Here is a 63,849-nt window from a genome sequence, read left to right as displayed (position 1 = left end):
AGTACAAGATGGCAGCATCTAGAGACGGTCCCTACCCAACAGTGGGCTCACAGTCTAAAAGGGGGAGACGGAGAACAAAACCAAATATACTAACAAAATAAAATAAATAGAATAGATATGTACAAGTAAAATAAATAAATAAATAAATAGAGTAATTAAGACTGTGAGCCCCACATGGGACAACCTGATGACCTTGTCGACCCCAGCGTTTAGAATAGTGCTTGGCACATAGTAACTGCTTCATTCATTCATTCATTCAATCGTATTTATTGAGCACTTACTGTGTGCAGAGCACTGTACTAAGCGCTTGGGAAGTACAAATTGGCAACATATAGAGACAGTCCCCACCCAACAGTGGGCTCACAGTCTAGAAGGGGGAGACGGAGACAGAGAACAAAACATATTAACAAAACATACTAACAAAATAAAATAAATAGAATAGATATGTACAAGTAAAATAAATAGAGTAATAAATCCGTACAAACATATATACATATATACAGGTGCTGTGGGGAAGGGAAGGAGGTAAGGCGGGGGGAATGGAGAGGGGTACGAGGGAGAGAGGAAGGAGGGGGCTCAGTCTGGGAAGGCCTTCTGGAGGAGGTGAGCTTAATAAATACCATTATTATTATTGCTATAATAATAATAATAATAATAATAATAAATTTGGGACTGGGACCCAGGTTTCCGGATTTCTAGAGCAGTGCTCTTTCCACTGGACCGCCAGCAGGGTTCTTTAAATAATACACAGGCAACACAATTTAGGGGTAAATCTAGGCTAGAGCAGCAAATAATAATAATAATAATGGCATTTATTAAGTGCTTACTATGTGCAAAGCACTGTTCTAATAGATTCTATTTCCTTCCAAGACCTCTCCTAGCATAATCTGGGGTAAATCTTTTTACCTCATCAACTGATTCCAAAAAGACACACACAAAAAGAAACAACCAAAAAAGAAAAAAAAAACACTACAAAGTTGAAAGCAACACTAGGGAATCCAAACAGTAAATGCAAATACACAGTAAAGAACCATCATACATACGCAAAGTACAGAAGAGATCCTGGAGAGCGCATTGTTCATTCATTCATTCATTCAATCGTATTTATTGAGCGCTTACTGTGTGCAGAGCACTGGACTAAGCGCTTGGGAAGTCCAAGTTGGCAACATAAAGAGACGGTCCCTACCCAACAGCGGGCTCACAGTCTAGAAGGGGGAGACAGACAACAAAACGTATTAACAAAATAAAATTAATAGAATGGTAAATATGTACAAGTAAAATAAAGAGTAATAAATATGTACAAACATATACAGGTGCTGTGGGGAGGGGAAGGGGGGAGAGGAAAGAGGGGGCTCAGTCCTTTCAGTTGCACCCTCACATATGGGTGAAATTTGTCATTCGTATAATCTTCAAACCCCAAGCACAGATACATGTCATGTATATAAATGCACATCAATCAATCAATCGTATTTATTGAGCGCTTACTGTGTGCAGAGCACTGTACTAAGCGCTTGGGAAGTACAAGCTGGCAACATCTAGAGACGGTCCCTACCCAACAGTGGGCTCACAGTCTAGAAAGGGGAGACAGAGAACAAAACCAAACATACTAACAAAATAAAATAAATAGAATAGATAGGTACAAGTAAAATAAATAAATAAATAAATCAACACACAGGATATAATAATAATGATAATAATTGGCTTTTGTTAAGTGCTTACTATGTGCAAAGCACTGTTCTAAGCGCTGGGGAGGATACAGGGTGATCAGGTTGCCCCACGTGGGGCTCACAGTCTTAATCCCCATTTTACAGATGAGGGAACTGAGGCCCAGAGAAGTGAAGTGATTTGCCCAAGATCACACAGCAGACATGTGGCGGAGCCGGGATTCAAACCCATGACCTGTGACTCCAAAGCCCGTGCTCTTTCCACTGAGCCACGCCGCTTCTCTAATATAATCTCCCCTGGAGAGATACAGGGGCACCCTCTAGGAAGTGTGCTATACAATTAATTTGCATTTTCATCATCATCATCATCATCAATCGTATTTATTGAGCGCTTACTATGTGCAGAGCACTGTACTAAGCGCTTGGGAAGTACAAATTGGCAACATATAGAGACAGTCCCTACCCAACAGTGGGCTCACAGTTTTCACTTTCCAAATGTTTGGGTTGACTGGAAGTGCAATCCCAACATAACTGACATATTTTTGGAGTGAAGAAGAGGATCTGCAGCATCTCTTGGGAATTTCATCTACAGGCACTGAAGATCAACACGATAGTTAGAAGTCATTCAGGTACATTGCAATTAACTAACGTGCGCCCAATTAGGTGACTGGGCGGACTAAACCCTCGACCGCATGTAAACAGATGTGACCAGCTCCGTGAATTACTTCATCGGGTGGCAAAGCTCTAGGGCGTGGGCAAGGGTGGCCGAGCCACACAACTCAGACTTGTATCAATCAATCAATCGTATTTATTGAGTGCTTACTGTGTGCAGAGCACTGGACTAAGCGCTTGGGAAGTACAAGTTGGCAACATATAGAGACGGTCCCTGCCCAACAGTGGGCTCACAGTCTAAAAGGGGGAGACAGAGAACAAAACCAAACATACTAACAAAATAAAATAGAATAGATATGTAAATAAATAAATAGAGTAATAAATATGTACAAACATATATACAGGTGCTGTGGGGAAGGGAAGGAGGTAAGATGAGGGGGAGAGGAAGGAAGGGGCTCAGTGTGAGAAGGCCTCCTGGAGGAGGTGAGCTCTCAGTAGGGCCTTGAAGGGAGGAAGAGAGGGAGGGCATTCCAGGCCCGGGGGAGGACATGGGCTGGGGGTCTTCATCATCATCATCAATCGTATTTATTGAGCGCTTACTGTGTGCAGAGCACTGTACTAAGCACTTGGGAAGTACAAGTTGGCAACATATAGAGACAGTCCCTACCCAACAGTGGGCTCACAGTCTAAAAGGGGGAGACGGAGAACAAAACCAAACATACTAACAAAATAAAATAAATAGAATAGATATGTACAAGTAAAATAAATAAATAGAGTAATAAATACATACAAACGTATATACATATATACAGGTGCTGTGGGGAAGGGAAGGAGGTAAGATGGGGGGGATGGAGAGGGGGACGAGGGGGAGAGGAAGGAAGGGGCTCAGTCTGGGAAGGCCTCCTGGAGGAGGTGAGCTCTCAGCAGGGCCTTGAAGGGAGGAAGAGAGCTAGCTTGGCGGAGGGGCAGAGGGAGGGCATTCCAGGCCCGGGGGATGACGTGGGCCGGGGGTCGATGGCGGGACAGGCGAGAACGAGGTACGGTGAGGAGATTAGCGGCGGAGGAGCGGAGGGTGCGGGCTGGGCTGGAGAAGGAGAGAAGGGAGGTGAGGTAGGAGGGGGCGAGGGGATGGACAGCCTGGAAGCCCAGGGTGAGGAGTTTCTGCCTGATGCGCAGATTGATTGGTAGCCACTGGAGATTTTTGAGGAGGGGAATAACATGCCCAGGGCGTTTCTGGACAAAGACAATCCAGGCAGCAGCATGAAGTATGGATTGAAGTGGGGAGAGACACGAGGATTTCTGAACGTTTAGTCTGGGAAGTGAGCAAGCTGGTCTCATGGTTGTTTTCCAGGAGCCAAAGAAGTTCTTCTATTGAGTCATCGCTAAGCCCTCGCCGGGCGCTAAAATATTTTGGTGAGCGGTGCCCGTGCCCACTGATGGGCCTTGTCCCTTAGCTGTGCTCACGGGGCCCTTTCCGAACAGTTCAAACCTCTTGTAAAATAAAAAGTGTCCACTCCAGCCCCCCACCCCTATTCTCCTTATGGTATCCGTTAAGCACTGACTAAGTGCCGGGCACCGTACTAAGCGCTGGGGTAATAATAATGTTGGAATTTGTTAAGCGCTTTCTATGCACCAAGCACTGTTCTAAGCGCTGTGAGCCCGTTGTTGGGTAGCGACCCATTTTACAGATGAGGTAACTGAGGCACAGAGAAGTTAAGTGACTTGCCCAGGATCACACAGCAGACATCTGGAGGAGCAGAATTCGAACCCATGACCTCCGACTCCAAAGCCCTATCTGTTGCCAAATTGTACTTTCCAAGCGCTTAGTACAGTGCCTTGCACCCAGTAAGCGCTCAATAAGTACAATTGAATGTATGAATGAATACAGGGTAATCAGGTTGCCCCACGTGAGGCTCACCGTCTTCATCCCCATTTTCCAGATGAGGGAACTGAGGCCCAGAGAAGTGAAGTGACTTGCCCAAGGTCTCAGAGCTGACCAAAGGCAGAGTCGGGATTAGAACCCAGGACCTCTGACCTCCAAGCCCGGGTTCTTTCCACTAAGCCACGTGCTTTGTACTTCCCAAGCGCTTAGTCCAGTGCTCTGCACACAGTAAGCGCTCAATAAATACGATTGAATGACAAAATGCTTCTCAAACAATGGGGAAGCAGCATGGCTTAGTGGCAATGGCTCAGTGGAAAGAGCAAGGACTTTGGAGTCAGGGGTGATGGGTTCAAATCATGGCTCTGCCAACTGTCAGCTGTGTGACTTTGGGCAAGTCACTTAACTTCTCTGTTCCCTCACTTACCTCATCTGTAAAATGGGGATTAAAACTGTAGCCCTCCATGGGACAACCTGATCACCTTGTAACCTCCCCAGCGCTTAGAACAGTGCTTTGCATATAGTAAGCGCTTAACAAATAACCATCATTATTATTATTAAGAGCCCGGGCTTAGGAGTCAGAGGTCGTGGGTTCTAATCCCGGCTCCGCCACTTGTCACCTGTGTGACTTTGGTCAAGTCACTTCACTTCTCTGGGCCTCAGTTCCCTCATCTGTCAAATGGGGATGAAGACTGGGAGCCCCACGTGGGACAACCTGCTCACCTTGTATCTATCCCAGCGCTTAGAACAGTGCTCTGCACATAGTAAGCGCTTAACAAACACCATCATTATTATTATTAGCTACAACCTGACCAGTCCCTGTCCCACATGGGGCTCCCTGGCTTAATTCCCATTTTACAGATGAGGTAAGGGTTGGGGGGCGGTGCAGAAAAAAGAAGTGACTTGCCCAAGGTCTCCCGGCCGACGAGCAGACTGTGAGCCCGTTGGTGGGTAGGGACCTGTCTCTATCTGTTGCCGCATTTGTGCGTCCCAAGCGCTTAGTCCAGTGCTCTGCACACAGTAGGCGCTCAATCAATACGATTGAATGAATGAATTCAAGAAGCAGCGTGGTTCAATAGAAAGAGCCCGGGCTTTGGAGTCAGAGGTCATGGGTTCGAATCCCAGCCCCGCCACATGTCTGCTGTGTGACCTTGGGCAAGTCGCTTCACTTCTCTGAGCCTCAGTTCCCTCATCTGTCAAACGGGGATGAAGGCTGTGAGCCCCACGGGGGGCAACTTGATCACCTTGTATCCCCCCCCACAGCGCTTAGAACAGTGCTCTGCACATAGTAAGCGCTTAACAAATGCCATTATTATTATTATTATTATGAATGAATGAATAAATAAAGGCAGGTCCTTCGGAGGTCCGGGCCCTAGCCATTAGGCCTCACGGCTACCCGGCTCCCTCCGGGCTCCTGTTAGGCTCTGGCCCAGAAACGGGGCGGGCCTGGGCATCAACGTGGTGCCCCCACGGGCCTGGCACCGGCTCCCTCCGCCTTAGGGGCACAAGAGAAGCAGCGTGGCTCAGTGGAAAGAGCCCGGGCTTTGGAGTCAGAGGTGGTGGGTTCAAATCCCCACTCTGCCACTTGTCAGCTGGGTGACTTTGGGCGAGTCACTTAACTTTCTCTGTGCCTCAGTGACCTCATCTGGAAAATGGGGACTCATTCATTCAATCGTATTTACTGAGCGCTTACTGTGTGCAGTGCACTGTACTAAGCGCTTGGGAAGTACAATTTGGCAACATATAGAGCCGGTCCCTACCCAACAACAGGCTCACAGTCTATAAGGGGGAGACACAACAAAACAAAACATATTAACAAAATAAAATAAATAGAAGAGATATGTACAAGTAAAATAGAGTAATAAATGCGTACAACAATATATACAGGGGCTGTGGGGAAGGGAAGGAGGTAAGGTGGGGGGGATGGAGAGGGGGAAGAGGGGAATTTGTTATTAAGCGCTTACTATGTGCAAAGCTTTCTGTTCTAAGCGCTGGAAAAAACACGAGAGCTGTTTCCCCTCGTCCACCCTCCCTCCCTGACGCCCTTGACGCCTCCCATCAATCATATTTATTGAGCGCTTACTGTGTGCAGAGCACTGTAATAAGCACTTGGGAAGTCCAAGTCGGCAACATATAGAGACGGTCCCTACCCAACAGTGGGCTCACAGTCTAGAAAGGGGGGAAAGACAACAAAACCAAACATATTCACAAAATAAAATACACAGAATAGTGAGCCCCCCGTGGGACAACCTGATCACCCTGTCACCTCCCCAGCGCTTAGAACAGTGCTTTGCGCATAGTAAGCTATTAATAAATGCCATTATTATTATTATTATTATTATTGTTAATTACGTGGGCACCAATACCACAGCCCCAAAGGCCCCCACACAACCTTCGGGGCAGGCCAAGGGGACCATGACAGTGCGCAGGCGCGGCAGGGAGGCAGGCCCGCGTGGGGGGGGGGGGCAGCGCCAGTGCGCAGGCGCCCCAGGGAGGCAGGCCTGCGGTGCGGGGGGGGGCAGCGCCAGTGCGCAGGCGCCCCCGGGAGACAGGCCCGCTGCAGTGCGCAGGCGCCCCCGGGAGACAGGCCCGCGGTGGGAGGGGGGGCAGCGCCAGTGCGCAGGCGCCGCCGGGAGGCAGGCCCGCGGTGTGGGGGGGCAGCGCCAGTGCGCAGGCGCCGCCTGGAGGCAGGCCCTTGGTGTGGGGGGGCAGCGCCAGTGCGCAGGCGCCGCCGGGAGGCAGGCCCGCGGTGGAGGGGGGGCAGCGCCAGTGCGCAGGCGCCGCCGGGAGGCAAGCCCGCTTTGGAGGGGGGGGGACAGCGCCAGTGCGCAGGCGCCGCCGTGAGGCAGGCCCGCGTTGGGAGGGGGTCAGCGCCAGTGCGCAGGCGCCGCCGGGAGGCAGGGCCGCGGTGTGGGGGGGGCAGCGCCAGTGCGCAGGCGCCGCCGGGAGGCAGGCCCGCGGTGGGAGGGGGCAGCTCCAGTGCGCAGGCGCCGCAGGGAGGCAGGCCCGCGTTGGGGGGGGGGTCTGCGCCAGTGCGCAGGCGCCGCCGGGGGGCAGGCCCGCGGAGACCGCAGCAGTGCGCAGGCGCCTCCCCGAGACCCGCCCCTTTCCTCAGGCCCCGCCCCCTGCCGGGCGTGTCGGGGACGGCGCCGGAAGCGGGTTGCTAGGGCCCGGCCGCCGGAAGTCCCGCCCATCGTGCCGCCGCCGTTGTTGTTGCTGTTGCTGTTGCTGTTGTTGTTGTTGTGGTTGTGGTGGGACCGACCTGCGGGTCCCCGAGCCGGCTCCCTCCCCCTCCCCGCCGCCATGAAGTGGATGTTCAAGGAGGACCACTCGCTGGGTAAGCCAGCCCGCCGGGCCCCGGCATTCATTCATTTATTCAATCAATCAATCAATCGATCGTATTGATTGAGCGCTTACTGTGTGCGGAGCACTGGACTAAGCGCTTGGGAAGGACAAGTTGCCAACGTATAGAGCCGGTCCCTGCCCAGCAGTGGGCTCACAGTCTAAAAAGGGGGAGACAGAGAACAAAACCAAACATACTAACCAAATAAAATTCAATCAATCAGTCAATCGTATTGATTGAGCGCTTACTGTGTGCAGAGCACTGGACTAAGCGCTTGGGAAGGACAAGTTGCCAACGTATAGAGCCGGTCCCTGCCCAGCAAGTTGGCAACATCTAGAGACAGTCCCTACACAGCAGTGGGCTCACAGTCTAAAAAGGGGGAGACAGAGAACAAAACCAAACATACTAACCAAATAAAATTCAATCAATCAGTCAATCGTATTGATTGAGCGCTTACTGTGTGCGGAGCACTGGACTAAGCGCTTGGGAAGGACAAGTTGGCGACATCTAGGGACGGTCCCTACCCAACAGCGGGCTCACAGTCTAAAAAGGGGGAGACAGAGAACAAAACCAGACATACTAACAAAATAAAATTCATTCATTCAATCAGCCGTATTGATGGAGCGCTCACTGTGTGCAGAGCACTGGACTAAGCGCTTGGGAAGGACAAGTTCATTCATTCATTCCTTCAGTCGGTCGTATTGATCCCTCTCCATCCCATCTTACCTTCTTCCCTTCCCCACAGCACCTGTATATGTGTATATATGTTTGTACATATTTTTTACTCTATTTATTTATTTATTTATTTTATTTGTACATATCTATTCTATTTATTTTATTTTGTTAGTATGTTTGGTTTTGTTCTCTGTCTCCCCCTTTTAGACTGTGAGTCCACTGTTGGGTAGGGACTGTCTCTATATGTTGCCAATTTGTACTTCCCAAGCGCTTAGTACAGTACTCTGCACATAGTAAGCGCTCAATAAATACGATTGATGATGATGATGATATTACTCTATTTTACTTGTACATATCTATTCTATTTAGTTTATTTTGTTAGCATGTTTGGTTTTGTTGTCTGTCTCCCCCTTTTAGACTGTGAGCCCACTGTTGGGTAGGGACTGTCTCTAGATGTTGCCAACTTGTACTTCCCAAGCGCTTAGTACAGTGCTCTGCACACAGTAAGCGCTCGATAAATATGATTGATTGATTGAGCGCTCACCGTGTGCAGAGCACTGGACTAAGCGATTAGGAAGTACAGGTTCACTCATTCATTCAATCAGTCGTATTGATTGAGCGCGCACTGTGTGCCGAGCACTGGACTAAGCGCTTGGGAAGTACAAGTTCATTCATTCGTTCAATCAGTCGTATTGATTGAATGCTCACTGTGTGCAGAGCACTGGACTAAGCCCTTGGGAAGTACAAGTTCATTCATTCAGTCAGTCATTCGTATTGATTGAGCGCTTACCGTGTGCAGAGCACTGGACTAAGCGCTTGGGAAGTACAAGTTCATTCATTCAATCAGTCGTATTGATTGAGCGCTGTGTGCAGAGCCCTGGACTAAGCACTTGGGAAGTACAAGTTCATTCATTCATTCAATCAGTCGTATTGAGTGCTCAGTGTGCCGAGCACTGGACTAAGTGCTTGGGAAATACAAGTTCATTCATTCATTCAATCAGTCATATTGATTGAGCGCTCACTGTGTGCAGAGCACTGGACTAAGCGCTTGGGAAGGACAAGTCGGCAACATCTAGAGACGGTCCCTACCCAACAGCGGGCTCACAGGCTAGAAGGGGGAGACAGACCACAAAACAAAATATATTAGCAAAATAAATAGAATAGTAAATATGCACAAGTAAAATAGAGTAATAAATATGTACAAACATATATACAGGGGAGGGGAAGGAGGTAAGGTGGGGGGGATGGGGAGGTGGGGGAGAGGCTGTTTCCCCCTTCTTTCAATCAATCAATCATATCGTATTTATTGAGCGCTTACTGTGTGCAGAGCACTGGACTAAGCGCTTGGGAAGTACAAGTTAGCCTTCTAGCCTGTGAGCCCGTTGTTGGGTAGGGGCCGTCCCTAGATGTTGCCCACTTGTGCTTCCCAAGTACAATGCTCTGCATGCAGTAAGCGCTTAATAAATATGATTGATGGATTGATTGAAAACAAAACATGGAGACAGGTGTCAAAATCGTCAGAAGAAATAGAATAGAAATAGACCCGACCCTGCCCTCTTCCTCCTCCTTCTCCTCCGCTCCCTGGACCCCTCCGGCCTCCACCAGGCCGGGACCAAACTCCCCACTCCCCATCTTCGCCATCCCCTCTTGTCTGCCGGGAGCGGGCACCGAGGGGGCACCGAGAGGGCCCAGACCTCAGCCCTGCCCGGGGGCTGGGGGGCGAATCGGGAAGGACACGTCCGGGTGGGGAGAGAGGAGGATGCTCTGGGGAGGAGTGAGTGAGGCCCGTGCTTTGACCGAGCGAAGAGAAACGAGGTTAAAGAAACGAAGCCCAAATCACGAGCCGTAAAAAAAAAGCCAGCCTGGACCGGGCCGGGCTCCCCAGCGGATGTTCAGCGGCGGCGCTTGGATTTTCTTGTATTCACAGAACACAGATGCGTAGAATCTGCCAAAATTCGAACCAAATATCCAGACCGGGTTCCGGTGAGTACCCCCCTTCCCTCCCCCGATGGTGACCTGTCCGGTGGCTTCGACGCTCATCGTTCCGAGATGACTAGTGCCTGCCGTGTGACCGTGGTCAAGGCCCCACTTCTCTGTGCCTCAGTTCCCTCTCCTGTAAAATGGGGATTCTCCTACTCAGATCGTGAGCCGTATGTGGGACAGGGACCGCGCCTGCCCCCATTAACTTGTATCATCCCCGGTGTTCAGAATGTTGCTTGACACCTAGTAAGTGCTTAACATACCACAGTTATTATTATTGTTACCTCGGGATTGAGGGCCCCTCGACAGTTGTCAACCTAGGCCTCACCCTGGCATCAGAATAGCATCAGTGCCCCCGAGTGCAGAGGAAAGCAGTAGCGAGTCGGGGCTCCTGGGCTTTGGAGGACGGGGTTTTGCGATACAGCATCTGTCGATCTAGGCCAGGGCCCTTTCTGGTGCCTCCTGTGATTAAATAAGGTAACAGTGTTTTAGGGCAGGACAACAGGTCGGTCTTGTAAGGTTGGAAATGGGGTTCCACTGCTTGTTTAGAATGACAGTTGATTTGCAGCCCCAGAGGCTTCAGGGTGGACTCCACAGTGTGGTGACCACCCTATTACCCTATGTAAGCGTGTCCTCTAGACTGTAAACTCGTTGTGAGCAGGGAATGTGTCAGCTGTATTGTCATATTGTTCTCCCCCAAGCATTTAGTACAGTACTGTGCACACAGTAAACGCTCAATAAATAGTTGAGTATGACCTCTCATCCGAATTCCAGTTTCCTCTCTGACTTTCTCCCCCATTTTTTCTGAACACAGAGTCTCCGGTAATCCCTTCTTCCCCCCCCATCAGTTTCTTGCCTTATTTCCTTTTATGTGAATTAGCCCTGTTTGTTTTCCCCATAACAGTTCTGGAGATTCCGTAGTGTACTCATTTTGGGCAGGGAACGTGTCTACCGACTCTGTTAGAATAATAATAATAACAATAGCATTTATTAAGCGCTTACTACGTGCAAAGCACTGTTGTAAGCGCTGAGGAGGCTACAAGGTGATCAGGTGTCCCACGGGGGGCTCACAGTCAACCCCCGTTTTACAGATGAGGGAACTGAGGCTCAGAGACTTGCCCAAAGTCCCACAGCGGACAGTTGGCGGAGCCGGGATTTGAACCTGTGACTTCTGACTCCAAAGCCCGGGCTCTTTCCACTGAGCCACGCTGGTTCTCCTTAAGTGCTTAGTACAGTGCTCCGCACACAGTAAGCACTCAAATACCATTGACTGATTGTTGTTCTCAGCCTATCTTCTCTGACCAACCGCTTTGTCGGCTAAAGACCGGCAGACCTCAGTAACAGGTCTTTCCACCGAATGATTCTCCTTTCCCCCGGTGTAAGGGGAGCCGCAGTTCTTTAGATCCAGTTTTTCTGGACTCTAGAAAGAGATCAAGAGGACAGCTGGGTTCAGACCGGAGCTACTGCCACCCCCCACCAGGTTTTCCAGTTGCAGCTTCGCAGATTCTGGGCCTTAGAGTTAGCTTGGTGACTCAGTGGTCCCGTTGGATGACAGTGCCAAGTTCAGTGCTCTGCACACAGTAAGCACCCAAATACCATTGATTGGTGGGGCTACCCTAGTAGGGGGCTGGGGGCGGGGGGGAAGTGACACTCTGATCACCATCAGGTGTCCTGACAGAGAAGTAGGACGGTATTATATCAATCAATCAATCAATCAATCGTATTTATTGAGCGCTTACTATGTGCAGAGCACTGTACTAAGCGCTTGGGAAGTACAAATTGGCAACACATAGAGACAGTCCCTACCCAACAGTGGGCTCACAGTCTAAAAGGGGGAGCCAGAGAACAGAACCAAACATACCAACAAAATAAAATAAATAGGAAAGAAATGTACAAGTAAAATAAATAAATAGAGTAATAAATACGTACAACCATATATACATATATACAGGTGCTGTGGGGAAGGGAAGGAGGTAAGATGGGGGGATGGAGAGGGGGACGAGGGGGAGAGGAAGGAAGGGGCTCAGTCTGGGAAGGCCTCCTGGAGGAGGTGAGCTCTCAGCAGGGCCTTGAAGGGAGGAAGAGAGCTAGCTTGGCGGAGGGGCAGAGGGAGGGCATTCCGGGCCCGGGGGATGATGTGGGCCGGGGGTCGACGGCGGGACAGGCGAGAACGAGGTACGGTGAGGAGATTAGCGGTGGAGGAGCGGAGGGTGCGGGCTGGGCAGTAGAAGGAGAGAAGGGAGGTGAGGCAGGAGGGGGCGAGGTGATGGACAGCCTTGAAGCCCAGGGTGAGGAGTTTCTGCCTGATGCGCAGATTGATTGGTAGCCACTGGAGATTTTTGAGGAGGGGAGTAATATGCCCAGAGCGTTTCTGGACAAAGATATTATATGAAGAAGAGTGGCGTCTCCCCAGCTTGGGGCTCTAGGTAAAGTTTGGACAAGAAGTGACTGGGAAACGCACGCCCTGCAAACCATCCCCACTTTCCCGGGGAGAGACTTTCTGTCCCAGAGGCGTTCTTACGCCGGGAGAGCTCTGTTATCCAGCTCCTTCCACTTCTTACCACCCTCCACAGGCCTCCTCAGCCGCCCAAGCGGCACACGGGCAGCCTTACCTCTCGCAAGCCCACCTTTTGACTTTGTGCCTTGGTCTCCGTGCCCTTAGGTGATCGTGGAAAAAGTCTCAGGCTCCCAGATTGTGGACATTGACAAGCGGAAGTACCTGGTTCCGTCCGACATCACCGTGGCCCAGTTCATGTGGATCATCAGGAAAAGGATCCAGCTGCCCTCTGAGAAGGCCATCTTCCTGTTTGTGGATAAGACCGTCCCACAGTCCAGGTGAGGATGGGGGTCTCCACAGAGGAGATGCCCAAGCGGAAAGGGAAGAGGTGTGGGCCGTACTCCGGGGGTTTAGTTGGTTGAAGGTGTGTTCTTGTTCCATCAAATCATCATCATCATCATCATCAATCGTATTTATTGAGCGCTTACTATGTGCAGAGCACTGTACTAAGGGCTTGGGAAGGACAAATTGGCAACACATCATCATCATCATCAATCGTATTTATTGAGTGCTTACTATGTGCAGAGCACTGTACTAAGCGCTTGGGAAGTACAAATTGGCAACACATAGAGACAGTCCCTACCCAACAGTGGGCTCACAGTCTAAAAGGGGGAGACAGAGAACAAAACCAAACATACCAATAAAATAAATAGAATAGATATGTACAAGTAAAATAAATAAATAGAGTAATAAATATGCACAGACATATATACACATAAGCAGGTGCTGTGGGGAAGGGAAGGAGGTAAGAAGTGGGGGATGGAGATGGAGAGGGGGATTTTTCCGGGGCCTGAGAATTCAGTAAGCAGGATGGTGAAGAAAGTATTTCTCTTGTTAATTTTTTCCTCAAAGAACCATCCCTTCTGAAGAAGAGATACCCCTGTGGTGGAGTTGTAGGCCTTATCTAGAAAGACCAGATCAGACAAAGGTAGCTCCCCAAATAGCTCGTGAGCCTTGGTTAACCTCTCAGACCCCCCGCCTGGATACCGCCATCGGCTCGTCTTGTCCCAACAAGTCCTTAGCTAGCAGGTCCAGAAGCTCTGTCCCCAGGCTGATTTCCAGCGGAGGAATTGAAGCTTAGGGTGGGAGGATTGTCTTCTCCCAAGCACTTAGTACGGTGTTCTGCACAGAGTAAGCGCCCTTTCACTTCAGAAATCTCAAGGCTCCAGCTGTTTTTGAAGACTTATTCTCTGCAACTAAATCTTGCATCCAGCAATTGGGGGCCGGGTAAGCGGTTAGTACAGTGCTCTGCACACAGTAAGCGCTCAATAAATATGATTGATGGGTCGTCCCATTCCCGCAGCCTGGTAGGCCATAGTAGCTCCGTCTCCATCAGGAGAGGGAACGTTTGATGTAATAACCTAATCAATTTTTCCCTTTTCTGGCCGATTGGGATCTCTGAGGCCTTTAGCCGAACTCTAGTCGTCTCCCCTACTCCAGCCACCAAGTAACTGGAGAGAGGTTCCCTGCCCCATTACACCCTAGAAGCCAGTAATGATGGCATTTATTAAGCGCTTACTACGTGCAAAGCACTGCTCTAAGCCAAGAAAGGTTGAGACTGGCTACAGCTTGATCCATTTTCCAAAAAGGGAAACTTCTCAGACAAAGACTCGGGCCCTGGGAACCAGCTCAGAGGAGCCAAAATGTGACCGATTTGGAAACCATTGAGAGCTAAACAGGAGGTCAGAGCCAAACTTAGATACCGGTTCTTCTAAAAGTAGGAGCTCTGACTATTAGCCGTAGTTTCCTCTCCATCCCCATCATCATCATCAATCGTATTTATTGAGAGCTTACTATGTGCAGAGCACTGTACTAAGCGCTTGGGAAGTACAAATTGGCAACATATAGAGACAGTCCCTACCCAACAGTGGGCTCACAGTCTAAAAGGGGGAGACGGAGAACAAAACCAAACATACCAATAAAATAAAATAAATAGAATAGATATGTACAAGTAAAATAAATAAATAAATAAATAGAGTAATAAATATGCACAGACATATATACACATAAACCGTGTGCAGAGCACTGTACTAAGCGCTTGGGAAGTACAAATTGGCAACATCTAGAGACGGTCCCTACCCAACAGTGGGCTCACAGTCTAAAAGGGGGAGACGGAGAACAAAACCAAAAATACTAACAAAATAAAATAAATAGAATAGATACGTACAAATAAAATAGAGTAAAAAAAATATGTACAAACATATATAGATATACACAGGTGCTGTGGGGAAGGGAAGGAGGTAAGATGTGGGGGATGGAGAGGGGGACGAGGGGGAGAAGAAGGAAGGGGCTCAGTGTGGGAAGGCCTCCTGGAGGAGGTGAGCTCTCAGCAGGGCCTTGAAGGGAGGAAGAGAGCTAGCTTGGCAGAGGGGCAGAGGGAGGGCATTCCAGGCCCGGGGATGACGTGGGCCGGGGCCCCATGTCTTGGCTTCCTAATGGAAGAACCGAAGCCGGGAGCAGGTAAGGAGGAACCACTTCGACTAATCCCGCACCCAGCCTGGGATGAGGGGCCAGGGATCCTGAGGCATTTGCAGAAAGGAGAAACCATTAGACCTTCTTGAAAGCTGTTTTGCTAGCAATGTGGGAACCATGTCAACTTGGTGTCATCGTCTTGTGGCTCTGCGAATGATTTGACTGTTGGAGGGGAGAGGGCAGTGCCTTATGTGCCTCTCCCTCCAGAGAAAGGAGCTGTCGGTCCTCTTTTCTCCCAAGGTGGCGGAGGGTTCTGGCAGATTTCTATTTCCCTTAAGATCCTGCTTCGTTTAGTCATTTATTCATTCAGTCCTATTTATTGAGCGCTTACTGTGTGCAGAGCACTGGACTAAGCGCTTGGGAAAGTACAATACGGCGTCAATCGGTCAGTGGTACCTATACTGTATGCAGAGCGCCGTACTTAGCCGTTGGGCTCTCTGAACTCTTCCTCATGCAGGAGTCAAGGTAATTCTCTGCTTTCTCTCCTTGAGGTGATTTAAGGCAGGATGAAAGGATATCAGTGGCAGTCGTTATTTATCGAGCGCTTACCGTGTGCAAAGCATTGCACTGAGCGCTTGGGAAAGTACAGCCTAACAGTTGGGAGACACGCTCCCTGCCCTCAGTGAGCTTACATTCCAGATAATAATAACTGTGGTATCTGTTAAGTGCTTACTATGTACCAAGCACTGTACGAGCACTGGGGTAGAGACAAGAAAATCAGATCCCGCGTGGGGCTCACAGTATAGGTAGGAGGAAGAACAGGTATCAGATCCCCATTTTGCAGATGAGAGAACTGAGGTGCAGAGGAATTAAATGACTTGCCCAAGGTCACACAACAGGTACATATTTGAACCCAAGTCCTCTGACTCCGAGGCCTATGGTCTTTCCACTAGGCCGTGCCTCTTCCATCAGGGGCAATCAGTTTAGTTTCCTCCATTGTGTGCCTCTCTTACTACTCAGAGGAAATGGAGTCATCCCCATTTTGCAGATGAGAGAACTGAGGCGCAGAGGAATTAAATGACTTGCCCAAGGTCACACAACAGGTACATATTTGAACCCAAGTCCTCTGACTCCGAGGCCCATGCTCATTCCACTAGGCCATGCCTCTCCCATGAGGGGCAATCAGTTTAGTTTCCTCCATTGTGTGCCTCTCTTACTACTCAGAGGAAATGGAGTCATCTTTCTATAGGTGGGATGGTCATTTCATCCAGGCCGGATGACCCGTGGAGTTCATTGTCACCTATAGAACAGTTGCAAGTTTCCTTCACCCTTCCCACAAGATCGAAAGATTTTTAGACTGTGAGCCCACTGTTGGGTAGGGACTGTCTCTATATGTTGCCAACTTGTACTTCCCAAGCGCTTAGTACAGTGCTCTGCACACAGTAAGCGCTCAATAAATACGATTGATGATGATGATCTAAACAGCGCTGAAAACCCCAAGTCTTTTTCTCTCACGAGGCAGCTTTGCGGTTTGCCTTAACAGCTTTACCCTTGGGATCTGATTCTGAATTGCAGATCGGTGACCTAACCAACCCCACGGACAAGCCGAGTTGTCCTTTTCCCCTCTGCTCCTTTCTAGATGTCACCATGTCCATATGAGTTTGATTTCTCTCTTTAAATCAATCAATCAATCATATTTATTGAGCGCTTACTATGTGCAGAGCACTGTACTAAGCGCTTGATCAGCTTCGCTACTACAGGCAATTAAGTCCATCCCCTCCCAATGGTGTCTGTCTTCCTAGATTCTCCTAGAGTCGTAGGAAAAAAACCCAACAGCATTGTATTTAAAGTACTAGACCAGTGCCTCTCAAATCAAGTCATCTTGGCAACAGACACAGAAAAAGATCATTTTTACATTTCACCAAGACGACAAAAAGCGAGAAAGTCAGAAAATATATTTAAAAATTGGTCGTTTACTTTTTCACTATTCATCCGATACTGGTCAGGTGATGGTGGGCAAGACAACGTTTCTTTGAGAACTATCGTACTAGCTGTATTTTCCATCATTCTAACTAGCTTCCTGGCTGAATAGAGAATTTGATTAAAATGTTACGACTCTCCTCTATCCCTAGTGGGGCTTGCCAAGGAGTGTTACCATCGTAGACCTTCATAAAGGCTTTTGGAAAGCAGCAATCAGGATCCCGAGAGTTTGCCAAAGCCCAAAAGATACTTTTACCCTTTGGGTTTTTTCTGGTCAGACAGGAAGTAGGGAGGAAATGGAGCTACTCATAGTTAGCTACGAAGGTCCAGCTGATGGAAAGAAAGCAGGAGTCTGGCTGATGACCGTAAGGGCTTTTAGCGAAGCAGCGTGGCTCAGTGGAAAGAGCCCGGGCTTTGGAGTCAGAGGTCATGGGTTCAAATTTCGGCTTCGCCAATTGTCAGCTGTGTGACTTTGGGCAAGTCACTTAACTTCTCTGGGCCTCAGGTACTTCATCTGTAAAATGGGGATGAAGACTGTGAGCCCCCCGTGGGACAACCTGATCACCCTGTAACCTTCCCAGCGCTTAGAACAGGGCTTTACACATAGTAAGCGCTTAATAAATGCCATCATTAGTATTATTTGAGACTGAGGAGGAAGAATTTTACTGATAAATCCAATTCCGTTCTCTCAGGGAGGGATTTCACCATAGAACTGTCTTCATCGGGGGAATGGAGAATCAGTAGGGAGGCTGATGGAGCTAGACTGTGAGCCCACTGTTGGGTAGGGACTGTCCCTATATGTTGCCAACTTGTACTTCCCAAGCGCTTAGTACAGTGCTCTGCACACAGTAAGCGCTCAATAAATACGATTGATGATGATGGTTATGGGAGTCATCATTTAGAGTTTGAAGTCATCCTCCACCCCCCATTACAGTTCATTCCCCACTTAACCTTTCAAAGTATCGGCCTGATTTTCACCCAGTCTTCAACCAGATTCTCTTATCTCAGCATATCCCGGCTGTCTCCTTTCCCCACCCACTGGATGTGGAAACTTTCCTGGTTCCCAGCTCCCAGGCTGCCGGCTTGATGAGCGATATCTGTTTTGTCTGCGTGGTGGGCATTTTAGTGCTCTGGGATCTAAAACTGGGTTGGCTGTAGGATTGTACCAACCCCTGGGACTGACCGACTGACTGACTGGCATAAAGGGATTTTCTGCTTTGGCTCCATGCGGATGAAGATCAGACCAATACCTTTTAGAGGAACGAGCCTGCAGCCCCTCTGAAGCAGCAGAGTTTCTGAGGGCTCTGGTGGGTTTAGCTAACTGCCTCCATCGCCTCAGGGCTGCATAATTCATCCATTTAAGCTGGCAAGGACCACGGAGTTCCAGCTTGCCTGTTCCCCAGCATTAAGCCATTTCTAGGCTTTTTTTTTTTTTTAGGTATTTAAGTGCTGTATGCCAGGCACTGGCCTAAGTGCTGGGATAGATATGAGATAATTAGGTCAGACAGTCCCTGTTCCACGGACATAAATTTGCACCTTTATGGAAACACTCTCCTGGGTCTCCAAGGGTCCCAACTCACGGACCCCTCGAAGTAGGCCAGGAAACGTGTCTACCAATTCGGTGGTGTTGTACTCTGTCCGGCGCTTAGTTCAGTGTTGTGCACACAGTGAACGCTCAATACCATTGATTGAATTGGGGTCTGGAGATGAGTTGGCCTAGCAACTTGACGTAAATCAGCTGGGATCCCTTTAGCTTTACAGCACCTCCAGGGCATAGCACGCTTCGGCTCCTCCTCTTACCTTTGCTTGCTTTTTCTCTTCCTTTGGACGTCAGTCACAACAGGAACCCTTAGCGGTTCGCAGTAGTCATCCCCCAAAAGGGCTTTCTTTCTGGGTGGGCGCTTGGAGGAGGGAAACACAGAACGTGTGTATCTTACCGCAAATAAGACTTACTAAAACGTCCGCCACCCCAGTCGTCACATTAGCTACCGGAGAGTACGGTAGAGGCGGTAGTAACGACAGGTAGCTCCGGAGGGCCTTTTGCTGGAGCTGCTAACAGTTTAGTGACGGTACCGACCTGGAATTAAGAGCTCGTCCAAGTGGAATTTGGAATAATTTCCAAGTGGAAAAGGTTGGAGGAATTCGGGTAAAGAGAATTTTGCCTCCTGAGATGGAACGTGGCCAGATCGCCAACATTTTCTATCTCTGACGATGATGATTAAGAGCTCGTGCTGGGGTCTGGGACAGCACTGGCCGTTTTCGAACAGCTCACCGGAGCAGTTAGGAGCGCGACTGTGCTTCTGCATCTACAAGGGACCCAGCGGTACTGTGGCTCACTGAGTAGGTGGAATTTTTGAAGCTCTGTGCTGAGCGACGGCCAAGGGTGTAATAAGCACGAGTCCTCTGAAAGACTAACCCACCTTGCTCAAGGTACGTGGGAAAAGCATCCTGCCGAGCTGGCCCAAGGCATGCCAGCTCCCTTACGTATGATGGCTCCAGTCGTGACAGGTTTCTGGACACACTCTGCCCTCCGGTTTCTACTTGCTACAGCTGAATTTTGTTTTTCGATGGACCCAGAGAGCTTCTTTAGCCAGGGGCTTTTGCATCCTCGGATGCCTTAGCTGCTGTTTGAATGGCAGTGATGTTTACTCCATTACGCTCGGTTGGAGTACTAGCTGTTTGATTGAGCTCTGGTTTCCTGGCTCCGAGCTCCTTGATTAGCTTCGAGGTTGAAAAGGATCTGGGTCTGAAGACTGAAGCTCACCAGGTTGGCATCATTTAAAGCTCCTGTGGCTGCCCCTGCCACTCTCTCAAGTTCCCTTGAAGGCTCTCATGCCTGAAAAGAAGGCAATGATGGGAACCCTTCCACTCATGGAGATAAATATTGAAAGGTTACTTGAAGTCATCAATTTTGCAGGAGTGAAAAAATATTTCACTTTGATCGGTAAGAGGTGGAGAGCACAGAGGAGGTAAAAAAGGCCTTTCTTATTTTTTGAGAGGAGCAGGAGGGCACCATTGGTGCGAACTAGAGATGGTACAACCTCTGTGAGATTTTTGCCTTACATTATCAATCAGTGGTATTCACTGAGCGCTCATTGTGTGCACCGCACTATCCTAAGGGCTTGGGAAAATGCAATAGATGTGATCCCTTCCCACAAAAAGCTGACAATCCATATTAGTCACTCCGGGCTGTACTAGGGATTTATTTCTGGGCTCTTGCAATTGCTGGACTTGTGCCATCCAAAAAGATTGCGTCAAAAAGGTGTAAAAGCAGCTTCCCTGCTTTTCCAGCTATTTCCCGCTGCTTCTCTGGCCAGCCTCAAAAGTACAAGGCCCATGCCCTGCCAAGCTCAATCAGCTTAAGGGAAATTTCCCTCTGTCGCCCACCTCAGCCTCATTCTGCAGCTTAGCAGCCCGGGCACTTGGAGAAAGCATGTCCGTGGCTCCAGCTGTTACTAGTGCCAGTCTTGAATGTGCACTGCTCAGTTTCATGGCATAAAGCGCAATTTGGTTTGCCCAAATGGCAGAATCTGCTTCCAAGGGGAGAGCAAGCCAATTCTCCCACCCACGAGGATTTGGCTGCAGGGATTTCTATTTCTGGAGAGTTTGATGGGAGGTTGTAGAGTACTCCTTCAGATCCCAGCTAGAGTTCTAGTGCTTAGCAATGCTCATTAGTGGAGGCCCTCACTCTTATTTGGATAAATTCGTGAGCTCGCATGTTTTCCTGGCACAGGGAACTTCCGACAGACAAGTCCATTTGAACCCAACTCCTTTCCCCAGAAGTAAACCCAAAGCTGAACTTTTTCTTCTCCCGGGAGAGCTGCGGAATGAGTATACCCTCACCCTCATTTCTTCGTCTCACTCAGAATTGGAACTCTGTTGCACTCAGTTTGACCTGGTTTGCTTTTTCCTGCTCCTGTAAATCCAGAAGGCTGTAGCCACACATCAGGGGAGGGGCTCAGTATCCATAATGCTACAAAGATCCCCAAAAGGTCTCAAGTTATTCATTCAGTCGTATTTATTGAGCGCTTACTGTGTGCAGAGCACTGTACTAAGTGCTTGGGAGAGTACAATATAACAGAGTCCTGCTCCTGTAAATCCAGAAGGCTGTAGCCACACATCAGGGGAGGGGCTCAGTATCCATAATGCTACAAAGATCCCCAAAGGTCTCAAGTTATTCATTCAATCGTATTTATTGAGCGCTTACTGCGTGCAGAGCACTGTACTAAGTGCTTGGGAGAGTACAATATAACAAAGTCCTGCTCCTGTAAATCCAGAAGGCTGTAGCCACACATCAGGGGAGGGGCTCAGTATCCATAATGCTACAAAGATCCCCAAAAGGTCTCAAGTTATTCATTCAATCGTATTTATTGAGCGCTTACTGTGTGCAGAGCACTGTACTAAGTGCTTGGGAGAGTACAATATAACAGAGTTGGTAGACATATTCTCTCCCTGCAGTGAGGTTTCAATCTACAGGAGTCTGAATCGTCGCTTCTAATAGTTTTCCTTTTTACAGTGAAACACTGCCTTGGGTCTAATTTCTCTGGGTTATTGTACAAGAGAGCACGTACATCACTTTATACTGGGCCTTTTCCAAAGCTCATTCCAAACGTAACTTTATTTGCAGTCTCATCCTGAGAGCAAAAGCAGATTCATTCAATCGTATTTATTGAGCGCTTACTGTGTGCAGAACACCGTACTAAGCGCTTGGGCAGTACAAGTTGGAAATGACCTAACGTGTGGCATCGGTTTTCCTATAATATCAGAAGTGACTCAGATTTAACATAGGAAACTGCTGAACAGTGATTAGAGTGAGGGTCTGTGATCACCGGGAAAAGCCGGGATGTGAATAAAAACACAGAATATTTCAACGTCACACTTCCAGAAATGAAAGACGGTTCCCCAAAACCAGTCCATGAATGGAAAAAAAAATCCTGGTAAAGAGGACACATTTAAGAATGAAAGAAAAAAAAATAAATCAGAATCTTTAAGAGAAAGGACACATCTAAAAACAAAATGCTTTCAGCCCGTGTCTATGTCCTAGTTTTGGGCTGCTTTTTTCTTCTTTAACTTGACCCATTTTTCAACCTAATTTGTCCATATAAAGTTAGAATAAACATACCATCCATAATTATAGCACCAACCTAGTAAAGAAATTTACAAACCTTATTAACAGTTGAGGGGCTCTGATAAGGGCAGGCCTTCCCAAAGCTGAATTTCCCTTATTCATATCTCAGTGGGCAAGCTCGCTGTCCATATAGAAGAAAAAAGTCTCCATTTGTGACTGAACTCTGCCCTGAATTCTCATTTGCCCCGGCCCGTATCTTCTCCCGTTTCTCCCGGCCCCAATTGAATCACCGAGTCAGAAAGCGTCACTGTGCGGCCCAAACCTCCCAGAGTCTCTAGAGAACATGACCTCTTGGAGTCAGAGGTCATGGGTTCAAATCCCGGCTCTGCCAGTTGTCAGCTGGGTGACTTTGGGCAAGTCACTTCACTTCTCTGGGCCTCAGTAACCTCATCTGTAAAATGGGGATTAAGACTGTAAGCCCCCGCCATGGGACAACCTGATCACCTTGTAACCTCCCCAGCACTTAGAACAGTGCTTTGCACATAGTAAGCGCTTAACAAATGCCATCATTATTATTATTATTATTATTAACTAGGATCTTCAGGACCAGGATAACTGAGGCCCCACAAACCAGAAATCACCAAATGCTCCCAACGGGGAGATTTCTTCTGGTCCCCTACCATCCAAAGCGCACGGCGGGGCCGAGTGGGAATCCCGAGACCGGGTTCTAGTCCTGGCCCTGCCACCGTCCTGCTGGGCGACCTCGGGCAGATCACTTCACTGGGCCTCAGTTTCCTCATCTATAGAACGGGGGCAAGACACCTACTCTCCCTACATTTTTAGGATTGTGAGCCAGGTGAGAGGCAGGGAGTGTGTCCAGCCTGGTTATTTTGTATCTATCCATTCATTCAAGTCATACTTACTGAGTTTGCAGAGTGCTTGGGAGAGTACAATACAACAGACACAGTCCCTGCCCACGAACGTAGTCCTGTGGGGGAGACAGACATTAAAATAAATAAACTATAGATACGTACATAGGAGCACCCTGGTGCTTGGTGTCTAGCAGAGTACTCGTGATTTAAGATTATCTGAGCTCCTTCTCCTGGTATTCTTTGGGTGTAGAAATGAGTCCTTTTATTCTTATCTCTGCCACTGACTCACCGTCATATGATCCGAGCTTTGATTTCTTCATTTACAAAAGCCAGGATCCAATTATTTACCCCCCTCCCTCTTACCCTTCCTCACTGGGGTGTTGTGGAGGTCAGCCAAATCATGCATGCAAAGTTCCTTAAGTGACCGCTCATGACTCAGAGTTATTACACTGATTTTCCTGGTCTCGTGGCTCAGGTATTATCCCTCTGCCAGAACCAAGCCCATTTTTTTTTGTGTGTGTGTGTGTGTGTGTGTGCGTGTTTTGTTTTTCTCATTCAAGCCTAACTATGGGACAACTTTACGAAAAGGAGAAAGACGAAGACGGCTTCTTGTACGTGGCCTACAGCGGAGAGAACACCTTTGGCTTCTGAGGGCCCGATGCACCTTCCTGCTTGTGTATCTTGTAAATAGCCGGTCATTTTCAGTTATCACACAAGACCCTTTTCACATAGATATATAGTGCATTTGTAACTGGATTTATTTCTTAATATATTGAAAGGTCTTGTTTTATTAGACTGGTAAATTATCAGAGTTATTTTATTTTATTTTTTCTTTGTTGTGCATTGTCATCATGGCTGTAAGTTCCCAGGGCCCTTGCTACCCTGGGATTCGTATTTAATGAAGTTGTTTGGATACTGAGGTGAGGTAGGTGGGAGACTAAAGTGCAGGTGGGGGCTGTGGGGCGGGGGGGGAAAGGAGACACATATTCTGGATTTAAGTTGGAAGTGTTAGTTACATAAGTATTAAAAATGTCTAAGTTAAACCCTAAGCAATCAGAACACATGCTTCTTTAGATTATGCCAACCGTCAATCATGTTGGACTGAGCTAGTCTCTTCTTCTTTCTGAATTCTGTTAAGGTAAATAATTACAATAAAATTTCCTCTCACAAAGGCACTGTGACGTTGAACCGTTTCATTTACCTTCCCTCCGATCCGGTCACCGTATCCTGCGGCAACCAGAGCCGGGAAGCGGCGGTGGTGTCGGGAATGCTGACAAAGCGAGCTGGGATGGGGCTCATCCAGCGGTCAGACACATATATGACTCGGATTCCCTCCCTTTTCCCATCCGACACTCCATTCACTTTCCCCACCTTCAGAACCCTCCTAAAATCCCATCTCCTCCAACGGGCTTTCCCCTAAGCCCTCATTTTTCCCTTATCCACCCTCTCCTCCGCGTCAGTTAGCTGGGTACCCCTCAGCACTTTGATACTCACTCCAGCCTCCCGACACTTCATTTAATTTCCCCTAAATGGAATCTACTTTAACGTCTGTCTCTCCCTGTAGACAACGCTCGCTGTGGGCAGGAATCACCTCTATCAATGCTATCGTACTTTCTCAGCGTGCAGTGCTCGGCCACACAGTAATCACTCAAGTATCTCCGTTGGATATAACAAACTTAAAGGACACATGGTAGCTAAGGCAGCAAAAGAACGGTCAGAAGTCATTCTCATCAGCTTATGCCCCCTTCCTCTCTCTAGCACTTGAGGCCATTTTAGTGAACATTCCCAAAGCTCCCTAAGGATTTCTTGTCCAAAGGGTCCACCTCCTGCCTCTACCTAGGAAAGGGGAGTAGAGGAATGGAGGTCTGAAAGAACACTCACCAGACAACCCTCACACCTGTTTTTTGGTGTGTGTTTGGTAATTGTTGAGCACTTACTATGTGCCAGACATTGTACTAAGCACTGGGGTAGGTACAAGATACCCCAGACACAAGTGGTTCTATCAGACTGCAAAAAAGGAAGAGAAGGGTGATGACGGGTCCCTTGGACACACTTGCCCGCCAAGAGTTTACCAGGGGACCTCACTTGGATCAGTTATAAGCTGCCCACCCACCTCATTCGCCCCATTTCTTTTCTGCCAAAGAATCTGGGGGCTCCACCTTGGGACCCTGACCTCCGGGGGAACTGATGCTGAGCTCCCTCAAGCCAGGCCCCAGAGGTCTAGGTCTGGAGCTTGTTGTTTCATTCAGGGCCCGACCCCCTAGGGACGCTCAGTACCCGCCAAATGGAAACCAGAGGCAGCCACAGAGGCAAATCACAGGTCCAGAGATAATGCAGAGCGGCCAGCGGAGGAAAATTTCACCTGCCCAGTGGACTCACGGAATAACCATCCCGAGGCCAGGCACCACTCACGGGATTTGGAAAAAGACAAGATGCTATGCTCTGGTCCTCCATGGGACCTTGTACTTCTCAAGTGCTTAGTACAGTGCTCTGCACACAGTAGGCGTTCAATAAATACGATTGAATGAATGACTAGCTCAGCAATTGGGCTGGAAGACAGCAAACAGCGGGAGAGGCTATTTCTTTCCCCCCACTTCCAATTTTCCTTCTCATTTTCACCTCCTAAGGGGAGGAAAACCAACCCTGGCCGAGGCTCCTCCCTGCCGCCAACAGAGAAACCCAACAGCCAAATAGGAGGATGGGACTAGATTCCTCACTGATCGACTTTTCTGCCTTCTGCTACTCCTGCAAATTAGACTAATGATGCTTTTAGGCGCAGGAGGAAGGATGCAGAGTGATGCAAGGACGAAGAACCCCTAGGAACCCAGTTACATTCAACCGTAACCATTCCTGATGCCTGAGCACAGAGACAGATTAGCAGAAGGTTTACACTTATTTTACCCCTTGCTTTCAAGGTCAAAATTCACTGGAAAATAGGGATTAAGGCTGAGCCCCACGTGGGACAACCTGATTACCTTGTATCTACCCCGGCGCTTAGAACAGTGCTCGGCACGTAGTAAGCGCTTAAATGCCATCATCACCATACAAACACACATTTGAGATCTGTCCCTCTCCCTTCTCCAATAAAGAATCTCAGAACAGGTGATTCACAGCCTGTGTTTTTGGCACAGTATTACACACAGCCACCTGGCTGAGAAATGGGAACCACAGGGGTTGGGATCAGCCCGAGCCCAGGCCCAGCTGGTTGTTATGGATGTATCATGTTAATTCCTTTTAGGAATGCAATATAATTTGCCCACCTATTCTATCATAAAAGGAGAATATTTATATGACTAGTGCATTCGCTATGTGTGTTCTTTATTTTTTGTTTCATTTGTTTTTTTTTTTGTTGTTTTGGGTTCTTGTGTTTTTGGTTTTTGTTTATTTTTTGGGGGTTTTTTGTGGGGTTTTTGCGGGGAGGGGGGGGGGTTGTTTTGTTTTGTATGTTTTTTTTTGTCTTTGAGATACAGTCACAATGGCCTGCTGGTGAGCAAAGGAGTTTTGTGGTCCCTCCGGTAAGAATAAATAGAATTCCTCATTCTACAGTGAGTGATGTTTTAATATGTATATATGGTTGTACATATTTATTACTCTATTTATTTATTTTACTTGTACATATCTATCCTATTAATTTTATTTTATTGGTATGTTTGGTCTTGTTCTCTGTCTCCCCCTTTTAGACTGTGAGCCCACTGTTGGGTAGGGACTGTCTCTATGTGTTGCCAATTTGTACTTCCCAAGCGCTTAGTCCAGTGCTCCGCACATAGTAAGCGCTCAATAAATACGATTGATGATGATGTTCTGCTACTTGCTTTCACCTGACCCCTCGTCGCCCAGTTTCCCCGCCTCATCCTCCCCTAGCCCCATGTGGTAACAGCGCAGTTGTGCCAAGGAGCCGGGAGAAGGCACGGTGACAATGGTGTCGCCTGTTGTAAACTTCCAACAGGCCTCGGCCCGGCCACGGCACAGAGCTCCCGGGAAGGAATTTACTATGTTAGGAGTTTATGTGAAACCACCTGCCTTCTTTCAGACTGGGAGCCCCAGGTGGGACAACCTGATCACCTTGTAACCCCTCAGAGCTTAGAACAGTGCTCGGCGCATAGTAAGCGCTTACCAAATGCCATCATCGTTGTCATTATTATCATTAAATACGATTATTAGCATTGAGTATTATTGAGAGAAGCAGTGTGGCTCAATGGAAAGAGCACAGGCTTTAGAGTCAGAGGTCATGAGTTCAAATCCCCGCTCCGCCATTTGTCAGCTGTGTGACTTGGACTTCCCAAGCGCTTAGTACAGTGCTCTGCATACAGTAAGCGCTCAATAAATACGACAACGAATGAATGAATAATAATGATGGTATTTGTATATATGTTTGTACATATTTATTACTCTATCTTACTTGTACATATCTATTCTATTTATTTTATTTTGTTAGTATGTTTGGTTTTGTTCTCTGTCTCCCCCTTCTAGACTGTGAGCCCACTGGTGGGTAGGGACTGTCTCTATGTGTTGCCGACTTGTACTTCCCAAGCGCTTAGTACAGTGCTCTGCACACAGTAAGCGCTCAATAAATATGATTGATGATGACTTTGGGCAAGTCGTTTCACTTCTCTGGGCCTCAGTTGCCTCATCTGGAAAATGGAGATGAGGACCGTGTGCCCCACGTGGGACAACCAAGACTGTTCCCAACCTTCCCAACCTAGTCTTCTAGACTGTGAGCCCGCTGTTGGGTAGGGACCGTCTCTATGTGTTGCCAACTTGTACTTCCCAAGCGCTTAGTACAGTGCTCTGCACATAGTAAGTGCTCAATAAATACGATTGAATGAATGAATGAATGAATGAATCCCTACCAGTGGATTCTCTACTGGGGCACGGCGGGCCATATGTGGGTAGGCGAGGAGGCGGCAGCACAAGGACTCTTTGTACCAAACCTATTTACAGCCCCAAGGCCCACAGTGCCGGAGACCAGCAGGCGGTTGCCAGGGCTGGGGGGTGATTGTGGGAGAAAAAAGCCCAAGCCTAGAGTGGGAGAGCAAATTGGAAAGGTTTTATTTTTTTTTCCCCATGGTATCTGTTAAGGACTTATTACGTGCCAGGCACTGTACTAAGTGCTGGACAGATAGAAGCTAATCCGATTGAACTCCTCACCCTGGGCTTCCAGGCTGTCCATCCCTTCGCCCCCTCCTACCTCACCTCCCTTCTCTCCTTCTACTGCCCAGCCCGCACCCTCCGCTGCTAATCTCCTCACCGTACCTCGCTCTCGCCCGTCCCGCCATCGACCCCCGGCCCACGTCATCCCCCGGGCCCGGAATGCCCTCCCTCTGCCCATCCGCCAAGCTAGCTCTCTTCCTCCCTTCAAGGCCCTGCTGAGAGCTCACCTCCTCCAGGAGGCCTTCCCAGACTGAGCCCCTTCCTTCCTCTCCCCCTCGTCCCCCTCTCCATCCCCCCGTCTTACCTCCTTCCCTTCCCCACAGCACCTGTATATATGTATATATGGTTGTACATATTTATTACTCTATTTATTTATTTATTTTGCTTGTACATTTCTATCCTACTTATTTTATTTTGTTGGTATGTTTGGTTCTGTTCTCTGTCTCCCCCTTTTAGACTGTGAGCCCACTGTTGGGTAGGGACTGTCTCTATGTGATGCCAATTTGTACTTCCCAAGCGCTTAGTACAGTGCTCTGCACATAGTAAGCGCTCAATAAATACGATTGATTGATTGATTGATTGACACAGCCCCCCAGTCGTCATCCCCATTTTACAGATGAGGTCACTGAGGCCCAGAGAAGTGAAGTGTCTTGCCCTAGGTCACACGGCAGACAAGTGGCAGGGCGGGGATTAGGATCCAGGTCCTTCCCACTCCCAGGCCTGGGCTCTAGCCACTTGGCCACGCTGCTTCTCATAGGCCGTGTCCCACGTGAGACAGGGACCGCGTCGACCTGACCTGTCGAGGAGGTCCAGAAAGGAGGGACATTTGGGAAAACGAAGTCTCATCAGGTACTTTTATGGCAAAGGTAAGGAAGGAAGAGAACTCTACCTACACTCAACGAACCCACGACCAAATTCACAGCAGACAGGTGAACACGGACGGCTGTGTGTCCGTTTATCACCTTCAGGCACTATAATTTCCCTAATAATAATAATGGTGGCATTTATCAAGCGCTTACTACGTGCAAAGCACCGTTCTAAGCGCTGGGGAGGTTACAAGGTGATCAGGTTGTCCCACGGGGGGCTCACAGTCCTCATCCCCATTTTACGATGAGGTCACTGAGGCCCAGAGTCACACAGCTGACAAGTGGCGGAGCCGGAATTGGAACCCATGACCTCTGACTCCAAAGCCCGGGCTCTTTCCACTGAGCCACGCTGCTTCCCTCAGACCATAAGAACCCACTGGGGGTTGATCACAACTACCGCAGTTGCCTAAAAGAAACTCCCCACAGAGCCCATGTTGTTAGGCAGAGGCCGGGAGAGGTCAATGTCATCCTGCCCCATTCTCGAGGTCAAATTCAGGAAGCCAGCCCCCGGGGCCCCGACAGGACGCCCTGCTCCTGGACTTCAATAAGCCTTTCTTTCTTTCAGGGGCAGAAAGGCCATCACTGTTTCCATTGTGCGCTCCTCCGTTCCTGGAGTCGGGCCCAAACTTGGCAGCCTCGGTCCCCACCTGGACTCACTTTCTGGCTAGGAATCCCCTCACTTGGAAAGGGCCGGCAGCACGTCCAGTATTTCTGGGACCGAGAAACAGCTCTGCTGTTTTTTCAAGCTGGTACTTTGCACACCTCACTCTGGACTGTCAGGCCGGCGCTGGAAAAAAACAAATCTGAGCGAGAGCACAGCCTCCTCCTCCTCCTCCTCAGCTTTTTTGCCTTGGGGCTGTGAGGGCCAGATTCCTCCAAGGGGGGTAAATGGCCTTCACTGCCTCAAAGTTTCTCCTTGTGGATTCCGACAGACTGTGAGCCTTATGTGGGATAGGGACGCGTACCTTGCACCTACCCCAGAACTTACAACCGTGCTTGACGCATACCAAGTGCTTAACAGATACCATTATTTTTTTGTAATTTAACAACCCCCAAGATGCCCAAATCTGAACTTAATGATAGCGTTTATTAAGCGCTTACTATGTCTTTTAGACTGTGAGCCCACTGTTGGGTAGGGACTGTCTCTATATGTTCCCAACTTGTACTTCCCAAGCGCTTAGTACAGTGCTCTGCACACAGTGAGCGCTCAATAAATACGATTGATTGATTGATTGATGTGCAATGTGAATTTGACAGTTTAGAGTTCGTCTTCCCCTAGCAATAGCACCGTGGCAGAAGAAAGCCTCAGTTCCCAGAACAGGGGGACCCAAGCGCGTCTTTAAAAGCTGTCTTGGCTGGCACCCGCTGTGAGGGTAGGGACGGTCTCTATGTGCTGCCAACTTGTACTTCCCAAGAGCTTAGTACAGTGCTCTGCACACAGTAAGTGCTCAATAAATGCGATTGAATGAATGAATGAATGAATGAATGGCAGACCTGGGAGCCTCGCTTAGTGGAGGACTCGCTTCTCCCGACTCTCCTTCCAGGTTTGGAAAGGAAAAACAGCCGGCTCAGGAAGCTGGCCTCTCGGCTTAGTCCTTTCCCTTGATCCTCAGTTAACGCCTTCAGGATGCAGAGCATTATTTCCCTGGCGGAAGCATCTTGGCCCTTCCTAAAGGGAATACACAGGCCCCCGCCTGTTCCTTGAGTCCGCTACTTTGACCTCACAGTCCCCCGATCTTCAGTGAAGTTTCTGCTTCGTCAAAGCCGTAAGAAACAGCATAGCCGACTTAAGCGGACCCCCTACAAAGGGGCAGTAAGCAGAGTGCGGTTCTACAATATTTGTGCCTTCCCGTAAGAAATCAGCCAAGCACCTGGTTCAAGAACTAGAAATCTTTGGTGAAGGCCTGGGGAGAGCCTATGGCCAGAAAGGAGCAGAGTTCATCTTGTAAGGTGAAAAACTATCCAACTGCCACACGCCTGGGAGTCAGTGGACCTGGGTTCTAATCCCAGTTCCATCACTTGTCTGCCTTGTGACCTCGGGCAAACCACTTGACGTCTCTGTGCCTCGGTTACTTGACCTGTAAAATGGGGATTAAGAATGAGCTCCATGTGGGACAGGGACCGTGCCCAATGTGATCAGTTTGTATCTATCCCAGCGCGTCGTACTGCACCAGGCGCGCGGTACGATAAAAAATAAATTAGTTTAACGAGTTAAAAGAACAATCATTACAATTAGGCTAGATCCTATGATGGACAGAATTAAACTGTTGCATTCCACAACATTAAAGTGCACAAAGATGGACATGTGATCAGTGAGTCTCGAATCAGTTCCACAGACTGGTTTTGGGCATCCTAAGCCAATGACTAAACCAACTAAGACCACTTTCAGTAACTTGGTTTCAGGGTTTTGCTCTCCTGGCAGAATTGCATTCCCAAATGCTGATTTTTCTGACAAAGCATTCAAATCTCGTTTAAAGCGGTAAACCAGTTAAGTTGATTTCTCAAGCCTAAATGTGTTGACCACAAGGCCCAGGACTAAGCTGCACGGTCTAACGGCTGGAGCTCAGGCTGCGAGTCATTTGCGGCTTTGCCACTTGTGACCCTGGGCAAGTCACTTACCTTCTCTGAGCCTCAGTTTCCTCATTTGTAAAATGGGGGCAAGGTACCTGTGCTCCCTACTTCAGACTGAGAGCCCCGTGTGGGACTAACCGTGAATCTGATCTGATGATCCTGTGTCTAACCCTGGCGCCCTTAACAAGTCCCTTAGAGAAGCAGCGTGGCTCAGTGGAAAGAGCCTGGGCTTTGGAGTCAGAGGTCATGGGTTCAAATTCCGGCTCCGCCAATTGTCAGCTGTGTCACTTTGGGCAAGTCACTTAACTTCTCTGTGCCTCAGTTACTTCACCTGTAAAATGGCGATTAAGACTGTGAGCCCCCCATGGGACAACCTGATCACCTTGTAACCTCCCCAGTGCTTAGAACAGTGCTTTGTGCATAGTAAGTGCTTAATAAATGCCATTATTATTATTAAGTGCCATAATTATTATTATTGTTCATTTTAAGCTTCACTTGGGGGTGCTTTTCCTGACACCCTAAGACACATCACTACACCGTGCCTTGGTTTCCCTCCTGGTAAAACAGTAAGCCTGAATCCTCTTTCAGGTAGATTCTTCCGACTTCAAGATGTCTTAGAATGAAGCATAACAAGAGTCCACCAACACCTTAACTGAAAACTGACTAATGAAGAAGGTTAAGAGTCAAGTTGAACTCCGCTAAAACCAAACACATATCAAACCACATGTCCTCTCCGTGCCCAGTTCAGCTTCAGCTTGGGAAAGACGAACACCAGCAGCAAGGAGAGCCCTGCCGCTCATCCCTTTCATTCATTCATTCAATCAATCGTATTTATTGAGTGCTTATTTTGTGCACAGCACTGTACTAAGTGGTTGGGAAGTACAAGTTCCCTTAACACCGGATCCTACTAGGCCCCTCCTTCCCATCCGGACTCTCATCAACCTCTGCTCCGGCCTGGAAAAAGACTCAAACGCTGGCAGCAAATTGAGCCCCAGTCCCTTCCACCAGACTGCTGGGGCCTGTGGCAGGAGGACAGCTTCCTCCTCTCCTCCCTCTGTGCCATCTTGCCCTGCTCCTATGTGGGAATCACAAACACTGGCCGTGTGCCATTTCAACTTTAAGAACTCTGGAAAAGCCACTCAGGGACTGTACCTACATCTCATCGGGCAGCGTTCAGCACGGTGCTTTGCCCACAGTAGGCATTTAATACAAGCTAATAATAATGATGGCATTTATTAAGCGCTTACTATGTGCAAAGCACCGTTCTAAGCGCTGGGGAGGTTACAAGGTGATCAGGTTGTCCCACGGGGGGGGGCTCACAGTCTTAATCCCCATTTTACAGATGAGGTAACAGGCACAGAGAAGTTAAGTGACTTGCCCAAAGTCACACAGCTAACAATTGGCGGAGCCGGGATTCGAACCCATGAACTCTGACTCCAAAGCCTGGACTCTTTCCAATGAGCCACGCTGCTTCCCTAATGTTACTAATAAGGTGGATTTAACAGGATGGCTTTCTGTCTTCAATGCTAAGGTCCTCTACTCCCTTCCCCAAAGGTACAAAGGGAATTACTACTATTCAGTGATGTCTAATAAGAACCATTTTTCAATAATAATAATAATAATGATGATGGTATTTATTAATCGCTATGTGCAAAGCACTGTTCTAAGCGCTGGGAAGATTACAAGGTGATCAGGTTGTCCCACGGGGGGGCTTACAATCTTAATCCCCATTTTACAGATGAGGTCACAGACATAGAGAAGCGAAGTGACTTGCCCAAAGTCACGCAGCTGACAATTGGCGGAGCCGGGATTCAAACCCATGACCTCTGACTCCAAAGCCCGGGCTCTTTCCACTGAGCCACGCTGCTTCCCTAACGTTACTAGTAAGGTGGATTTAACTGGATGGCTTTCTTATCTTCAATGCTAAGGTCCTCTACTCCCTTCCCCAAGGGTACAAAGGGAATTACTACTATTCAGTGATGTCTAATGAGAACCATTTTTCAATAAGGCTAAAGGGAAACGTTTTCTCTGCCAGCTAGCCCCCTTTGCACTTCCAACTTTTTAAAATTTACACCAACACCTACTGATTTTTTTTATGGTATTTGTTTCAAGTGCTTACTATGTGCCAGACACTATACTGGAGGTGCTGGAGTAGATACGAGCTAATCAGGTTAGGCACAGTTCACATCCCACATAGGGTGCACGGTCTTCATCCCCATTTTATAGATAACTGAGGCTCGGTGAAATTAAGTGACTTGCCCAAAGTCCCACGGCAGACAAGTTAGAGAAGCAGCGTGGCTCAGTGGAAAGAGCCCGGGCTTTGGGGTCAGAGGTCATGGGTTCGAATCCCTGCCCCACCACAGGTCTGCTGTGTGACCTTGGGCTGTTCACTTCACTTCTCTGAGCCTCAGTTCCCTCATCTGTAAAATGGGGATTAATAATAATAATAATAATAATGATGGCATTTATTAAGCACTTACTTTGTGCAAAGCACTGTTCTAAGCGCTGGGGGGATACAAGGTGATCAGGTTGTCCCACGGGGGGCTCACAGTCAACCCCCATTTTACAGATGAGGTAACTGAGGCCCAGAGAAGTTAAGTGATTAAGTGATTAAGACTGTGAGCCCCATGTGGGACAACCTGATCACCATGTATTCCCCCCACACAGCGCTTAGAACAGCGCTTTGCACATAGTAAGCGCTTAACAAATGCCAACATTATTACAAGTAGCGGAGCCGGGTTTAGAACCCAGGTCCTTCTGTCTCCCACGCTCATGCTCTCTCCACTAGGCCAAACTCTGGATCTCACATTCAAGTTAAGATTGAAATCCATTGGAGTATTTAGAGAAAACTCTATCCTTGGTCAGTTATCTGGGTCCTTCCTCGAGGTTCAGTTCAAGGCAGTTTCTGAGCTTCCCAAGTTGGAAATAACATAGTATAGGGCCACCCCGGAAAAAAAAAAAGCCCACAAGGAGAGGGATATGTTTGTCCAGTCAGGGAATTCTGTTGGCTCTCAATTAATTTCAGGAATAAAGCCAATCTGCCTGTGTGTGTTCTCTCTCTCTCTCACCCCCCCCAACCCCACTACCACCTGAGTGGCTGAAAAGGCCCCTCAGACCTGGCCACACTGTGCCCACAGAATGGCTGTTTTCTCTCTTTTTCGTTATCTACAGCATGAATTTGAGGGCTTTCTTCCCCTGGTGAGTATTCGAATCTTTTTCCTTCCCTTCACCCTTTGTTTGAAAATATTTTCAAGCTAACTACAATGACAAAAATGGAGAAAGACTAACACCTCACTGGAATGTGGCAATTGCAAAATGCAAAACTGCCGTTTTTGGTCAAGTGATTAAAAAGGTATAAAGAGGGGCATAGGTGGTAACAAACTGGATGTCTGGATCCTGTTCAAAAAAATAAAAGTGTCACTGGCTAACACTGAGATACCAGACAAGGCAATAAAAGCCTCCGGGCCTGAAGTCTCCCTCTGGGAATCAACCTTTTTTCTGCCAAGTGCAGGCTTTGTTAGCTTTTGACCAAAATCATGGATGCTGCAGAATGTTAAGAGCCAAACTCAGTTGTGTCATCTTTTAGAAAAAGAAAAACTACTTTTGACCAAGATCCGTTCAACAGAGCCAAGCTGTGCTTGGCTGGCCCTAAAGGTTGCTCTTGGCAATTGGGGAGCAAACATTTGAGTAGGTAGGAGTGAAAAGACTAGGCCTTTTAAAAACCAGATTAGGTCCCAGTAAAATGTCATTTTACTACAGAAAATTTAACTCAATTTAACTCATTTCTCCCCCTTCTAGACTGTGACCCACTGTTGGGTCGGGACCGTCTCTAGATGTTGCCAACTTGGACTTCCCAAGTGCTTAGTACAAAGGAAGGAAGGAGGGAAGGAAGGAGGGAGGGAGGGAAGGAAGGAAGGAGGGAGGGAAGGAAGGAGGGAGGGAAGGAGGGAGGAAGGGAGGGAGGGAGGGAGGAAGGAAAGGAAAGGAAAGGAAAGGAAAGGAAAGGAAAGGAAAGGAAAGGAAAGGAAAGGAAAGGAAGTCAATAAGTTGCCATCAACCACTTTTCCCCCAGAATCAACCCATTCTATTGCTCCTGTGTTATCCGCTTCTCTTTTCTGGCCCTCCCCGCGTTTCCTCTCCCCTTTCTTCAAAGTCCAGCCCCAACCCTCCTCCCCCGGGAGCCTCAAAATCCAAAGCCCCAGTCTTCCCACCAAACTAGGGCGAAGGGAATGACCTTCCGTGGTTCTTGTAGCCTTAAGGTGGGGAAGCCAGCAGGGCGCCCAGCAGAGGCACGGATCTGATAGGCGCTGGAGCCAACAGAGCCATGCTCTACTCAAGTTGATTACGGTAATTATTGATTATCGCATTTGTTAAGCACTCACTATGTGTCAAACACTGTTCTAAGCACTGGGATAAATACGAGTTAATAAAGTTGGACACCATCCCTGTTCCACATGGGACTGACACTCTAAGTAGGAGGGAGAACAGGTATTTAATCCCGTCTTTACAGACGAGGAAACTGAGGCACAGAGAAGTTAAGTGCCCTGCCCGAGGTCACTCAGCAGGCAACGGACTGAAGAGGGATTAGAATCCAGGTCCTCCATCTCCCAGGCCTGTGCTCTATTCTCTAGGCCTTGCTGCTTCTCAAGTTGCATAGACAGTGCCATTACCTCCGGGACACCCCGGAACAGGGCTCTCTGGGCCCTCACTTTGCAACTGTGACTCGCCATCACTGGCTTTTCCAGCAGCTACCCAAGTAGACTCTAACATACCCATCCTCGGCCCAGCACGCAGCTCCAAGGAACCCTGCGTCCGGCCCCCATTCAGAGAGATCAGGCAGGCAGTGGGTGCCCTGAGCTTGCCCCGTGAACCTTCTAGACTGTGAACCCGCTGTTGGGTAGGGTGGGGTAGGGACTGTCTCTATATGTTGCCAACTTGTATTTCCCAAGCGCTTAGTACAGTGCTCTGCACACAGTAAGCGCTCAATATCAGCCTCCTCTCCCAGCTCCCATCCTCTTGTCTCTCCCCACTTCAGTCTATACTTCATGCCGCTGCCCGGATCATCTTTGTCCAGAAACGCTCTGGGCACGTTACTCCCCTCCTCAAAAATCTCCAGTGGCTACCAATCAAGCTACGCATCAGGCAGAAACTCCTCACCCTGGGCTTCCAGGCTGTCCATCCCCTCGCCCCCTCCTACCTCACCTCCCTTCTCTCCTTCTCCAGCCCAGCCCGCACCCTCCGCTCCTCTGCCGCTAATCTCCTCACCATTAGGCCTCCTTCTCGCCAGTCCCGCCGTCGACCCCCGGCCCACGTCACCCCCTGGCCCGGAATGCCCTGCCTCCCCACATCCGCCGAGCTAGCTCTCTTCCTCCCTTCAAGGCCCTACTGAGAGCTCACCTCCTCCAGGAGGCCTTCCCACACTGAGCCCCCTCCTTCCTCTCCTCCTCCTCCTCTCCATTCTCCACGCTTTACCTCCTTCGCTTCCCCACAGCACCTGTATATATGTATATATGTTTGTACGTATTTATTACTCTATTTATTTATTTTACTTGTACATATTGTACATGAGAAGCAGCGTGGCTCAGTGGAAAGAGCCCGGGCTTTGGAGCCAGAGGTCATGGGTTCGAATCCCGGCTCCATCACGTCTGCTGTGTGACCTTGGGCAAGTCACTTAACTTCTCTGAGCCTCAGTTCCCTCATCTGTAAAACGGGGATTAAGACTGTGAGCCCCATGTGGGACACCCTGATCACCTTGTACCCCCCCCCCAGCGCTTAGAACAGTGCTTTGCACATAGTAAGCGCTTAACAAATGCCATTGTTATTATATTCTATTTATTTTATTTTGTTAATATGTTTTGTTCTCTGTCCCCCTTCTAGACTGTGAGCCCACTGTTGGGTAGGGACCGTCTCTAGATGTTGCCAACTTGGACTTCCCAAGCGCTTAGTACAGTGCTCTGCACACAGTAAGCGCTCAATAAATACAATTGAATGACTGAATAAATATGAATGAATGAATGAACCTTGCTGCCAGCTGCTTCTGCCAAGAAGGATGGGGGTAGGGTTGACTCCAGGGGGATGAGGAGCAGGCCAGGTGGTCTTGCCCCCTACCCACCCCGCCTCTGACCCCAAACCCTAGCCCAGCCCAAACTCTTACTCACTCCCCATCCTCCCCCAGGATCCTGACCACTTCCCTCAGCCGGGAGAGGCCGGCGTCTCTTCCACCTTCCCAATCCCGCCCCCTCCTCTCCCTCCCACCCATCTGCCTCAGAGGGATCAAGCAAGTGATGGAAACTCCAAGACTGAACAGCTTGTCAAAACGTGGGCTAGACCCCCGATCTCCTGTCTCCCAGAGTGGTTCTCTGTCTCCTGGAATACAATGGGCCACATCAAATGCTTCTTGGGCACATTCATTCATTCAGTCGTATTTATTGAGCGCTTACTGTGTGCGAGCACTGGACTAAGCGCTTGGGAATTACAAGCTGGCGACATATAGAGACGGTCCCTACCCAACAGCGGGCTCACAGTCTAGAAGGGGGAGACAGACAACAAAACAAAACATATTAACAAAATAAAATAAATAGAATATGTACAAGTAAAATAGAGTAATAAATATGTACAAAGTTATATACATATATATAGGTGCTGTGGGGAGGCGAAGGAAGCAGCATGGCTTAGTGGATAAACCCCAGGCCTAGGGGTCAGAAGGACCTAGCTTCTAATCTCAGCTCCACCACATGGCTGTTGTGTGACCTTGGGCAAGTCACTTAAAACTTCTCGGTGCTTCAGTTACCTCATCATGAGAGTGTGAGCCTCATGTGGGACAGGGACTGTGTCCAACCTGATTAACTTTGTATCTACTCCAGTGCTTAGAACAGTGCTTGGCGCATAGTACTTAAAACATACCGTAATTATTATTATTATTATCCTCTCAAACTGGTGCAGTGCCGCCAGAATGCATTTTGTAATGACTGCTGATTACCTCGGATTACCTCAGGTTGGATAACAATGATGCCGCTAACCTCCTCACTGGGCCTCGTTCTCGCCTGTCCCGCCGTCGACCCCCGTCCCACGTCCTCCCCCTGGCCTGGAATGCCCTTCCTCCGCACATCTTCCTCCCTTCAAAGCCCTACTGAGAGCTCACCACCTCCAGGAGGTCTTCCCAGACTGAGCCTTCTTTTTCCTCTCCTCCTCCCCATCCCCCCCGCCCAACCTCCTTCCCTTCCCCACAGCACCTGTATATATGTTTGTACAGATTTATTACTCCATTTTACTTGTACATATTTACTATTCTATTTATTTTGTTACTGATGTGCATCTAGCTTTACTTCTATTTATTCTGATGATGACACCTGTCCACATGTTTTGTTTTCTGTCTCCCCCTTCTAGACCGTGAGCCCACTGTTGGGTAGGGACCGTCTCTATATGTTGCCAACTTATACTTCCCAAGCGCTTAGTACAGTGCTCTGCCCACAGTAAGCGCTCAATAAATACGATTGAATGAGTGAATGAATATTGCTCTCTCCCAAGGGCTTAGTACAGTGCTTTTTACGCAGTAAGTTCTCAAATTTACTGACAGGTAACGTGTGCCTAGTTGAACCTGTGAGCTGATGACTCATTGCTGCAGTGATGCTCTGCTTCGGGCTAGCTCTGGAAAGGACGTGTTGCGGAAGGGGGAGAAGGGAGCAGACAAGGATGGTTTTAACCTGTGCCGCGGTTTTCTCATCTGTAAAATGGGGATGAGACACCTGCCCTTCCTCTTAGATAGTACGCCCTGTGTGAAACAGAGACCACGCCCGAATGATCTTGTATCGACTCCTAATAGGCGCTTTATAAATACCATATTTATACTTGCAAGTCGTTCCGGTTGAAGGCCTGATTGAGCCGCTGGAAAAGTCAGAACCGGCCCACGGTCCAGAAGAGGGTCACGATCAGTACATGCTCGTTCCGGAAAGGTTTCTCCAAACCTCGTTATTTAAACTGTTGATACTCTGGTGGATTTTTGATCCAGCAACCGAACGCCTGCCTCTGCAGTGCCTTCCAGGTTTCTTGATAATAGACAGCAGCTTCCTTATAGTCCCAGTACGTCTCCAGCTTCTTTGCCCTGGTGCAAACACACGTCCAAAAATACACTCTCTTAGTGAATAGTCCCACCACCAAAGTCAGCAAGACCCACGCTGAGGACAGCTGGGCAGATACTCTTCTGAAAGAGACTACAGAGAGGTAACCCCAATCTCCTACAGCCATTTAGATTAGAAAATAGGGACAGATTAACCTATTTCAACGCCAGTTCAAGCCTAATCCTAGGGGGATGAGAGAAAGCTAGTTTCTTGTTTTACTCTAATGCACCGCTACTTCCAGGGAAGGTGTTTATTGTAAGGCCTTTTAGTTTCTAATACAGGACCTTTTCACGCCGACCTTCCTAGCTTTTTTGCTCCCCGATGGCAAAGAACAAACTTCAGGGCCAGCAGAGCATAATTTTGCTTTTATCAAACAAAATCTGCTGGCATATCACAGACTTGAAAAACCCATCCAACCATCCAGGTCTGGACAGAACCCACAGTCTGAGCTCCACAGAGTGGCTAAAACTCACAGACACATTTGGAATACTCCCACCTAACTAGAGGGGTAGAGCCTCTCTCTTGGGGCCTACATGACTTGGGAAGGGCCCTTTTTCTCTTGTTGGGCCATCATTTCTTACCATCCTTAACCATCCGAGAAGCTGAGTCCATATCGAAGAGGGGTTGAGACAGACTTTCCCCGGGGGAAAAAAAGAGCATGCCAACTCATCCCATCATCATCATCATCATCACTCGTATTTATTGAGCGCTTACTGTATGCAGAGCACTGTACTAAGCACTTGGGAAGTACAAGTTGGCAACATACAGAGACAGTCCCTACCCAACAGTGGGACTTCACAGTCTAAAAGGGGGAGACAGAGAACAACACCAAACGTAGTAACAAAATAAAATAATTAGAATAGATATGTACAAGTAAAATAAATAAATAGAGTAATAAATCTGTGCAAACATATAAACATATATACAGGCGCTGTGGGGAAGGGAAGGAGGTAAAATGGGGGGGATGGAGAGGGGGACGAGGGGGAGAGGAAGGAAGGGGCTCAGTCTGGGAAGGCCTCCTGGAGGAGGTGGAGGAGGTTAGTCCAGTGCTCTGCACACAGTAAGCGCTCAATAAATACAATTGATGATGATGATGCTTTGCACATAGTAAGCGCTTAACAAATGCCAACATTATTATTATTATTACTATCAACTTTAGGAGATTAAATGGTTGAAAGAGCGGCAGGCAATTCAGGCATTCAACTTGCGGCCAGACCTCTCCAACCACAGCTTTTCATTACTGCTTCAGCTTTCCTGCCCATCTTGCCCTAGCAGCTGCTTGGTACCTGTAACTTCTGTGTGAATACTGTTGAACTTAGCGTGATGAAGCAGCCGGGGAACCACTGATAAGAATGAAAAAGGAGGTGGGAAATAACGGTACATGAGAACGGCACTCTTCCCCCAAGTCTTTAACCTGGGGTTAAACCCAAGTAAGGTCTTGCTCTCCTCTTACGCAGTTCCTCTACCCAGGGAGAGGGAGAGGGAGGAAGAGAGATGGGAAGGAGGGAAGGAAGAGGAATGGTGGTGAACTGCCCAAACTTCCCTCTCCCAGAACTCCAATTTTTTGATAGCGGTAGAGACCGGGATGGTCAAAGGGAAAAGGGTTGCCTTGCCAGGCTCACAATGTAATAGGAAACACCTCTAGGTCCAATGAGCATTCTCTTATAGCAAACTTCTCTGTGCCTCAGTTGCCTCATCTGTAAAATGGGGACTAAGACTGTGAGCTCCACGTGGGACAACCTGATTACTACCCCAGTGCTTAGAACAGTGCTTTGCACATAGTAAGCACTTAATAAATGCCATTATTATTATTATTATTATTATTTGTTGTTATTATATTAGAGAAGCAGCGTGGCTCAGCGGAAAGAACCCGGGCTTTGGAGTCAGAGGTCATGGGTTCAAATCCCGGCTCCGCCACTTGTCAGCTGTGTGACTTTGGGCAAGTCACTTCACTTCTCTGAGCCTCAGTTACCTCATCTGTAAAATGGGGATGAAGACTGGGAGCCCCCCGGGACAACCTGATCGCCTTGTAACCTCCCCAGCGCTTAGAACAGTGCTTTGCACATAGTAAGCGCTTAATAAATGCCATTATTATTATTATTATTATTAGAACACTGCTTGGCACTATTTAACAGGAAACTTGGCACGTAGTAACTGCTTATCAAATACAATAATTAATATTACTACTACATTTATCACATCCATCTTCATGACAGGCAAATATGGATATTCAGCCGTACATTCAACTATTACGTTATTTCTTCCTAACCTACTCATCTTATCTCTTATATCCTCTTTCTTCCTCCTGCTCTCACTATTTGTAAAGTGTCTTCCTCGACTGACTGCAAAATCCTGGAAGGCGGAGACCATTCTTGTCCTTTGCTTCTGGGGAATACTCCAAGTGCTTCCAGTATGCAGCAGGCACTCAAATACCACTGACTGATTTTTTTAAAAAAAACTGTAGGGCGCAGGACAGTTTCCAACTAATGTTACAATGCTTTTACATGTTAGCACAGAATTCCTCTTACGTGGAACTCTCTGGGTGTGAACTCTGTGTGATGTTATCGACAGAGTGGCAGCTTAAGGAAAACACTATTCCCAAACAACGCAACAGTCTGGCAACAGACGACCAAATCCAGGTCCTAATTTAAAGACCGTTTTGAAGTGAAGAGAGGCCTCACCTGAGGGATGCTGGCTGCTTGTCCTCTGATATGCTGTCCACCAGCTTTTGAAATGTGCCAAAGAGTTCTGCCTTGCAGATTTTGGATCTGTAAGGAAGAAAAAGCTATCAGGTGACATCCTGGTTCTCACTAAAAACATGGCGTGAGCTCTAAAGTAAGCGCGTGGCCCAACCAGGCCTATCGGCCCCTCCAATTTGCTCGTGTTGCTGCTCTCAGCCATCTCCCTCCCAGTTTCCGAAGACCACTGCCACCCCCAGAGAAAATAATGATAATTGTATTTAAGCTCTGTTTTACTTGTTTTGATGTCTGTCTCCCCCATTGTAGACTGTAAGCCCGCTGCGGGCAGGGATTGTCTCTATTGCTGAACTGTATTTTCCAACCACTTTGTAAGTGCTCAATAAATATGATTTTTTCATTGAATGAATGAATGAATGTGTCAGGCACTGTTCTAAGCCCTGGGGTAGATACAAGATAATAGGGTTAAACATAGTCCCTGTCCCACATAGGGCTCAGTCTTAATCCCCATTTTTACAGATGAGGGAACTGAAACCTCTTCCAGCACCCCACCTCCAACTGCAATCGTTCCGGTAGTGTATCCGTAGAGTTTCCTCGGTAAAAATACGGAAGTGGTTTACCATGGCCTCCTTCCACGCAGTAAACTTGAGTCTTCGCCCTCAGCTCTCTCCCATGCCACTGCTGCCCAGCACAGGTGAGTTCTGACTTGTAGCAGCAAGCCTTCCACTCGCTAGCCACTGCCCAAGCTAGGAATAGGTAGGCCTCTGCTTCACCCTCCCTCCCATAGTCAAGAATGGCAGAGTACTGGAAACTCTCCAGGTGCGACCCTGAGAGGGAAATCAATACCATGCTCTCTCAGCTGTGAGCCCTGCCCTCCCCCTGATTTTCCCATCCCTGTAGACATCCCCACCGTCCTTTCTGTCTCACAAACCCGAATCTTGGCGGTATCCTTGACTCATCTCTCATTCAACCCACATATTCAATCTATCACTAAATCCTGTCAGTTCAATCTTCATAATTACACTAAAATCCACCCTACCCTCTCCATCCAAACTGCTACCACATTAATCCAAGCACATACCCTATCCTGCCTTGATTGCTGCATCAGCCTCCTTGCTGGCCTCCCTGCCTCCTGTCTCTTCCCACTCCAGTCCATCCTTCACTCTGCTGTCTGGATCGCTTTTTTACCAAAAATTTTCAGGCCATGTTTCCCCACTCCTCAAAAATCTCCAGTGGCTACCCAATCTCCTCCATATCAAACAGAAACTCCTCACCCTTGGCTTCAAAGCACTCAATCACCTTGCCTCCTCCTACCTCACCTCGCTGCTCTCCTATTAAAACCCAGCCCGCACACTTAGCCCCTCTAACGCCAGCCTATTCACTGTACCTCCATCTCCTCTATTTTACCCACATTCTGCCTCTGGCCTGTAATAATAATAATAATAATAATAATAATAATAATAATAATAATAATAATAATGGCATTTGTTAAGTGCTTACTATGTGCAAAGCACCGTTCCAAGCGCTGTCATAAACAACAATTAGTCTCTCCAAATTCAAAGCCTTTACGAAGAAACATCTCCTCCAAAAAGCCTTCCCTGACCAAATCCTCATTTCCTCTTTTCCCACTCCCTTCTGTGTGGCCCTGATTTACTCCCTTTCTTCATCCCTCCCTCAGCCCCGCAGCACTTTATGGGCATATCCGTAATTTATTTACATTGTCTGTTTCTCCCTCTAGACTAGGAGCTCACTGTGAGCAGGAAATGTTTCCACCAACTCTGTTATACTTTACTCTCCCAAGCGATTAGTACAGGGCTCTGCATACAGTAAATGCTCAATAAATATGATTATTTTGTATCTACCCCAACACTTTGCTCAATATGTGAAGCACTTGAAACCACAGTTATTATTATTATTACTGACACAGTGAGGTTCAGGTTACTACTACCTTGCTGAGAAAATCAAGCACTGTGACGAAGACACATTTCCTCCACTTTCTTGCCTTTTCCTTAAGATCTCATGACATATCTCTTTAGGAAATGCCACTTCACCCCCTGGGATTTCATAACTGCAGCAATTGAAAATACCTTTCCCCAACACAGCCTCTTTCGCTTTTCTAGAACCCTTCAGCTACGAGCCCTGTGGAGGTTGTCAGGAAAAGGGGACACATCCCAGGAAACCACAAAGTCTGCCCTTGCCCGATCTGCCTCCGAAAAATTATTTCTAACTTCCCGCATTACCAATACCAGGGAAGGAAAAAATAAAAGCGGGAGGCAAGTACCCCAAAGAGTCGCTAAAGACTAAATCTGATCCCAGGGCTCTCGGAGGTGAAGGGTGGCATAATGGATAAAGCACGAACTTGGGAGTCAGCAGGTCAAAGTTTCTAATCCTAATTCCGCCACTCGTCTGCTGTGTGACCTTGGGGAAGTTACTTCACTTCTCTTTGCCTCAGTTACCTCATCTGTAAAATAGGGAAGGAGAGTGTGAGCCCCATGGGGGACAGGGACTGTGTCCAACACGATTTGCTTGTATCCACCCCAGCGCTTAGTACAGTGACTGGCACAGAGTAAGTACTTAAATACCACAATTTTCATTACTATAAGGAAGGCGTCAAAATACCACAGTGGTGGCTGGGGAGGAAATGAACTCAAAGTCAGGGAGAAAAGTCAGCGAATCAAGGAGCCCTCAAAAGAAAGGCAACATCGGGAAATCAAAGGGAGACAGAGGAGTGAGCCTCCAGCTCAACAGCTCAGCCTCTCCCGCAGATTCCCACAGCCCAAATTTGGAAACACCAGGATCTTTGAAGACTGGGGTCTGTTCCTCTTCTGATTTTTCACAGTGCGGGCTGAGTAAATAAGGAAGAAAACTGGTTTGGGAAGGAGAACGGTGCCCTGTTTAAACAGGTCTATCGGGTCTTCAGCACCAGAGAATCAAATGTCATAAATGGCTAGATAAACAACACAATCCAGACTCCCCCAAACCTCCCACATCACCCATGGATAAAACCAGAATGCAGAAAAAAAAATACCAACCCAGAAAATCGGTTAAAAAAGTTTCACTAGGAGCTTATCAAAAAACCTAGTCAGCATTTCTGGAATAAACTCTATTCCAACGACCCATTTGAACAACAGCTGGAGAAATAGGACAAGGGGGTTGGGAATAAAGGAAAGGGTCTCACTGATTCTGTTCGCCTTCACCAACCTGGGTCTAGGGCCACAGGGAGAAGCCACCCTCTCCGAGTTCAGTTACCGCGCAGATGTCGTACCTGGCCTGTAGACTTCCAATTGCTTTTTTCGTCGCTCCTTGCCTGAAACCATTAGAGGTGACGTCCAGAGGCTGCTCAGGAACCGCACTCCAGCTGATAGCTGTGAAGAGACAGAACGGCACTGTGGGCCTGGTGGAAAGGATAGAAGACGAGAAGTCAGGAGTCCCGGGATCTAATCCCGGCTCCGCCTTTGGTCTGCCATGTACCTTTGAACGGGTCCCTTAACTTCTCTGTTCCTCCGGTTCCGCGTCTGTAGTGAGGACTGAATGCCTGGTCTCTTCTCCCCTTAGATTACGAGCCCCACGTGAAACGGGGACGGCGCCTGATCTGACCGTGTTGTACGTACCCCGGCACTTCGCACAGTGCTTGGCCCAAAGTAAGCTCTTCACAAATACCACAATTATTATTAAACCACTCACGGTCGACAGATTCTGAGAATGGATGGACTTGTTTGGCCACAGGAGGGGGAAGACTGATGAGACATCATCTAGTAGATTTTTGCCACCCCCAAGCAGATGAGGAAGAGCCACATCAGAGCAAGTTCATCAATTTGGAGACCTGCATCCAACAGGGTCCTGGAATAACAACTGGCCAGATGTCTTTCTAAGCAGGATTAGGGCTTGGGACACTTGAACGGTAATTTCTAACTCCAATCTCCCAGAAAGATCAGTTTGGAACTAGCTGACGCTACATAGTGTAAGTTGTATAGCTAGACTGTAAGCTTGCCCTCCAGACTGCAAACTCGTTGTGAGTGGAGACTGTGTCTGTTTATTTCTGTATTATCCCAAGCACTTAGTACAGAGCTCCAAACACAGTTAAGGACTCAATAAATATGACTGAATGAATGAATGAATTCTAAAATGGCAGTGTGGCATGAAGCGGCCACTATTTCTGAGCAGTTTTAGGGGCAAACGCTGCTCCAGGGCCAACCCTAACTCGTAAACTTTGGCTCCCGAGTGGTTAAGGCTCCCGACCATCTGAGGCGGCCCGGTGACTCACCCGCCCCACAGGGAATGAGCTTCCCTGTGCCGTCTGTCCCTTTGGCCCGGACCGCAGAGCGGCTGTGTTCGAACAACAGATTAGACTGCAGGATTTGCGGTTCTCGCACCCGGAAACCATCTGGCAAAAGCGAGACATGCCGACACCTGTGACATGGGGAAAAAGCCACTCGTTCAGCACTGAGGATGCTCTGATCCTTCCCTCCTGGGGTTCCTGAGATAAAATGTGGGTACCGCTGACCATTGCTGTAGGGAAAGGAATTTGTTGGAGCAATCATCCCAAGTGCTTAGTACAGTGCTCTGCACACAGTAAGCGCTCAATAAATACGACTGAATGAATGAATGAATGAAGTTAGAGCTCTGCTCTCAGTGAGCCATCCCTCGGGCTGTGGGGGTTCCCTCGCAACTCAGGGGAGGTCAGGGTGGGGAGGGGGAATTCCAGCCAGAGATGGCTTTACCCTCACACCCTGCCCTGGCATCACCCTAACGATGCCGTCCGCTCCGGGTTGCAGGGGGGTGTGACGATATGGCTGCCATTCTCTTACCTGTCTATCACCGCCCTCCGCACAGCTTCGGGACTGAAAGGGCACTTGCCTATGACCACCGCGGCCAGGTACAGGGGCTCCTGCAGGAGGTGCATGAGGAGGGCTCCCTGACACCCGAGCACGTTCCAGCGAGCTAGCTTGTCGCTGCAGGACATGGAGCAGGTCCTGTCCCCCCGGCCAGGCTTCACGCGGAGCAATCCCACCCGGTGGTACCCGACCCCGGGGCTCCGAGGGTCTCCCGCTTCTCCTGGCACACACTTGGCTCCGGTCCTGTGCACATCCACCGCTTTGGTTCCGGCCGGGCCCGCCTTCGCAGGCGCTTCTTCCCGGCTCGGTCCGTTTACAGCAGCGGCAGAGCGGCCGGGGCTGGGAGGACCGTGGAAACTTTCCCGTTTCTCAGTCTCCTGCTGCGGGGTGGAGCCATTGGGAGAGTCCGAAGGCTCAGTTCGCGACCTTTTGGTAACGGAATGGTTGGGGGAGTCTTCTTGCTTCCTTTTGTTTCCCAGTCTTTCAGGGCTTCTGCTCATCTCCGCTGGCCGGCTGACGGCCTCTTCACCGGTGACCAGCGGGCAGGGCTGGTCCTCAACTTCCAGCATAGGGATGATGGAGGCATCTCCACCTACAGAAAACAGAAAAATCTGGGAACCACCAGCCTCGCTGTCTGGCCCTGCTGACCTGAGAGCTGGTCTCGGGGACATGAGGCTTTGGAGGTCATAGAGAAGCAGCGTGGTTCAGTGGAAAGAGCCTGGACTTTGGAGCCAGAGGTCATGGGTTCAAATCCCAGCTCTGCCAATTGTCAGCTGTGTGACTTTGGGCAAGTCACTTAACTTCTCTGTTCCCCCGTTACCTCATCTGTAAAATGGGGATGAAGACCGTAAGCCCCCCGTGGGACAACCTGATCACCCTGTAACCTCTCCAGTGCTTAGAACAGTGCTTTGTTCATAGTAAGCATTTAATAAATGCCATCATTATTATTATTATTATACCACAAAAAAAACAGAGCTTGGTACAAAGTAACCACATACCCTTTAAGGGGGAACCATGGCCCTTAGAACAGTGCTTTGCACAAAGTAAGCACTTAACAGATGTCATCATTATTATTCAAATAAAATCTCCTTTTCATTTCAAGAAGCTCAGACTCACATTATTTCCCCAAACCTCACAACTCACCTGTAGAGAAGGCAAAGGGAATTTTTTTTTCATTTTACAAATAAGAAAAGTGAGTCGCATTTTTATGTCAATCAATTGTATCTATTTAGAACTTACTGTGCACAGAGCATTGTACTAAGAGCTTGGGAGAGCACAATATAGTGAACACATTCCCTGCTCACAAGGACCTTAAGGACTAGAGGGAATACAAAACACCCCAGGTCTTCTGACTTTCAGCTCAGTAATGTGAGATAAATGTGGGTAGGAAGACAGATAGTCACCAGTGGAGAAAGTCTGACTCCGATTCACGAAAAGCAGAATAGGACGTTATTAAATGAAAGGAGAGAAGCTTACACTCAGGCATCTTATCTCCATTTGAACATAAACTCCTTGAGGGGAAGGCCTGGGTATTTTCCCCAGTGCCTCATATGCTGCTCTGCATCCAGTACACTCGATGAATGCTGTTGATGGTACTCACATGGGGTATGGCTGGAGAAAAACACAAAAGACAGGTCTGGTTTGAGTTTCCACTTCCCCACCTTGGTCCCTGGGATGAAGATGCTGTCCTGACGCAGGGTGGCTGCTTTGAGCTGATGGAGAAGGTACCTGATGGAGTTAGAAAGAAGGAGGTATTAGTCTCTGTGGCTTAAGGGAGGGAATGGCTGTCGACCCCCACAAGAAAGGAAGGAGGGTCTGCTGCAGAACCTGGGGCTTCAAGGAGACCACCCTTCTACCTACATATGATGTCAGGGGTAGCACCTTTTAAGGCCCAACAAACAGAAAAACATCGAGGTCTGGATTCCCTTACGGTCGTAACTAACATTCTGTCATGATGACCCTGATGACGTCCCTGCTCCCAGGCTTCAGCTTGAGTCGACTTCACCATCAGATAATAGTAATGATGGCATTTGTTAAGCGCTTACTATGTGCAAGGCACTGTTCAAAGCGCTGGGGAGGATACAAGGTGATCAGGTTGTCCCACGTGGGGCTCCCAGTCTTCATCCCCATTTTACAGATGAGGGAACTGAGGCTCAGAGAGGTGAAGTGACTTGCCCAAAGTCACACGGCTGACAACTGGCGGAGCCGGGATTTGAACCCATGACCTCTGACTCCCAAGCCCGGGCTCTTTCCATTGAGCCACGCTGCTTCTCTAATGCTACCCATGATGATCCCATGCTACCTGCTGGACAAGCTTCTCCCTGGAAATCCTGTGCACAGCATATCACTCACTAGGTGACCCCTGGGGAAACTGATTCTTGGCAGAAGAATGGCCTCCAAAGAATGCCCACCACTACATAGCTTCCTGCTCAATCGCCTGCAGGCCCTTCTCCAGGCACTGCCCTCATTTAAACGCACTATTTATGACCGGCGAAGATGGAGATGGAAGACACTAGTTAAACCATGGCCCAGTGCCAACCGTTTCCCGGAAAGCTGCACTTAAGCTGATGGTATTGTTCACGGTGAAATGGAGAACGGTCCATGCAGCACATTATACACAGGTAACGTCTGGGGCCTTGAGTGTAGCTAAGTGTCCCAGGAGAGGTGGAAAGAAACCTGCCGGGTGGTCAGAAGCGGCAGCAGGTTTGGGAGAAGGGTGGAATCGAAATGACCAGCCAAGGCAGTCATACAGACCACGACACGGAAAGAAGTGTGACCTCCCCCCAGAAAAGCTCTTGTGTTGAGGAAACAGGGTGAAGGGAGATTCCCCGACTCCTCCCAGGCTCGTTTGAGGACTTTCCACAAGGCACTGGATGCAAAAGGTGCAAATGTAGGCGTCGAAGTGCTCTGAAAAAGTGCTTCACCTCTGAAAGCTCCTCTTGGCTATGACCTCCGCGTGACTGTCATTGAGAATGTCTCCTGTTGGCAAAATACAAGAGGACACGTGTGACCTAAGGAAGGCATCCCCAAGTCCTCGACTGCTTCTTTGGCCTTATTCTCTGGACCCGTGGCATAAGATCTTGCCATGATGAAAGCATCATCCCCTGACACAGAAAGCGCTCAATAAATACAACTGAATGAATGACACGCCAACCTTCTTCCCCTGCTTACTAAATGTTACAGACCAGGAGACCTGAGCTCAGCCCAGGGAATAGATGGAGGACCACAGGCAATATTACCCAGCCGTTGATAGTCCCCAAACTCCACAGGAACTTCCACACAATCGTATATCTCCATGTTCCAACAGAATTCAAATCCCTTCATTTTCTCTGGGATTCCGAGGCTTTAGCAACTTCTGAAGCTGCATTTGTCTTGGGCTGCTCCAGGCCTTGGAGACTTCAAGTTCATGAAACAGGGGATTAATAGTAATTATGGTCCTTGTTAAGCTCTCACTTTGTGCCAAGCACTGAGGTAGATACAAAGTGATCAGGTTGGACACAACCCCTGTCCCCCACAGGGCTCACACTCCTAACCCCCATTTTACAGATGAGGTCACTGAGGCCCCCGAGAAGTTAAGTGACTTGCCCAAGGTCACACAGCAGAGACATGGCAGAGCCAGGATTAGAACCCATGTCCTTCTGAATCCCAGGCCCGTGCTGTATCCGCTAAGTCACACTGCTTCTCTCTGTCAGCTTGCAAAGAGTCTGCTCCTTCTGAAATTAATTTGGGGTTCTAATGGCTTCGCTCCTCTCCATGAAATGGAGACCAGGTTTGGGCACTGAAAGTTAAGCCATAATAGCATGAAATCATTTTATCTTGAGGTGAGAAAGAAAGAAAACTCCCAGTACCAGAAACTATAGCTCTGGTTAATACGCTTACCATCTTTCCTCATTTTGGACTGGCCGATGCATTTTGTTCCTGTTCCCATTGCCACGACTTCCTTAATTGCTGGGGAAAAACAAACGATCGAGTCGGTTGCCACTGTCGGAATGCGCCCCAGGTTTAAAGAGTCTGGCTCCTCCACAGTTGATAATTTTGGTATTTGTTAAGCGCTTACTATGTGCAAAGCACCGTTCTAAGCGCTGGGGAGGATACAAGGTGATCAGGTTGTCCCATGTGGGGCTCACAATCTTGGTCCCCATTTTACAGATGAGGTAACTGAGGCTCAGAGAAGTGAAGTGGCTTGCCCAAAGTCACACAGCTGACAATTGGCAGAGCCGGGATTTGAACCCATGACCTCTGACTCCAAAGCCCGGGCTCTTTCCACTGAGCCACGCTGCTTCTCTTAGTAGCTCGCTACTAAAGGTGGTTCTTGTAGGTAGGGGCAGCTTGGAAGCCAACCTCAGACACAGTGCGGGGTGAGGGGCTGGCAGAGGGCCACCCCAGTTACTAAGGTAATTCCACAGTTAAAATTTGGATCTTCGTACCCTTTAAGAACTTGATATCACCCCTCCCTCAGTCCCACCACACTTATGTAATAATAATAATAATAATAACGGCATTTATTAAGCGCTTACTATGTGCAAAGCACTGTTCTAAGCGCTGGACATCTCTGTAATTTATTTTAATACCTGTCTCCCCTTCTAAACGGAAAACTCTTTAGGGGCAGGGATCATGTCCACCAAGGCTACTGTATTGTACTCTCCCCAGTGCTTAGGACAGTGGTCTGAACCCAGCAAGCGCTCCATAAATACCCCCGATTGACCGATGCTCTGGCAAAGCAGTTGGAAGGCTGGCCATAGCCGATGGAAGTGAGAGTGGGGAATGAAAGGGCAGGAAAAAAGGTTTCACCTGGGAAGGGCTCGTCCCTGGGGCAGCAAGCACTCTCTGCTGCAGAGTTCACCTTAATCACAGCTGCCAGTAAGGTCCATTCACGCTTTGGCTCAGGCTTTCCCTGCTTAGGCAGTTTAGAGCTGTAATGGGTGTAACACAGATGGGCAATCTCATCAGCAGTCCACATGGTCAAAGCTGCCGGCCCCTAGTCCAACCTGCATCAGAGAATCACGACCAGCCTAGAAAACAATGAGATGCATAAACAAACGTGAGAAGGAGCCATATATACCTCCACTCTTAGTTTCATCGTTGTCCCTGTTCTTTCCGCCTGCCAACAACCCTGCACCGGCTCGAGATTCTGCTATATATCACCTAAACTTCCCGCTCCATTAGCGGATATATGTCTGGCTGAGGGGTAGAGATGAGAGAAAAATCTGAGGGAGCTTGCCAAGGAATTAATGGAGTTGCCAGTCTATCTTGATTACCCCTGTGACTTTCGAATAAAACCCCCTGTTGCCAAAAATGAAAGTGAGTAGAAAGGAGGGGGAATAGCATTTCTGCAATAGAGTCTGCTTCTGCACCCCTTTCACAACCATCGCCTGATCTGAGCAATGATGCTCTTCTCTCACTGAGGTTTAAACCCATCACCCAGTGCTAGAGTTTGTCCTTTATTAAAATAAATAAATAATGGCTATTTCTCCCCAACCCAATCTTCTTTTTCCCCTCTTTTCTCACCTCTCCCTTTACATCTAACCACAAAGGAGGGTGCACAGCTGAGAAACAGCCTTCCATCATTCTCCATAATGAGCAACTAATAGCACGGCCTATGCTAGAAGAGCAGCTACTAGTAATAATAATATTTGTTAAGCACTTATTTTTATGTCAAACAGTGCTGGGTTAGATATGAGATAATCAGGGCTCCAGGGGTTTTGGTGAGAGAGGAGCAATAGAACTGGGCAAATTCTGCAGCCTGGCTCATACTACAGCCCCCGGGGAAAGGTCCAAACCATAGCCCAAACTGGTTTCCAGTAGGAATGGAGTCACCCAGTGATGGTACGGCACAATTGAGACACACGTTGCCAAGTAGAAAGAACAGGATTTAAGAGGGAACCTGGTTCTAAGCCCAGCTCGGCCATTTGGCTGCTGTATGACTGTAGGCAAGTCACTGAACTTCCCTGGCCTCAATTTCATCTGTAAAATGGGGGACTAAATGCCTATTCCGCCTCCCCAGACTGGACCCAAAGTGGGTCAGCTACTCCAGCGCTTAGCACCTAGTGAGTATTTAACAAATACCACAATGACGATTACCTTTACGGTAATCCCAGTTAGTACCCAAATATTCCAAGAGATCCATGATGAGTATATATATATATACACATATACATATATATATGTTTGTACATATTTATTACTCTATTTATTTTACTTGTACATATCTATTCTATTTATTTTATTTTGTTAGTATGTTTGGTTTTGTTCTCTGTCTCCCCCTTTTAGACGGTGAGCCCACTGTTGGGTAGGGACTGTCTCTATATGTTGCCAATTTGTACTTCCCAAGCGCTTAGTACAGTGCTCTGCACATAGTAAGCGCTCAATAAATACGATTGATGATGATGAGTGCTAAAGAAGTTAGGTTAATTATGGTAATAATAATAATAACAATAGTATTTAAGTACTTACTATGTGCCAAGCACTGGGGTTGATACAAGATAAGAGGGTTGTTGTCCCATGTAGGGTCCACAATCTTAATCCCCATTTTACAGATGAGGGAACGGAACTAAGCGACTTTCCCAAGGTCACAGAGCAGACAACCGGCAGGACCGGGATTAGAACCACGATCTCCGACTCCCAAATGCCTACTCTTTCCACTAAGCCATAGTATTTATGTAGTGCTCTGTACAAAATGCTGGATTTGGGATAACGGGATCAAGTCCCTGTCCCACAAAGGTGAATATCAAGGCCAGCAGCCCTTAACTTACATTGTTGGTGGGTTTTTTTTTTTTAGCATTTCATTGCTACTGTCAGAACACTTAGTGGATAACTTGGGAGCTATAAATAACTTGAGAAGCAGCGTGGCTTAGTGGCAAGAGCCCCGGCTTGGGAGTCCGAGGTCGTGGGTTCTAATCGCCGTTCCGCCACTTAACAGCTGTGTGACTTTGGGCAAGTCACTTTGCTTCTCTGTGCCTCATCTGTAAAATGGGATAAAGACTGAGTCCCACATGGGACAACCTGATTACCTTGCATCTACCCCTGTGCTTAGAACAGTGCTTGGCACATAGTAAGCACTTAAATAAAATCATTATTATTATTACCCCAACAGTTAGAACGGTGCTTGGCACATGGTAAGCGCTTAATAAATACCATTATTATTATTATTACCCCAACGCTTAGAACTGTGCTTGGCACAAAGTAAGCGCTTAAGAAATACCATCATTATTATTATTATCCCAACGCTTAGAACTGTGCTTGGCACAGAGTAAGCACTTAACAAACACCATCATTATTATTATTACCCCAACGTTTAGAACGGTGCTTGGCACATAGTACACGCTTAAGAAATATCATCATTGTTATTATTACCCCAACGCTTAGAATGGTGCTTGGCACATAGTAAGTGCTTATCAAATACCATCATTATTATTATTACCCCAACGTTTAGAACGGTGCGTGGCACATAGTAACCGCTTAACAAATACCAACATTATTATTATTACCCCAACATTTAGAACAGTGCTTGGCTCATAGTAAATGCTTAACAAATACCATCATTATTATTATTATTGTTATTAAATCCCAGCTCCATCACTTGTCCGCTGGGCGACTTTGGGCAAGTCACTTCACTTCTCTGGGCCTCAGTTCCCTCATCTGTAAAATGGGGATGAAGACTGTGAGCCCCTCGTGGGACAACCTGATCACCTCGTAACCTCTCCGGCACTTAGAACAGTGCTTGGCATAGAGTAAGCGCTTAACAAATACCATTATTATTATTATTATTATTATTATTATTATTATATTTAAGTGCTTACTCTGTGCCAAGCACCGTTCTAAGTGTTGAGATGCAGCGTGGCTCAGTGGAAAGAGCCCAGGCTTTGGAGTCAGAGGTCATGGGTTCAAATCCCAGCTCCACCACTTGTCCGCTGGGTGACTTTGGGCAAGTCAGCGTACCTCAGTGGAAAGAGCCCGGGCTTTGGAGTCAGAGGTCATGGGTTCAAATCCCAACTCCGCCAATTGTCAGCTGGGTGACTTTCGGCAAGTCACTTCACTTCTCTGTGCCTCAGTTACCACATCTGTAAAATGGGGATGAAGACTGTGAGCCCCCCGTGGGACAACCTAATCACACTGTAATCTCCCCAGCGCTTAGAACAGTGCTTTGCACATAGTAAGCGCTTAATAAATGCCATCATCATTATTATTTCAGCGCTTAGAACAGTGCTTTGCACATAGTAAGTGCTTAATAAATGCCATTAAAAAAAAAAGTCACTTCACTTCTCTGTGCCTCAGTGACCTCATCTGTAAAATGAGGGTTAAGACTGTGAGCCCCCCCTGGGACAACCTAATCACCTTGTAACCTCCCCAGCGCTTAGAACAGTGCTTTGCACATAGTAAGCGCTTAATAAATGCCTTTAAAAAAAAAAGTCACTTCACTTCTCTGGGCCTCAGTGACCTCATCTGTAAAATGGGGATTAGGACTGTGAGCCCCCTGTGGGACAACCTGATCACCTTGTAACCTCCCCAGCGCTTAGAACAGTGCTTTGCACATAGTAAGCACTTAATTCATTCAATCGTATTTATTGAGTGCTTACTGTGTGCAAAGCACTGTACTAAGCGCTTGGGAAGTATAAGTTTGCAACATGTAGAGACAGTCCCTACCCAACAGCGGGCTCACAGTCTAGAAGGGGGAGACAGACAACAAAACAAAGCATATTAATAAAATAAATAGAATACGTACAAATAAAATAGAGTAATAAATATGTACAAAGCTATCAGGTTGGGCACCATCCATGCTCCATCTGGGGTTCATAGTTTTAATCCCCATTTTACGGGTGAGGGAGCTGAGACCCAGAGACGTTTAAGTGACTTGCCCAAGGTCACACAGCAGACAATTTGCGGATTCAGGATTAGACTTCCAGGTTCATGCTCTATCCACTATAATAAATGCCATTTTTAAAAAAAGTCACTTCACTTCTCTGGGCCTCAGTTCCCTCATCTGTAAAATGAGGGTTAAGACTGTGAGCCTCCTGTGGGACAACCTGATCACCTTGTAACCTCCCCAGTGCTTAGAACAGTGCTTTGCACATAGTAAGCGCTTAATAAATGCCATTAAAAAAAAAGTCACTTATCTGGGCCTCAGTTCCCTCATCTGTAAAATGAGGGTTAAGACTGTGAGCCTCCTGTGGGACAACCTGATCACCTTGTAACCTCCCCAGCGCTTAGAACAGTGCCTTGCACATAGTAAGCGCTTAATAAATGCCATTTAAAAAAAAAAGTCACTTCTCTGGGCCTCAGTGACCTCATCTGTAAAATGGGGATTAGGACTGTGAGCCCCCTGTGGGACAACCTGATCACCTTGTAACCTCCCCAGCGCTTAGAACAGCGCTTTGCACATAGTAAGCGCTTAATAAATGCCATTTTAAAAGTCACTTCACTTCTCTGGGCCTCAGTTACCTCATCTGTAAAATGGGGATTAAGATTGTGAGCCGCCTGTGGGACAACCTGATCACCTTGTAAGCTCCCCAGCGCTTAGAACAGTGCTTTGCACATAGTAAGCGCTTAATAAATGCCATTAAAAAAAAAGTCACTTCTCTGGGCCTCAGTGACCTCATCTGTAAAATGGGGATTAGGACTGTGAGCCCCCTGTGGGACAACCTGATCACCTTATAACCTCCCCACGGTTAGAACAGTGCTTTGCACATCGTAAGCGCTTAACAAATGCCATTAAAAAAAAAAAGTCACTTCACTTCTGTGGGCCTCAGTTCCCTCATCTGTAAAATGGGGATTAAGACTGTGAGCCCACTGTGGGACAACCTGATCACTTTGTAACCTCTCCAGTGCTTAGAACAGTGCTTTGCACATAGTAAGCGCTTAATAAATGCCATTAAAAGAAAAGTCACTTCTCTGGGCCTCAGTTCCCTCATCTGTAAAATGAGGGTTAAGACTGTGAGCCTCCTGTGGGACAACCTGATCATCTTGTAACCTCCCCAGCGCTTAGAACAGTGCTTGGCACATAGTAAGCGCTTAATAAATGCCATTATTATTATTATTATTATTATTATTAGACCCCCTCCACCCGCCTTCTCCCGAGGCGCCACAGCGCTTAGCATCACTGCCCCTTCCCGCCGCCCCCGCCCCCACTAACGGTCTGTGGAGACTGGAAAAAGGCGGGAACAGCCTCGCGCCGCACCGGATGTGACGTCAGGGAAAGCGGCTCTTCAGGCCCTTCCAAGGTGCACGCGCGAGTGGGCGTCTGCGCGACGGGGGGGGGCCTCTCGTCACTTCCGGTCCCTGCTCCGCGCAGTGCATGCTGGTCCTTGTAGTTCTCGAGCCTGAAGGGGGAAGCCTTGTGACTCCAGCCCAAGCGTGGGCCTCAGCGTGGCGCATTAGTTCCTGGGGGTTTAATAATAATAATATAATAATAATAATAATAATAATAATAATAATGGCATTTACTAAGCGCATTGTGGCTCACTGGAAAGAGCACAGGCTTTGGAATCAAAGGTTATGGGTTCGAATTCCAACTCCGCCACATGTCTGCTGTGTGACCTTGGTTAAGTCATTTAACTTCTCTGAGCCTCAGTGACCTCATCTGTAAAATGGGGATTAAGACTGTGAGCCCCACATGGGACAACCTTATCACCTTGTATCCCCCCAGCGCTTAGAACAGTGCTTTGCACATAGTAAGCGCTTAACAAATGTCATCATTATTATTACTATGTGCAAAGCACTGTCCTAAGCGCCGGGGACATTACAAGGTGATCCAGTCCTCATCCCCATTTTACAGACGAGGGTAGTGAGGCCCAGAGAAGTTAAGTGGCTTAATAATAATAATGGCATTTATTAAGCGCTTACTATGTGCAAAGCACTGTTCCAAGCCCTGGGGAGATTACAAGGTGGTCAGGTTGGGTTCACAGTCTTCAATCCCATTTTACAGATGAGGGTACTGAGGCCCAGAGAAGTTAAGTGACCTAATAATAACAATAACAATGATGGCATTTATTAAGCATTTACTAAGTGCAAAGCACTGTTCTAAGCACTGGGGAGATTACAAGGTGATCAGGTTGGGCTCACAGTCTTCATCCCCATTTTACAGATGAGGGTACTGAGTCCCAGAGAAGTTAAGTGACTTAATAATAAGAAGAAGAATGATGGCATTTATTAAGTGCTTACTATATGCAAAGCACTGTTCTAAGCGCTGGAGAGGTTACAAGGTGATCAAGTTGGGCTCACAGTCTTCATCCCCATTTTACAGATGAGGGTACTGAAGTCCAGAGAAGTTGACTTAATAATAATAATAATAATAATGGCATTTATTAAAAGCTTACTATGTGCAAAGCACTGTTCTAAGCGCTGGGGAGGTTACAAGGTGATCAGGTTGGGCTCACAGTCTTCATCACCATTTTACAGATGAGGGTACTGAGGCCCAGAGAAGTTGTGACTTGCCCGAAGTCACACAGCTGACAAGTGGCAAAGCCGGAATTTGAACCCACAACCTCTGACTCCAAAGCCCGGGCTCTTTCCACTGAGCCACACTGCTTCTCAATAATAATAATGATGGTATTTGTTAAGCTCTATGTGCCAAACACTGCTGTAAACCCTGGGATACATACTCGTGAGGCTCACCGTCTTAATCCCCATTTTACAGATGAGGTAACAGAGGCCCAGAGAAGTGAATTGGCATGATGATGATGGCATTTGTTAAGTGCTTACTATGTGCGAAGCACTGTTCTAAGCGCTGTGGGGGATGCAACGTGATCAGGTCATCCCACACGGGGCTCAGTCTTAATCCCCATTTTACAGATGAGGGAACTGAGGCCCAGAGAAGTGAAGTGACTTGCTCGGAGTCACCCAGCTGACAAGTGGCAGAGTCAGGATTAGAACCCATGACCTCTGATGATGATGATGGCATTTATTAAGCGCTTACTATGTGTAAAGCACTGTTCTGAGCGCTGGGGAGAATACAAGGGGATCAGGTTGTCCCACGGGGGGCTCCCAGTCTTCATCCCCATTTTACAGATGAGGGAACTGAGGACCAGAGAAGTTAAGTGACTTGCCCAAGGTCACACAGCAGACATGTGGCGGAGCAGGGATTCGAACCCCTGACCTCTGGCTCCCAAGCCCCTGCCCTTTCCATTGAGCCACGCAGCTTGTCCAAGGTCACACAGCAGATAAATGGAAGAGGCGGGATTAGAACCCCCGTCCTCCGACTCCCAAGCCCGGGCTCTTTCCATTAAGCCATGCTGCTTCTCACACCCTGACAACCCTCCTCTGTGGATCTTCAGATAATCAATCAATCGTATTTATTGAGCACTTACTGTGTGCAGAGCACTGTACTAAACGCTTGGGAAGTAATGTTGTTAGGGAATTTTTTGAGTGTTAGGTCGCAGGGCACATTTTTCAAAAATAGAATTGCCTAAAATTTTGCGTAGGTGCACAAATCTCCAATTTTTTTAGCAACTGAAGCAGGCTGTGTGAGGAGTTGGCAAGATAACACTTGATTCCATTTCTGAGTACGGTATGCAGAAGCTCCTGGACGATGACTGTGGCATTTGGTACGTTTTTACTATGTGCTAAGCGCTGGGGTAATCAATCAATCGTATTTATTGAACGCTTACTGTGTGCAGAGCACTGTACTAAGCGCTTGGGAAGTACAAGTTGGGGTAAGTATCTGCAGCATGGCTCAGTGGAAAGAGCCCGGGTTTAGGAGTCAGAGGGCATGGGTTCTAATCCCGGCTCTGCCACTTGTCAGCTGTGGGACTTTGGGCAAGTCACTTCTCTTCTCTGTGCCTCAGTTACCTCATCTGTCAAATGGGGATTAAGGCTGTGAACCCCCCCGTGGGACAACCTGATCACCTTGTAACCTCCCCAGCGCTTAGAACAGTGCTTTGCACATAGTAAGCGCTTAACAAATGCCATCATTATTATTACAAGATGGGTTCTAATCCCAGCTCTGCCACTTGTCAGCTGTGTGACTTTGGGCAAATCACTTCACTTCTCTGTGCTTCAGTTACCTCATCTGTCAAATGGGGATTAAGACTGTGAACCCCCCGTGGGCCCACCTGATCACCTTGTAACCTCCCCAGCACTTAGAACAGTGCTTTGCACATAGTGAGCGCTTAACAAATGCCATCATTATTATTATTATTACAAAATGGGTTCTAATCCCGGCTCTGCCACTTGTCAGCTGTGGGACTTTGGGCAAGTCACTTCACTTCTCTGTGCCTCAGTTACCTCATCTGTCAAATGGGGATTAAGGCTGTGAACCCCCCCGTGGGACCACCTGATCACCTTGTAACCTCCCCAGCGCTTAGAACAGTGCTTTGCACATAGTAAGCGCTTAACAAATGCCATCATTATTATTATTATGATTACAAGATAAGGTCCCACATTGGACTCACAGCTGAAGTAGGAGGGACTTCCCAATTCACAGATGAGGGAACTGAGGCATGGAGAAGTTAAGTGGCTTGCCCAAGGTCACACAGTATGTACGTGGCAGAGGCAGGATTAGAACTCAGGTCCTCTGACTCCTAGTCCTACCCTCTTTCCACTGTAGGGCATGCTTCTTCTCATTTATTTCTGAAATAAAGACAGCAACAACCTGATACTATGCTTGCAAGCTTAAATTCATTTTTTAATGGGATTGGTTAAGCACTTACTATGTGCCAGGCAGTGTAGTAAGCACCGGGGTAGACTCAAACTAATTCATTCATTCAATAATATTTATTGAGCACTTACTGTGTGCAGAGCACTGTACTAAGCGCTTGGGAAGTATAAGTTGGCAACACATAGAGATGGTCCCTACCCAACAGCGGGCTCACAGTCTAGAAAGGGGAGATAGACAACAAAACAGAACATATTAATAAAATAAATAGAATAAATACGTACAAATAAAATAGAGTAATAAATACGTACAAAGCTATCAGGTTGGGCACCATCCATGCTCCATCTGGGGTTCATAGTTTTAATCCCCATTTTACAGGTGAGGGAGCTGAGACCCAGAGAGGTTTAAGTGACTTGTCCAAGGTCACACAGCAGACAATTTGTGGATTCAGGATTAGACTTCCAGGCTCATGTTCTATCCGCTGGACCACGCGGCTTCTCAAGCATTAAAAAGAAAACACGGGGACTTTTCTAGTTATATTTCTCACCCGGGGCTTCCCTTTCACCTAATAACCTGTGATTTTGTCATTTTCAGCTTGAGTGAAATGATTCATCCTCTCCTCGTGCTTTTACCGTGGGCGATCTGCAAGACTCAGTTTTGGATCCTCTTTGTTCTCACTCTACAAAACCCATTCTCTTAAGAGAGTTTATAAGCTCATAATAATAATAATAATCATCATCATCATCAATCGTATTTATTGAGCGCTTACTGTGTGCAGAGCACTGTACTAAGCGCTTGGGAAGTACAAATTGGCAACATATAGAGACAGTCCCTACCCAACAGTGGGCTCACAGTCTAAAAGGGGGAGACAAAACCAAACATACTAACAAAATAAAATAAATAGAATAGATATGTACCAGTAAAATAAATAAATAAATAAATAAATAGAGTAATAATGGTATTTGTTAAGCGCTTACTATGTGCAAAGCACTGTTCTAAGCGCTGGGGAGGTTACAATCAATCAATCAATCGTATTTATTGAGCGCTTACTGTGTGCAGAGCACTGTACTAAGCGCTTGGGAAGTACAAGTTGGCAACACATAGAGACAGTCCCTACCCAACAGTGGGCTCACAGTCTAGAAGGGGGAGACAGAGAACAAAACCAAACATATTAACAAAATAAAATAAATAGAATAGATATGTACAAGTAAAATAAATAGAGTAATAAATATGTACAAACATATATACAAGGTGATCAGGTTGTCCCACAGGGGGCTCACAGTTTAAATCCCCATTTTACAGATGAGGTAACTGAGACACAGAGAAGTTAAGTGAGTTGCCCAAAGTCACACAGCTGACAGTTGGCGGAGCTGGGATTTGAACCCGTGACCTTTGACTCCAAAACCCGTGTTCATTCCACTGAGCTACGCGGCTTCTCTGCAGTTGACTCCGAATCCTCATCTTACAGCCTTGCCTTTTCCCACCTCCTCAATCATCAATCCTATTTATTGAGCACCTACTGTGTGCTGATCACAGTACTACGTGCTTGGGGGAGTACGACAGAAGCAGCACCACTTACTGGAAAGAGCCTGGGCTTGGAGTCAGAGGACGTGGGTTCTAATCCGGGCTCCGCGACCTTCGGTTGGCCATTTTTCTTTGCCTCAGTTCATCTGTAAAATGGGGATTAAGACCGTGAGCCCCACATGGGACAACCTGATTATCTGGTATTTACTCCAGCGCTTAGAATAGTGCTTGGCACATAGTGTTTAACCAAGTACCATAATTATTATTACAACAGAGTTGGCACATTCCCTGCCCACAATGAGCTTACAGTCTAGAGGGAGAGACAGACACTAATATAAATAATTTATAGTGTACGATCCTGGGATTCTGCGATCATTTAAAGCCGTTCTTAGTCTTGGCCACCTCACCAGGATTTTCATGATAAAGCTACAGGACAGGATCAGGGGACGCAGGGGGAAACTGGCATATCCTTCTCAGCTTTGAGCGGGAAAAGCTGGATATCTGACTTCTGGAATAATAATAATAATAATAATGATGACATTTATTAAGCGCTATGTGCAAAGCACTGTTCTAAGCGCTAACACTTGGAAAATCCTGCCTGGAGGCCTCAGTCTTTAGCTGGACGACTCTGAGATTTGCACAAGACTGTACTTAGTCATCTCCCTTCAAATAAGAGGAACTACAATACCACCTTGAATTTCTATAGCACTTACATTTTTCCCCAAATAGTCAACCTTCCAGTTATCCAAACCAAGGCTAGTTCTGATAGTTGGGGGGAATACATATAATTACAGAACAAAATCAGGTTGTGTTTGTACAAGATGACCTAACAAAATTGGATTTGAGTAGGGGAACGTTTATCTAGTCTTCATTTAGCTCAAAACTGTTGAATGATCAGGAAAGCTTTAGGCAGAACTTGGCAAATAAGTTTGCATTTGACGGCACTTTTCTTAAAATAACTCAATGCATTTTTCTGGTTGCCAGTATATTTTTCTTTTAAACTAACGCTAACAGCTTCCCGATAGTCCCGTTTTCAAGACCAAAGAAAACAATTGGTTCAGTGTTACTCAGAAGTCAGTTTTAGGGCCAGGTGACTAGACCCAAACTTCCCAACTTTTTTGCTTTAGTCCTCATGAAAGGAATGCTTAGACATCAATTTTCAATCACACAGTGCTTTGCTTTTTCAGTTTCCACTCACCCAGATTGAACAGTTCAACTCCTCCAGCCAACAGATCTCGTCTGAAGTTTGGTATTTCTTTGGCAGGTCTTTGTATGACCCACCAGGGGTAGGGAAAAGTAGAATTTTGTGAACTGTATTAAGACATAGTTAACTGTATTAAGACAATCAGTTTCTCCATAATGCATGCTTTTGTTTCTTGTTTTGGATAGCCTCCTGTAGACTGTAAGCTGCTTGTCTACGAGGGACTATATTATGTTTTACTTTTCCAAGGGCTTAGTA

General features: G+C 47.7%; 2 protein-coding genes across 7 annotated transcripts; one reads left to right on the top strand and one right to left on the bottom strand.

The window, feature by feature from the left end:
- The first annotated feature begins 7,323 nt into the window (after positions 1-7,323).
- Positions 7,324-24,217, top strand: GABARAPL2 (GABA type A receptor associated protein like 2). Its single transcript, XM_038754136.1, has 4 exons — positions 7,324-7,492; positions 10,101-10,156; positions 12,816-12,988; positions 23,603-24,217. The coding sequence occupies exons 1-4, from the start codon at positions 7,459-7,461 to the stop codon at positions 23,691-23,693; spliced, it is 354 nt and encodes a 117-aa protein (XP_038610064.1). The 5' UTR covers positions 7,324-7,458; the 3' UTR covers positions 23,694-24,217.
- On the bottom strand, positions 23,145-62,474 carry ADAT1 (adenosine deaminase tRNA specific 1). 6 transcript variants are annotated; one of them, XR_005452975.1, is made up of 11 exons: positions 57,408-57,458; positions 52,070-52,290; positions 51,158-51,226; positions 50,203-50,257; positions 48,879-49,006; positions 47,252-47,870; positions 46,708-46,853; positions 45,709-45,837; positions 42,429-42,515; positions 39,468-39,731; positions 23,145-23,158 (listed from the first exon to the last, which is right to left on the bottom strand). XR_005452975.1 is itself a non-coding variant. In XM_038754128.1 (10 exons), exons 2-10 carry the CDS (start codon positions 52,236-52,238, stop codon positions 39,559-39,561), a joined length of 1,575 nt encoding a protein of 524 aa, XP_038610056.1. In that variant the 5' UTR covers positions 52,239-52,290; positions 62,446-62,474; the 3' UTR covers positions 39,152-39,558. The 6 variants fall into 6 exon arrangements, 5 of the variants coding, with proteins under 5 accessions (XP_038610056.1, XP_038610054.1, XP_038610057.1 ...); XM_038754128.1 differs by lacking the exons at positions 23,145-23,158; positions 57,408-57,458 and adding an exon at positions 62,446-62,474 and having other exon boundaries at positions 39,152-39,731; XM_038754126.1 differs by lacking the exon at positions 23,145-23,158 and having other exon boundaries at positions 39,152-39,731.
- Between the last annotated feature and the right edge of the window lie 1,375 nt (positions 62,475-63,849).

Source organism: Tachyglossus aculeatus, chromosome 11 (genome assembly GCF_015852505.1).
Source record: "Tachyglossus aculeatus isolate mTacAcu1 chromosome 11, mTacAcu1.pri, whole genome shotgun sequence".
NCBI lineage: Eukaryota > Metazoa > Chordata > Mammalia > Monotremata > Tachyglossidae > Tachyglossus > Tachyglossus aculeatus.
The sequence above is the reverse complement of the archived record's forward strand: the minus strand, read 5'-3'. Positions and strand labels throughout refer to the sequence as shown.

Excerpts from the sequence above, each read along its gene's own strand:
- ADAT1 (XM_038754128.1), bottom strand. The coding sequence starts at position 52,238 with ATGTGGACTGCTGATGAGATTGCCCATCTGTGTTACACCCATTACAGC. Across the intron at positions 51,227-52,069 it reads CAGGGACGAGCCCTTCCCAG|CAATTAAGGAAGTCGTGGCA; the intron begins GTGAAACCTTTT and ends GTTTTTCCCCAG. Across the intron at positions 49,007-50,202 it reads GCCAAGAGGAGCTTTCAGAG|GTACCTTCTCCATCAGCTCA; the intron begins GTGAAGCACTTT and ends TAACTCCATCAG.
- GABARAPL2 (XM_038754136.1), top strand. The coding sequence starts at position 7,459 with ATGAAGTGGATGTTCAAGGAGGACCACTCGCTGG. Across the intron at positions 7,493-10,100 it reads CAAGGAGGACCACTCGCTGG|AACACAGATGCGTAGAATCT; the intron begins GTAAGCCAGCCC and ends TTGTATTCACAG. Across the intron at positions 10,157-12,815 it reads AATATCCAGACCGGGTTCCG|GTGATCGTGGAAAAAGTCTC; the intron begins GTGAGTACCCCC and ends CCGTGCCCTTAG.